We start from the raw sequence: 59,224 nt of genomic DNA, 5'->3' as shown, positions 1-59,224 counted from the left end.
GGTGGGGAAATGTGATGTGTGTTTGGCACGTTTTATGTCTAGGGGATGATTATTTTTAAAGCTATCACACCCCCACTTATCAGCATATGAATCGGGAGCAGGCACGCAACGAGACAAAGCAATGAAAGATAGATACAAAAGTTAAAATAAAGGATATTTATTTACATAAATATACATATAATAATAAAAAGGGGGAGGGTTTGCATCTATCTCTAGTATATTCTATGTTTAATCATCACTCTTGCACATAATAAGAGAGTATGTCACTTTGTCCTCTGACTTAGCTGGTTGTCCTGTTGATGTCGCAGCTGGCTGTGTCCTGGCTTGAGGTTCTGCAGCTGGAGGTGGCGCTCTAGCGGATAGAGGGACGCAGGCGATATAGTTCTTGTGGAGTCTCAGTCCCAAGTTCTAGTATCTGTAGTGGGCACAGTATGGCGGGTGGCCGGATACCGTGGGCACAAGGTTACTGCGGGCAGAGCTGATCTGCCGTGGGCAGCGTAGTTGACAGGATATGTCCAGTGAGTTGCAGAGGGTTGGCGTAGCTATGACGTCTCACACAGATCTGGTCTATAGGGACGTCGCTTGACAGGTGGGCTGTCGAATAGGCGGGCAATGCCGATAGCGCCAAGTAGTAGAGTTGAGTAGATCTCAGTAGGCAAATGCAGCGCTGAATAGCACTAAGCACAACTGCAGGTAAATAGATCGTTGATCCAATAACTAGGCAATAGGTGATTCTTGATAGCAACTAGGCAAGTGCAGCGCTGATTAGCACTAAGCACATAGATAGGCCAGTAGGCAAGTAGGCAATAGGTGATTCTCGATGGCAACTAAATAGGCAATAGTTGAGTGGCGTCGAGTAGACACTGAACAGCAAGTAGCAAATAAATAGGCAGACACCTGAGGGAGGCTGCGGATAAATAAAGACAAGTTAGGACATGTCTCTCATGCATCTTATCGATGCCCTCGACTGAGGTGCATTCGTCAGATTGGTGAAATTGCTTTAGAGCATAAAGGGGAGATGATGACAAATGGGATTTGGGAAAATAGATGGCAGATAGTAGCAATATAAAAATGTACATAAAAGAGAACGTAATAATATAAAAATGTACATAGAAGGGGAAATAATAATCTCAAATAAACAACACAGGTGGATAGAGAAAGAAAAAGGGGGGGGGGAGTGAAATGGGCGGTGGTCAGTGACCCAGATGGTTTGTTTACATATGACCGTGGGTCGAGAACAATGGAGCGTGCTTGAATGTCCCTTCAAGCGGCGCAACTCTCAATAGAGTAAAATGAGTAAAGGGGAGATAATTCATTACAGGGGAGATAACTCATATCTCCTTTCTAAGCGCAGTATTAGTGCGATAGTAAAATTATCAAGGCTGTCAACCGAGATAAAGAAGATAATATAAGATGCACAAGTATATACATGGTTGCATCAACTATCAATTGAGCAACATAGCATTAATAGATTAATGCAATACTAACATACATACATAGCACATGTTTATGTTTTCTACTTACGCCAGTGAGAAATACACAATGCACTAATTAAATATAAATGAACTAAGCAAAATACACATGATAAAATCCAATGGAAATATACACAGAGTAATTAAGATGGAACTTGTGATTAAGTTCGGCTTACCACCAGGTATTCCTCTAGGAGTGAGAATAAATGAAGCAGTCCAGACTCGATAGCTCAGCTCGAATGAGAAATGAAAGAGGGTCTGATTTCATTTGGGTCTACTTTATATATGCCTGGAAAGTGCGGGCGGACACAGGAAATGCCCTAGGCTAAGATTTATCTTACACGTGGGTGGATTTGACTCGAGGTGGGAGCCGCACCTTGGAATATCACGCGGTGTGTTGACCAGGGTAATCTCTTAGATCAAAGAGAGACGTGAGAGAAGGGGATGAGAGAAGGATTAGCTTGCATTCAAACCAAGGTGGTGTCAACCGCGACCGTCAGTCAGACATCCGGCGGATAAGACAAAGGAGATAGTGTGATTATCTTTCCCCGATCAAGGGCAGATAAATGAAAGGACTGGCCTAGTTTTCTCCAAGGTGGTGGACTAAGTCTAGCCTGGTATAGAGGAAAAGGTGGGGCGGGTGGAGAATTTAGGGGTAGGATGGGGAAATAATTAAAATAAAATAAATAAATAAGGAAAAATAATAATTAATGCTGTGATAATTTAGAGTGACTCTGACAGCGAGTTTTTGACTTGTCACACCCCCCTCCCCCCAATTACACCCGTCGTCACTGTCGTCGGAAACTCTCGAATGACGCCATCGTCGGGTGTTTCTATGTAGGTTTTAATTCGCTTTCGACGCAAGACGAATTGGCGTCTTCACCACGCGCTTTGGCTGTGACGTAAAGTTTGTTGTTTAAGTAAATGAGTTAGAAGCGAATGATCTTTTCAAAGTTATAAGCAATCTACAAGTAATGCTATTCTGGCAAGCTTTGCGGTTTCAGTTGAAATTGCATAAAAAGGCAAACCATTTTCAGAGGGTAAATATCGTCAAAGACTGCTTGCTACGTGCATCTGAAGAACTGTTTTGTGAATTCAAAAAGAAACCAGAAAGCTTGAAAAGAAAATCCACAAGCCACTAAAACAGCATAAGATAGAATAGCAGGTGGAAGATATTCAACTTTCTTCTGCCTTATCACTTGCTAGACATAAAAGACACGGCTCAAGTTGCCCTTTTTGTCAGGTATATGTCTTCCCAAGGTCCAAAAGAAGAACTTCTAGGATTGCTACCGCTCTCGTAAAAAATAGTAGATGGGAAGATAAAGTGAATACCATGTAAAAATATCTTGAAGACAGAAAGATCGAGTTAAATAAAATTGTTTCAATAGCAATTGATGGAGCAAGAAGTATGACATGGAAAAATAAAAGAGCATCAATGATTCTTTGGAGCCAAATAAACCACCAAATTCTTCCATTTCACGATAAAATCAGTGCAACTTTTGACGCGAATTACTTTAGCACAGTTTTAACAAAAAAACAAAGATGAATTTCTTGACAGATATGAGCAGTTCAAAGCCAACAAAACCATTTTAGTATTTATATTAAATCCTCTCAACACGAATAGTTACGAAATTACAATTGAACCATTTGGACTTGATACTGGATCTCTAGAAATGCAATTGATCGATTTAAAAATTAAAGTCGTGTGTGGTGGAAAATTTACAAAGTTGAAAATCAAGTTGGAAGAATTGAAGTCCCCAGAAATGTATGTAAGTAACGCAACAAAAGTGACAACGTAAATAGAAATGCCGCGAGATGAGGCACTTACGTTCGACGCATGGAATTGTCTTCCAGATTGCTACAGTGACGTGAAAAGGTTGGCATTTGGAGTACTGACTATATTCGGATCGACATATTCGTGTGAGCAAGAGTTCTTTTGCATGAATATAAATATTTGCAAAGTAAGAAGCCAACTAACAAATGAAAATGTAGAGTCGTGTTTGAAACTAAAAACAAGTTATGAGCCAAATGTGTCTAAACTTTCTAAAACCAAAGCCATTGCTCCCATTGAATTAGTTTGTTCAATTGTTTGTTATTGAAGTACAAGTTAGTGTTGTAAGTAAATGTTTAATTGCTTTAGTTATTACCAAAATTAAAAATAATTGTCTAATAATGCTAAATATATACAGCATCTAATTTTTTGTGAAAAGCACATATATGAATGAGTAGATTCGTTTTTTTTTCATTAAAAAATTAATTGTGCGAGTATTATTTATTGTTGGTAAGAAAAAATTTGTGGCTATTCAAAAACTTTAAAATTTTGTAAATTGTAATTTTCGGCTCTTTTGAGTGAAAAGGTTGCCGACCAATGGGCCCTAACTGAAGTGTTATAATTGAAGTAATTGTTTTGAATTGGATCAATCTCTTATACGAATCTCCAAAATATAACGCTTTTGTTGAGGCTACGCAAAATGTTTCAAGATAATGCAGTTTATAAGATTACTATTCGTTTTAAATTAGGTCTGATTTATAATGCATACTAAAAAGCTTTTTCTCTTTAAAAAAAACTGCACAAGTGATTTAAAAAATTACATTTTTTGCTTTCAGAAAAAAAATTAGCCGTTGCATCATAACTTTGAATGGTCAAAAATATTGTGATGTCAGATTTTCACTATCTTTTCTAGTTTACGAGATCTAAACGGAATGGACGGACAGACAGACAGACGGACAGACATTTCACACAAAACTAATAGCGTCTTTTCCCTTTAAGGGGCCGCAAAAAAAAAAATTACGCCCTAAAATACTTTGATCATAGCCTAAAGGGTTTTTAGTTTAAACCCCCACGCCAGCGGGGTTTGAAGCTAAAAAATATAACTTCAAAAAAAAATAAATCTCTACTCAAAATGCTATCAGTGTAGCCAAGCCTAATGGGTGTTTTGAGTTTAAATTTCCCTTCGGAGGGGTTTGATGTAAAAAAATACCTCTTCAATATAAAAAAAGTACATTACACACCAAAATTCTGTGAGCATAGCCAAGCCAATGGAGGGTTTTGAGTTTCATCCTTTCTCCTACAGATGGCTTTTTTTTAAAGTTTAAAACCCCTCAAGATAGTTTTCAGTTTAAAATCTACCTACAGAGCGTTTTAAGGTTGAAAGTCTCTCTCTTCAATATTATTTCTAAAACAAAATACAGTCACCAAATTCTATGACCGTAGATAAATGTGATTTTGAATTAAAAAAACAAACTCCAGATATATTTTAGCTTCAAAACCCCCAACAGATGATTTTGCCGATAAAATGTCTCTTTTCAATATAACATCTAAAGGAAAATAGTCACCAAATTCCAAGATCGTAGTCAAGAGAAGTTACACGTCTACCAGTGGCTGGGCTCCATTAATAAAGTGCAATGAATACTCATCTACCGAAATTGAAAAGCACAAAATGTGGCTCTACAAAGATGGCTTTGACGGATTTTAGGAGTCAGTTATAGAGATAGGGTTTAAATCAAAGAAACCCTTTGCCGAAGTGGGAGTCGACCCCTTAGTAAGGTTGTGACAGAGCGTCGCATGAGGTTTGCGGGACATGTTCTCCGACAAAATGAATTACGCATAATAAGAGTTGCGATGACATCCTAGTACAACTTGGCGCCACACTTCCATGGAGGTCCTCAGAGCAGGTAGGAAGAGGCTTCAGACATTGCCAGTGACAGATTTTTGTGGAAAAGCTTGCCAGCAAATGTGCCGAATGGCGCGGGAGGTTCTAAGACAGTAAGAATAGCACATTAGGTTTTTGAAATAAAACTTTTTAATAGCAAAATAATGCACTGTAAGTACCTCAGAATATGCATTTAGTTGGCTTTCAATACCAGAAATAGTGCTTGGCGGTTGGGCTCCACCCCGCGCTGAGGAAGCTCTCAGCGCTCCCCCAGACCCCTTGCTGGTAAGGTCGAGGAGTCTACAATTTTTTCACTAACTCCAGGAAGAACCTATTCAATAAAGTCTTCCGAAAGAATGAAGGGTCAGAATGTAAGGAGATTAATTATGTACACACACACATCCATCTATACAAATATTTTTTTTTCGGGGGGGGATACGCCCATGAATTATATATGCTGCGTTTACTTTGTACACCGCATTTTGTATGATATGACATACTCATTGAGCTATGGTCCTATTCCTTTTATAAAAGAGTGTGTAGAAAAAAATATATATGAATACATTTTAGCCCATGTGTATAAAATGACACAGCTCTCAGTAAACGAAAAAAGAAACAACTTAAAGACAAGGTGTCTACGCGTTATTTTGGGTGGACGCGTATGTAGAATCTTGTGACAAGGTGGATCAAAATTTGGCCGTTTTAGGGTGTCTAGGGGGTTTTATAGATTGAGAACTTACGCTTGCACAAATTACAGGCACAGCATTATAATGCAGGCAACAAATATTATGTATATGTATAAAATATGTACAGGTTTATTATACAAGGGAAATAATTTACAATGTTGTAATGCTGTACAGTGGCTAGGATAGGATCTAGCGTATTTATATATATAAGTATATCATCATTGGATGCTTAGAGCTAAGTGGTCTAAAAGTCATTAGGCTTTCTTGCTTAGCTTGTTGTTCGGTGCTGCACTGATGAATCAGGTGTGGCTGGGGCTAACGCTGTCTGCTGTTCGGCTGGCGTAGTGGATCTAGGCGCCGTGTGCAATCTAACGGTTTGTAAGGGCAGGGCTCTGCTGCGGCTACTGACAGTCAGACCAGTGACGGGTCTATGGCTAGAGTTGTTGTTTGGACACTTGTGAAGAGTAGGGCTGGTATCAGCAGATCTGGTGCCAACAAATCTGGTAATTTGTGTGTCCACATTGTCACACATTTTTAAGTGTTGTGAATTCAACTTAAATATCAGAATAAGGTGTTCTGCTCTAGGGCAACAACTTTGAGACAGCGACACAAAATTATAAAGATAATTTGTGTAGAGTAGTCGTATTGGAGGGTTACTAGTTCGTGCCTTGGTCAGTGAATTCCTTTATTTCGTAATATTTAATTTACTATTTTCTTTCATAAACGAAATTGGGCCCTAGTGCTTCCTTCATATATGCAATATTAATGTGCCATTCATGGCTTCAGCATTTAACTTCACATTCATATTTACTAAAATAAAGTAAACACATTGACAAATAACTGCATTTCTAAAGGTCTTTCAACAATAGACATTATTAGAAGCAATGCAGGACACCAGTTGAAGAAAAGGCACTAACCTTGTTCACAAAGGTAAAGAGAGATAGAGAAATGGAGATAGAAATAGAGAGAGAGAGAGAGAGAGAGGAGAAAGACAAAGTGGTGAGAACTGAATTTTGGTTTCATTTGAAATAAATTTTAAACCTACATATGCAAGAAATAAAAAAAAAAACTTAGCCTTATATTTTATCATCAGCTTGTGTCAATATTAACAAATAATAATAACATCACCACCAGACGTCTTCCCTTTCCTGTTGACATTACGACATATCCACTTTCATGCTGACATCACCACAAGACGTGTTCACTTTCCTGTTGACATCACCACCAGACGTGTTAACTTTCCTGTTGACATCCCCACAAGACGTGTTTACTTTCCTGTTGACATCACCACCAGACGTGTTCACTTTCCTGTTGACATCACCACAAGAAGTGTTTACTTTCGTGTTGACATCCCCACAAGACGTGTTTACTTTCTGTTGACATCACCACCAGACGTGTTTACTTTCCTGTTGACATCACCACTAGACGTGTTCACTTTCCTGTTGACATCACCACCAGACGTGTTTACTTTCCTGTTGACATCACCACCATACGCGTTCACTTTCCTGTTGACATCACCACAAGACGTGTTCACTTTCCTGTTGACATCACCACAAGACATGTTTACTTTTCTATTGACATCACCACCAAACGTGTTCACTTTCCTGTTGACATCACCACCAGACGTGTTCACTTTCCTGTTGACATCACAACAAGACGTGTTCACTTTCCTGTTGACATCACCACAAGACGTGTTTACTTTCCTGTTGACATCACCACCAGACGTGTTCACTTTCCTGTTGACATCACCACAAGACGTGTTTACTTTCCTGTTGACATCACCACCAGACGTGTTCACTTTTCTATTGACATCCCCACAAGACGTGTTTACTTTCCTGTTGACATCACCACCAGACGTGTTCACTTTCCTGTTGACATCACCACCAGACGTGTTCACTTTCCTGTTGACATCCCCACCAGACGTGTTCACTTTCCTGTTGACATCACCACAAGACGTGTTCACTTTCCTGTTGACATCACCACAAGACGTGTTTACTTTTCTATTGACATCACCACCAGACGTGTTCACTTTCCTGTTGACATCACCACCAGACGTGTTTACTTTTCTATTGACATCACCACCAGACGTGTTCACTTTCCTGTTGACATCAGTACAAGACGTGTTCACTTTCCTGTTGACATCCCCACCAGACGTGTTTACTTTTCTATTGACATCACCACCAGACGTGTTCACTTTCCTGTTGACATCACCACCATACGTGTTTACTTTTCTATTGACATCACCACAAGACGTGTTTACTTTTCTATTGACATCACCACAAGACATGTTGAATTTACTGATGTCTTATCTCTATGAAATACGCAAGTTATCTTGTTTAAATTATTGTTTAGGATACTTTACTTGTATCTTGAATTAATAGATTTCTCTAGTTAGAGTTATCCTATACTCTTAAGTTAGCAGTTGTTGTATTTATGTATAAATATTTATGTTATATTTCGAAAACGACTGAAACATATTTTCTTTAAAATCTCAAGGTATGTGCATATTAATATGAGGTGAATGCTTTTTTTTTAAATAATTATTCTAACCCAGTGTTTCCCAAACGGGAAGAGTTGGAAGGGGGTACGCGTTTTACATTGTTAACTATGCTGATGCTTAAAAAATAGCCATGTAGTTTATAAATTTTAATAGAATAGCATATGTTTTAAATTCTTTTTATTATCTATTTTAAGTTTTTACCAACTCAATTACGATGCCATTTATAGATTTTAAGACGAATTTCCACAAAGATCAGGAAATGAATAGGGATGCTACAACGTCCGTCGACACGCCCACTTTTTCAATGTAAAAACTATTTCTCTAGAATGTATTTGATGTGTCTCTGAAGCATGCAAAAAATAAACTCAATAATTACATAATTTTTTTAAACTCTTATAAGCATGAGAGTAGCGCTATATAAGTATTATTATTAATTCAACACTTAATTGTAAAAGAGTTATCATTATTTTGTGTGTATGTAGACCTACAAACAAAAATTTGATTGTTATGAGATAAATGCTTTTTAGGGGCAGGGTGAGAGGTACTCAGTGTTAAGAAAAATCTAGAGGGGGTACGCATAGATCAAAAGTTTGCAAACACTGTTCTAAGCTATAGCTAATTTGGAATAGTTAGTTATTAGCTTTAAAAAGAAAATTTGTCCAATCACATTTATAGACGACATCTTTTGTTTACAGGTCACGATAAATTTTAGCAAGGGGTCAAACGATATACTTATCAACTGTATTGAGAGGTTTATAAATAAAGGTTAAGGTCGCCAATTAAATTAATTATAGCTTTTATATAGCGCTACTTTCGAGCTTATAGCATGCTCAGAGCGCTACGATCAAAATCACATTTGTGAACCTATGGGGGGGAGGGGGTATCAAGGAGAAGATTTTCCGTGCTGAACTTAGGCGCTCAGTAAACACAACTCTGCTCGAGTCGGGTGTTGAACCTCGAGCCTCCTTCATAGGTAGCCAAGCCAAGTTCAAGCTACTTAGCCTATCGACCATACTTCCTACATAATCACACTTTAAAATCATCAAACATAAAAATATTCATAACTTGTATATTTTTTAACCTGAATTTTTTTTTTCAATATTAAATGACTTGAATGAAAAATACTTCTATGCAATATTTTATCTTGACATAATCTATATAGTGTGTGATGTGTGGCTGAGGGACAATATTTGCTTGGCTACTTATCTAATAGTATCGAGTTTTAATTCCGACTCTAGCAGAGTTATGTTTACAGGTATCAGCTGCCCTATCAGATGTGAGATTGTGTGTGTGTGTTTATTTTATTAGTTGGTTTGTAAATTGTTTTTATCACGGGATTTTCAAGGGGGACAATAAGGTTTTTCTAGCGGTCAGTCTAGCAGTTGGAGAGCTGACCTGTTTTGAGTAGGGTGCTTGTGTTTGTTTACCAGTTCATATGCCTAGCGTAAGGAGATGTTAGAACTTATATTACTATTCATTGCTATGTGTGAGAACTGACTATTTGGGGGTAACATTATGTGTGGCATTGGTAGCCTTTTGTTCAATGAATCTAGTCTAAGCGCCCTGTAGTAAGTCAGTTGGGCACATTTTAGTATTTCAGTTATTGATGATTATGCATTCAATATTATATGTGTACTTGCTGTTGGCTGTAAATAAATACTAATTTCATACTCCTTCGTTGAGTGATACTTTATAATATTTATACCTGTAAAGGTCTGCATGTGAGAATCATACCATAGAACATCGAGCTATATGTCTGTAGTAAAGAACTCAACCCCAGAGTTCCTTACACCCACCATCCGGCTAAAAAGATTTGACCATAGCGCTCTGTGAAACCTATAAGAATGACCACCAGTTGTCTATTAATATTAAACTCACTGTTAAAGTATTATTCAAGTTCGTCTGTCACACTCAGATCTCGAAAACTAGAAGAGAAATGAAAAATATTACTTCACCATGCGATGCGGCTTGAAAAGTTTAGGTGCAACGGCTACTTTTGGTTTTCTGAAAGCAAAGCTTTTAGTTTACAAAATTATATGTGCAAGCAATTTAGTTTTATGAAAATACACCAATTCCAGTGGCGTAGCTACCAATGTGCGGGTGGTGCGGGCCGCACAGGGCACCAAGAGGAGAGGGGACCAAAATTCCCCTAGTGTGTATTAATTTCCTATTTCCCTCAGCTTTTCAGTAAAAACGACTAATTGTATGGACACGAACAAACATAAACTACTGTATTTTAAACATGAACTAACGATTTATAAACTAGTAATGTCGCTATTTTGTTTCATCTCTTTAACTATTTCTTCCATACAATGTAAGCTATAGAACAGTTTGAATCTAATTTACTAAATTTATTTCGGACACACTGTACATGTTGTTACTACACTGATCAATGCTCTGTAATATAAAGAAGAAGAAGAAGAAGATAGGCCAACCTTTTTTGTACTTCATTGTTTAGTCCATTGGTTTAATCTAGATATTGAGTTTACAAATATATTTCTAAATTCTAGCTCTAAACAACTGTCTTAGTTTATTCATTTCTTTATGATTCTTTATAGTTTAATTTTGGAAATAATTCTATTGTAATGTCAATATTTTTAAATAAGCTAACCTTTGTTTTGTACGAGTTTTTTTTTAACTAACTAATTAATTGTAATACTGTAACGTAAAGAGAATGATGAACAGTGCTCAAGACTGACTAGTCTGGCTGGCGCCTCAAAACCCTTTTAAGCTCAGACGGAGAAATCGGCATCTCTGGTTCTGTCCGGTCTGGGTAGACTATACGGGCCCCATACCCAGATATATCGGGGTCCCTCATTACCGACCCATCGGTATAACAGAAAATGGCATCTGATGGGTAGGACTTTAGTGTAGCTGATGCCAAGTTTTGGAGTATGGCAGGTGTTAATCGCCTCTTGGTGGCTCCCTCTTGCCCTATAAGGGACATGGTTATTTGTGGGGCCGGCATCCTCCTCCACGGAGGGCAAGTACTAATTTTTCTAATTGAGATTCTATCAGTGGAAAGTCCAGCTGATTTTGACAAATTGGCCGCAATGTGGATGAACGATCTCATTTTTATGCGGTTCCTCTCTCTCCACTGTCGCACTAATATTGAGGTGGGTAGCTTAGAGTCGCCCCTTTTATAGCGCTCATAGGCTGTAAGTACCACCCTCTCCCTCCTTAAATGTAAAGGGGCCACGTTTGTTAAGATTTCAGCAGCGTTTGTTGGGCTTGTCCGAAAGGTGCCAAAATGAACCTTAATGCCTGTGATTGTACTCGGTCGAGTGATTCGAGGGCAGTTTTACTAGCTTAAACTTGAACTGTATAGCTGTACTCAATTTGTGATCTGACTGCCCCTAGTACAATGTGCGTAGCATGTAAGCTTTGGCACCCAACTTTGTGCTGGCCAGCTTTCTTAGTAACGATAACTTCTCCGAGGCTTTTCTTTCAACGTCCTGGACGTGCTGGAGCATTGACAGTTTTCTATCCAGGGTCACCCCTAGATATTTTGGCGTGTTTTCACGTTGGAGTCGCAGCCCAACGAGTTGAAGCTCGAATGGAGTCTTAAGAATGTCGATCCTTAGGCTGAACAGGGACCAGGTCGTTTTGGCAACGTTTATCTGAATCTGTCATTTGTCGCAATACGAGGAGATGGTTTGGAGGTTTGCTTGTAATGCCGCCTGTATTTGGTCGACTTTCTTGCCGTTTGACCAGAGGACAATGTCATCCGCATAAAGCAGTTTCTTTGACCGCAGTGAGGTGCGTTTCTTAAATTTCTTAAGTCTAAAGAAGCATCGAGACAATTTCAAGTCACATGATTGCCAGAGTCCACCGACTATAGGCGAGCTGTTATTGGGTATGAATTAACTGAACAATTAAAAGCAACAAAGCAAGATGAGACGGTTATCATTGAATCCAGAAAAAAAATGATGAGGCGACATCCTGAAAAGAAGAAAATACTTCAATACCGCAGGTTCTAGAGACTATAGGACAGCACACAAGCATGTCTTTAGTACACTCCTCAAAAATTCATACTGAAGAAGCTGAACCATCAGACAGTGTAAACAATACAAAAAGCAGGATAATAAACTCTAGACTGAACGACATTGGAGATTGGCCTGATGTCACAGATAATATTCGCATACACCTTGTCACTCAAGGTTCTGAAACAGTTCAGCGTATGGACAGTCAATTTAGAGAGGTGTATAGACATCAAGAATCAGCAAAAGGAAAGGCTAGAAAGCTTCCAAAGGCTTGTTTTTTCCGGCAAATGTCCAACGGCGAGAAAGTTCTTAGAAAGTGGATGTGTTATTCGCCAAAAAAAAAAAAAAAAAAGAATCCTTATTTTGCTTCCCCTGCATACTCTTCTCAACAAGATCAAGTACCAAATCTTCATTTAAATCCAAAGATGGATTCAATGAGTGGTGGAGGTTATCCCCGAAAAACAGAAAAATATGAGATCAGCAGAGCTCACATTCAGTCATCGCTTTCTTGGAGGGAACTTGAAGTTTGCCTGAGAGTAGGGAACAATATTGACAACAAGGCCCAAGATTTGATTATACAAGAGACGAAAACCTGGAGAGTTAGTAAAATTACTATCAAAGTACGATCCACTCTTGAGGGAGTATGTGCTTCGAACTAAGCTTTGTTCTGACCGAATACATGCATGTCTCCACAAATACAAAACGAATTTATTACAATATTAGGGGATCACGCTAAAAAACAAATCATACAGCAAATAAAACAAGCCAAATATTTCTCTATTATTTTTGACAGTACACCTGACATTTTACGGTATGTTGTCATGGATAATGACGGGGTGCAGGTTCGTGAGTCTTTTATTGACTTCATCGACACAAAGGACAAGCATGCTGCTGGAATCGCTGAGATGATTCTAGAGAAACTGCGTTGGGATAGCTTAGACATAATGGACTGCAGGGGTCAAGGCTATGATAATGCTGTGGTCATGAAAGGTCATTAAGGTCATGAAAGAATTAACAATACTTGATTAATGAATACATATTATTTTGAACAAAAAAGTAAGGTTTTGCAACGTTATTAATTAGTTAGTTGTTGTTATTTTTTTTTTTTTTTTTTTTGGGGGGGGGGCATCAAGATGAGGTACCGCACCAGGCATCATATACTCTAGCTACGCCACTGACCAATTCTAAAACAATTATGTAAATGTAAAGGAGGCAATGTTACACTACGTTAACAGAAGACAACAATTTTTTTGTGTATATTCAGTATCACTAAGTTAGATATATTTATAAAATGTACGAAATGTTCGCAATCAATATAAATATTAGTTAAAGGTGTTTTTTTCTGGTCAACTAGCTGCTAAAATGAAAAGAAAAGAATGTACTTTGTATGTAAATATCACGAACATTTTTTTAAAATGGACTTTTTAAGCAGCGACTTTTGTGCAGTAGCGTGACAAGTATCCTGAAACCGTATTGCTATCAGTTACCTCAAAATTTTAAAAATAATCATATTATATCTATTTTGTTTAGTGCATGTATCAGAAAAAAATAGGCTTATTTTTGTGCATTTTGTTTGTTGGTCGGTTTTTCCTTCACGTTTAGATAAAAAAAAAAAGAATTCCAAAAGCTATTGAAAATCTGATTTACCCTTTAATGTTTCTCTCGTATCATCTCAATAGTTTTAAGTAAAATCATTGATTGTTCCGGATGTTTTTGTGCAAAACTAATCAACCCCAACGAATGTTTGTTTCTTCTTCTACCTATATTACATTTAATTTCCATGCTTAAAAGTTGCAAAAACATATTATCAAAAATTTGTTATTCCATTTTTTATGTAAATAGCATATAAATGCTAAATCAAAATCTCTATACTGACAGTTATATTTCATTAACTGTAAAAATGTTCCGGATATTGTTTTATAAAAAATGAATTATGACAAATGATTGTTTGAAATCGCATAATTGACTAATATTACACTTTAATTCTTTGAAAATAGGTCACTATAGTTTGATTATCTATATCAAATTGTTCCGTATTTTCATATTTAAATAAAATTTTAAAATATCGACAATAGGTTGTTCAGGGCTTAAAAATAAAGAATGTAATTTACTAGAAAAGATTATTGAAAATCACTTTTTAGACATATTTTACATTTAATTTTCTTGATGAAACATATCAAAATATTTTTAATCTATAAAGAATGTTCCGGATTTTGTTTTGAAAAGAAATCGACCTACATTATTTACATTTTGTTACAAATCGTCGCCGAAAATTTCCGAATTTTATTTAAAAATCTACTAACGCCAAATAACTGTTTTCTAATTAATAAAATAATAATCTTCTCAATTATGAAAAAATATTGTTCTGGATTCTTATGAAAAATATTTAAACTCTATTTTTATGTAAAATCTCACTTCTCTCATACAGTCCATTCAATTTTCTAGCTAAAACGTTACAAAATCGAATTATTGTTAATATTATGTTCCGAATTTTAAGGAAAACAACTTCCAAACACCAGAGTATGGTATGAAAATCTCTCCACTAGGCTCGGGTACATTTAATTTTTATACGACACCATCCCAAAAATTTAATAAACGGTATTACATTTATCTTGAATTCTCTTTTTCTCTTACTATTTATGCAAACATCCGGAACAATCTATTATATTGTTACGTATTTCTGAATCTTCTGGCTAGATGTATTAGTTGGCACATAAATAAAAACACAGCAAAGAACTTGACGACTAAACTTTCAGTTTCATATAACTTTATTGACTATTAACTCAAACAATGTGTTACTGTAACATGTAGCGTAGAAGACTGTACAATATCTGTCAGTTTACAGTTAGCTATACTTCGTTGCAATTCATCTCTTCACTTCGTTGCAATTCATCTCTTCTTAAGTTGCCTCGAGCCGTATTCCAAAGAACAGACCAACGACACACTTCCCAGTAACGCTCCAGGTCTCCCAAAACTGAACCAAGTCGTACTCAAGTCTACCAATCAGAGCCGCACACGTCTTGCATCGACTGTATTGACTGTAACGGCTCAAGTCCACTGTAGTTCGCTGTATAGACTTTAACGACAGTAGTCCACTCCAGTTAACTCTATCCTAGTTAACTTGCATCGAGTCGTACACATCTCTCTTCTACTGTCTCGCACAGTAGACAACAGTACCGACGACTCACTAACGACTGACTTTCACATTAACTCTCTGGCTTATATAGAGTCCATAATCGCTTGTCCAAAGTTGCACAAACACGGCTAGTATCCTCTGGAATAACACGTGAGGAAACGTCACACCCTGTCTTTGTTTATACATGTAGAGTCCAGAAAACATCGGCTGCAGTGTCATCTTGCCGGGGTCATAAGTTGTGACCTTTGTCTGTCACTGGAAATTGCTAGTGCCTTCTGGAATAACACGTAAGGACACGTCACATCCTGTCTTTGTTTATACATGTACATTCCAGAGAACACCCGCTGCTGTGTTATCTCGCCGGGGTCATACGTTGACCTCTACCTATCACTGTTTATTCGTAACAATATATATTAAATCTATTGCGTTCATACTTAAAGCTATTGCAATGTTTCAAAACGAAAATTAAAGTTAATTACATTTCCAATAGTTTTTAGTCGTAAATTTTATATTAACATGACGACAGACAGATAAAACGCACACAAAATGCGGCTTTAATTCTCTTTAAAAAAATTCTATTAGAACTCAGTGCACCATTGTCTATGAACCCTCGTTAAATATCTCGTGTTAATAAAGACATTTCTTTGGTACTAGCCTATTGTGACGTAATGGAATTTTTTCCTTTGACGTCATATCAATGGATTCTTTTAATGTAATGCTAAAAAACTCCTTTGACGTCATATGGAATAAATTCTTCAAATGAAATGCTAAAACAACTTGGTGTAGTAATGTATCACACCTCGTAATATAACTCGAATTTTAAGAAGACATAATAGCTAAATTTAGATCTCGATCTCGATTAGTTAACACATAAGCTAGATTTTTAAAAATTAGATTTAGATTTATATTTTAATTAAAATCCTTGTAGATTCTAGATTTCATGGTCTAGTTTAGAATGTTTGTTGTTTTACGTTTCGGATGCTCCTTCAGAGTTGAAGTCCAAACCTCCCGCAGGACGACAGGGGATGAGAGCGGGTAGGGTTCGAACCTGGAACCATCAATAAATCCAAAAGACAGTCCAGCGCGCAAACCGCACGACCAGAAAGCCATGAGTAAGACTAGATCAAGATCTATAATTTCAATTTCTAGAATTAAAGTGTAGATTTTTATTTCCAAATGTCTTGATCAATATTTCAATGTTATAAAGTACTAAAACTAACTTACTTTTTTTCAATTCAATATTGCATTCAGTCTAAAATAGATTATCTAGGCTAGGCTTTTATTTTTAACATAAATCTTTTTTTAATAACATCTACATTATTCCAAATTTATATTTTAGATCTAGATCTAGTAGATATAGATATTAAGAGTGCTTAATCAGAAAGTTAATTTAGGTAAGTCTACATCATCATTCTAGTTTCATTTAAATAAAAATGCCAATAGCTCTAACGGTAACTGTGCTGGGACATCGAGCAGACAAAAAAGGATAGGAAAAGTTACCACAGCATTGGCAAAATTCTCCAAGCGCGTCTGGAAAAATGGTAAAGTTACCACAGCGACCAAAATCCTAGTCTACAACGCCTGTGTTGTGAGCACTCTCCTTTATGGCAGTGAAATCTGGTCAACATACAAGTAACAAGAGCACAGATTGAATAGTTTCCACTTGCGCTGCCTGAGACGTATAATGGGCATCTCTTGGAGGGACCATGTCCCCAATCAGGAAGTTTTGGGATTGGCCAATATGAACAGCATGTATGCTCTCCTGACCAAAGAAGATTACGCTGGCTCGAACATGTCACTTGCATGCCAGATGGTAGAATCCCGAAAGTCATTGGTTAATATCTTATCTTCTTATCTTATATAATACAGACGTTACTTCAAAAAAGAAGATGATTACGTCCTACGCGTCATGCATTTAGTCATGCATATTAACCAATGACTTAAATTCTGCCAAGTCACTGGTTTTCCTGTCTAGCTCATGCAACCCATTCCATGCTCTAATAGCACTAGGGAAGAAGGAGTATTTGTACAAATTTGTCCTAGCATATGGGACGAGGAATGTGCCTTTATCTTTGTGTCTTTCAGAGTATTTTATTAAATTTTGTTTTTGTATTTGAAGATTATGGTTCAGTGTTTTATGTATGATTGCTACTTTACTTTTGAGCCTTCTGTCCTGAAGGCTTTCTAAATTTAGTGATTTTACTAAAGGTGTTACTCTAGTCAAATGTGAATATTCGTTTGTTATGAATCGCACTGCTCTATTTTGTGTCTGTTCTAGTTTCTTAATGTTTTCTTGAGTTGAGGGGTCCCAAACAGAGGATGCATATTCTATTATTGGCCTAACCAAGGTTAAATAACATTTTAGTTTTATGTTCTTATTTGATTTATAGAAATTTCTTTTAATAAATCCTAATGCTTTGTTTGATTTTTTTGTAGTTTCATCAATATGTGGATTCCATGACAGTTTTTCATTTATTATAACACCTAGGTATTTTGCGTTTTTAGTCTGTGTTACTGGTTTGCCATGAATAAGATAAGTGGAATTAATTTGTTTTAGTTTTTTTGTTACTCTTAACAACTGACATTTTTCTGGGTGGAAAGACATGCTCCAATTTGATTCCCTATTCTGTAATTCATCTAATTCTCTTTGTAAAATATCTGTGTCTTGTGTTGTTTTTATTGTTCTATATATTATGCAATCGTCTGCAAATAATCTGACTTTTGTTCCTGAACTAATGCAATTTGGTAAATCATTTATGTAAATTAAAAATAGTAGTGGACCCAAGACTGTTCCTTGAGGTACACCTGAGTTTACTGTTATCGGTGTTGATTTAGAGCCATTTATTATTACAGTTTGTTCTTTCCCTATCAGAAAGTCTTTAATCCACTGATGCAGTGGACCATTAATGCCGAAATATTTTAATTTTTTAAGCAAACTATGGTGGTGAACTTTGTCAAAAGCCTTAGAAAAATCTAGTAAGATAGCATCTATTTGTTCACTATTATCTAAACCTTTTGAGAAATCATCAATTAGTCCTATTAGTTGTGTTTCACATATGCATGACTAAATGCATGACGCGTAGGACGTAATCATCTTCTTTTTTGAAGTAACGTCTGTATTATATAAGATAAGATAAGATAAGATCTAGTATATATAAACGGATCCTTTAGTGCCGCCTCTGAGTTTATGTGATTACAAAAACTCTCTTTCTTATATTTTTGTAAAAATGAAGACATACTTAATTATTAATTGTTAAAAGTAAGTTTGTAAGCGCTAATTGTACTGTATGGTTTTAGAAGCATTATATTACCTAATTAAAAAAAAATTCCCTCTTACAAATATTAATTTTTAAAATTTCCGATATTATTTGCTCTTAAACTCTTACTTATAATCGTATTTCAAGAAGATGAATTTATAAATTTGATTGTATTATTTGATGTATTTAAATTTCATATGTATATACGATTACTAAAAGGTAGTAGGCCTATATTTTCTGAATTTTTAATTCAAATGATTCAAATTATTAAAATGAAACAACTATGAAATAATAATTTTAAAAGATGGCATTTCGCATAACAGATAATTTATAAATAGAATGAGAAACTAGCACTACATGTACATCTAATGCAACAAGATTAGTTTAAAAGTATAATTATAAAATTAAAGCCCATATTTATTTTATTACATATTTAGGAGCGCGAGGATTCTATATTGAAGTGTTTAATTAAAAATCAGTTTTCTTGAGCTTAAAAAATCTACGTGAAACGAGCAGGCCTGTTGCTACACTTAGTTTTTAAGATGCATGTTGTCTGTGAGAAGTTTTTAGATAACTATAACTGGTTTTGATAACCTATTAAACATATTTTGCACCCTTCAGACCTATTAATATACAGAGTAGATGTTGTAAAGCTTACCAGTTAACAATGATTTTATGTAGCAAGCATAACGTCTATCTAATTTACAATTAACTAATATCATTCGAACAACAAGGTTGTATTGATGAAACGATGGGCTGTAGAGTACAACTAAATACGCATGGCTTTAAATTACACAAAGCAATCAAGAATAAAAAATAAACTTATTCATTTGCCATATTGACTATAAGAGGTCTTTAACTCGGTTCTATACGACTATTGAAAGTCTTCGACATGTAGAGGATCAATCCAAAAATAACAAGAAAAGCATAATTATTGCATCATCAAAACTTCCGGTCTGACATTACCAACATGGCAGCTGAATGAATAGACAGCTATTAATATGTCGACCACCAGCTATTAATATAGGTAATAACTATTAAAGTATTTTAATTTTTTAAATGCTTGCTTAATTTGTAGTAATAAAAAAAACTAATAAAGAACGAGGTTGAATTGTAGTTTATTTCATTTTTTTTTAAAACGAACTGGACTAGTAATTCTTTTTTCAGCGATATATATACATCGACTGTTAAATTTATAGTAAAATCGTTATAGCTGTTTTGAGAAACGTGTCCAGGTTCCACCCACCCTCGATCCAGGTTCCATGAAGTATTAGTTAAATAAAGGTATTGTAAAAAAGGCTACTATTAGCGCGTATCGGTAGTTTGAAGATAAACCTACATAATAATGATTGTAAATCGAGTTTGGTCCATATAAGAAATGGTATAGCCTAGTGCGATTTTCTATTATCTCCTTAGGTTTGCCTTGAAATAAATCAGTGGTCCATAGTACTAAAGGAAACTCACAAGCTACCTATTTAAATACTATGCTAGGATAGATATATTTAACTTACTAGACCATGAATTTCAAATGAACATATTTAGTGTTCATTGAAAAAACAAAGAAGAAATCCGCAATTGCATTAACATTGCAGCACCAATAGCTCACAACATAAAAACTGAACATAAAACATAAAAAAAACAATACTTAGAAATTGGGAAGAATGGAAGTTAAATAGAATACAAATATACCCCATTGTTATATCAACAAGGGGATAGAGACAACTGATCTTGTAGACACTTTAAAAGGACTTAACATTCCAAAGATCTTTATCATTGCCCATTAGAGGGTAGTACTGCTAAAGACCTGCTTTATCACCAGAAAGTTCCCCCATTTGCCACAAAATATGATAAATATATATCTATATATATCTATCTGTCTCTCTCTCTATATATATATATCCATATATTTTCTACTTATTGAGATGGACATGATAAAGAAAAAATAATAACTGTTTGTCCCTTCAATACAAATCGTCAGACAGAAACAGATAATCTGTCTTATGGTCTAAAAGGTGAAATTTTTTTTGGTCTAAATCGTGATTTTTTTTCTTAGTACGTCTAAATTTCAAGCAAATATTTCCTTTTTAAAAAAAAAAAAAAATATTTCATCTTTGTCTGTCAGTCTTGTACAGATTTCGAACGCGTTATTTCTCACACACATTCGTGGATCATATTAAAACTTTTAGGTATATATATTACCCAACAAAGAAGAATCACTAAAAACTTAAAACAATTATGAAATTAATTACTGGTGATTAATTATTTTGTTTGCTACTAGAAATGGAAATCGATCATTCAGTATTAAAAAGATAGTTCTTAAAATTTAGGGCTTTGTCATTTCAGATAAAGTACACCTTATTTTTCCCTCACTTATTCTCTGATCAAGTTAATATTTTACAAAATTAGTTATTGTAATTAAATAATGAATCAATATAAAAATTAACCAATTTATAACTTAATTATTTGTTATTAATATTATTTTTATTATGTGTTCTGTACAAAGTCAGAGTTAAGTATTGTTATTTCAATAATAAGTCACTAAGAATCTCATTTTCTAACAACAAAAACATGCTATTACCTTTTTAGAATGTTCAATTATTAAATTAATTATTTTTGAGTTGTGCGAAAACAATCAAGATCGTTTCTGGTTTAATATTTGTCTATTCATTTAGAAAATTTAGCTTTCATTTCATGTAATTATTCAACATTATTTTATTTAAAATTTATTATTTAATCGTTTAATTTGATTTACGTCTGTTTATCAATAAGTCTTCTCTTACATTACACAGCTTCAGTGGAAATTATTGCACACGTCTAAACTTGGTTGTGCAACGCTCACTGGGAAAAAGTCTTGGCTACATGTCACTACAAGAAATAAATAAAATAAGCTTCATAAGGTAGACTTTGATTTAAAAAACAACAACTTTACTTTTACGTTACTTGTTTGTTTCCTGAAATTTAGACTTCATATTATTAATAAACAAGGGTGCTCATTTTGAAACTGAAAATAAATATAGTCGCTTGCTTTACAATTGCTCATTAATAGTTTTTTTTTTGTTCTTGTTGTATTTATTATTTGAAAGAAGTTTTCAGTAGTTTTTCCTAAATATTTGTTTTTAGAATCAATTTGTTGAAAAACTAATAAGAGTGTCAAATATGGCCAGAAAAGTTGAACTGCCAGAAGGTAACAGTTAAGAATTTAAAACAAAATTATGTTTAATAATGACAATTCACGTACTGCTAAGTTAGTATTAATATTGATCTTTTTGACAAAAACATGTTAAAAAACCATAAACTTTTAAATTTACTTTTTTTCTAATTATGTAGATTTGATATTGTAATTAATCTAAAAGCATTAAATATTTCTAATTGCATTTAACGTATTATAGTTTATTTTTAAAATCATCAAAACTTATTTGTTACAAAAACTTTGTACTACTTACTAAAGGAAACAAAATTGAATATTGAATTTCGGTAATAATGTTTTAAAACATGGGTTTTGCTGCAAGTTTTTTTTTTCGAACATACTCTATTTTGTAAAATGCAAATCTTTTTATAAAAGATTAAACAATAATCTCTACATTGATCATGATTATATTCATCTTAAGCATTTATGTTAAAATTTTATGTTTTAATACAGATGATGACTCATCCATCAGAGGTATGTTTTTTTTTTAAGCTCGCTTTTTTGCTTTTATTACAAAGAGCCTCTACTTTCATAATTTAAGGAAGCTGTTGTAATGTATGACAACGTGAATCCATCCATTTGATTATGGTTAAATTTTATTTATGTAATGGAAAAGTTTCAAATTCAAATACATTAAGCAATATTTTGAATAATCTCTATATTGATTATGATTATATCCTTAAATCCTTAGTAATGTTTTGGAATTATATGTTTTTTACAGCTCTTGGTATACGCATGCGAACAAGAATTAGGTCAGGTATGTTTCTTTACTTTGCATTCTTCCTTTCATTACGAAGAGCCTCTTCTTTAATAATCTAATGAAACTGTTGCAACAAATGACAACCTAAATCCACTTATTTGATTAAATTACACATCTGTTTAGATGTAGTGAAAGTTACTAATGTGAATGAGGTTGTTAAAAACAAGCAATATAGAAAAAGATTACTTTAGATTAAACAAAAATAAGCTTATCTAAGGGAGATCACCGCTAATTTGATTAGCCTCTGTTTTATGTTATCAAACCTGCTTTTCTTTGGACGACTCTTACTTCGTGCTCTATCTACCTTGAAGAATGACTTTTGATAGTGAGTCATGTCTTACAATATAACTAAACCAGCTGAGCTATCTTTACACAGTATTAAGGATATCTTTATATTTTGACAGCCAGGGTGTTGACTTATTAAACTCTTCTTTTTCTGATATCTGATATTCATCATTTTTCTGTCAACCGTTTTTCCTTTAACCTCTGTATTCCGTGTCCAACTTTCACAACGATATAGAATTACAGGGACCATTAGTGAAGAATGCAGTTTTCATTTAACTGGGAAGCTGATGTTACTATTACAGAATTTCCAAAGTTTAATATTTATTAACTTATGTATACTTTTGTCATAATAATAATTGTTCATTCAACTACTTGTTAACAGATGAGTTAAAAGATAGAATATCTCATTTAAGCAGACAGATATATAAGATTATATTATAAGTGTTAGCAGATGGAAGTCTTTATAATCTATTTTTATTTATATATGGCATTTTTAAAGTCTGAACGAATGACAGGAAAGGTATTATTTTTCACGATGTAAGAAGCCAGTGTGTAAAAAATGCCCCAAAGAACAATTAAGATTAATTTAGTGTTTGGTATTTACAGTTAAACATATGACACCTACACTTAGTGAGAAATAAATGTAGTTACTATAGAGCTAGTTAGGATAAATAGCTGCAACATATACAGGGCCGACTTTAAGGCAGGGCAGGTGAGGCTATAGCCCCGGGCACTCTACAAAAAAGAAACCTCTACAAGAGATTTTAAAAGTCCAAAATTTAGACGGTTTGTCAACCTTTCCTTTTTCTTCCGAACGTTTTTTGTCCACATTTATACCAACAAAACAGATCCCTTAAACTTTACGATTGACAACTATTGCTGTAGAAGCTTTTTAATTATGTTTTTCCTTTCATAGTCGAAATTTTGGCTGCTGGCAATAGTTGATAGTTGAAAATTGCAAAGCAAAATAGTATTTATTTATCTCAATGCAGTTAAAGGCAACACCCTTTAACATCACCATCATTCAAGCCTATGCTTCTTCATCAACCTATGAAGACAATTCAGTAGAAGAGTTTTATTTAGCAATTCCTGGAAGTGGTCAATAATGTCCCCAAAAAAGGACATCAATATTGTACAAGGAGACTGGAATGCCTATGTAGGAAGTAACTCCTACCAAACCTTGAAAGGCACTTGTGAGAGTTACATTAACCTCTGAACTAACGTACAAAGTCTGCGACTATTAAAATGTGCAATGTTCAACAACCTCTTACTGGCTATGACATTAGGATGCCACAAAAAATCGCGTATAGCCACATAGCACAGTCCCAATAGAGAACACCACAACCAGATCGACTATACCATGGTACAGCAGCGTTTTAAATCAAGCATCTATACGGCCAAAAAAAGGCATTTTCTTGGAGCTGACATTTAAAGTGACTATGACCTTGTTATGATGACCTAAAATGGCACCTTAAAATGGTATACAAACAATTAACTATCATGATAAAATTTGACCTGGACAAGCTGAAAGACCCACATATCGCTGCTATATTCTAGGCACAAGTAGGAGCACGCTTTGCAGCCTTCAATATCTTGGACTCCCATAACCAGGATATCGACACACAAGTCTATATGCTAAATACAGCAGACACAGATACAGCTCTGGAATTACTAGGGAAGCTCCGACTATCCAAAAAAATCCTGGGTAATCCAATTCTGTGACAAGCGACGGAAGCTAAAATGTAAAAAAAATTCCGACCCAAAATATGTCCACGAGTACAAAAGTGTCAACATACGGATTAAAAAGGAAATGAAAGAAGCGAAGAAGTGGATAAAGAAGAAGTGTCAAGAAATTGAACAGGGACTCAATAGGAATTGCAGTAAAAAAGCGAACCAATTAGTGAAGGACCTCACTACCTCAAAGCATGAAAGAACTACCACAGTACAAGACAAAAACAATAGATGACTGAGGAAAAAAATTTGATAAGAAGAAGGACGGAACACTGTTCAGAATCGTATAACTTTAAAATCTCAGGAGATTCCGAGCTATGTCCCGGAAGTAGCGTGTATTTACCGCTGATTCATTCTATTGTCTTCTTCAGCTAAATTTTCTCGTCATTCCTCCAATCTCTAGGTGTAATTTTGCAATCATTTTTTTGGCGGCTTAAACTAAGAATGACGCGCTATTTGTTTTTGAGTTTGGTTTCATAATGCCACATTTGTTTTACATGTTATTCTATATATCATGTTCTCTCAAAGAAGTAATAATGTGTCTTCTTTGTAAAAAAATAAAATAATTGTAGGTTCTTAAGCTTCCCCTTTTCATTTACTAATATGTATGTAGTGCAAAAAATAGAGACACACAAATTTACTATTGCTTTATTTTTTCAGAGACCAAAAAACTCTTCAGATTTCCATTCTATTTGATGGTGTTAATTGTGTTCATCTTTTTATTAACATTCATTTATTTATATGCATATGAAAGAGGTACACTATGTTATTAAATTTTTCTTATTTGAAATGTTTTTTATGTTTTTTTTTATAAATTTAAATATAATATTTAAATAATTGCGCTAAGTATTCATACATTTATACATCAGGGCCAGCCTTAGGCAATTAGAGGCCCTAAGCGAAGTGAATAGGGTGGTCCTAAAAAAATAGAAAAACACAAAATAAAACCGAAAAATATGCAATGAATCTAAAACCTCTATCTACATCTATCTAGCTGTAGAATATAATGGAATTTAAATGATGCACTACATAATACCAAACATATAGTTGGTATGCCAAAAGCCTCCAAAACTTTTGGTCGTGTCTAATTGCCATCGCATGACATTTGTTTACACTTATAAACATTGAAATATACTGTAGAGGTTACAAATAGTAATAATAAGATAATAGAATGAAAGAGAAAAGTATTATTTGACTATGTAGATGTAGATCTAGAAATTAAAGAACATTTATGAAATTGCAGTCGACTATTAAACATTTTTGAATGGCCTGTTACATTTAAAGCAATATAGCTTTATTAATAACCTAAATATAATTCTAATTTGAGAAGTAACCGCAAATGACCTAACTTGTCGTAGATTTGTAAGTCTAAAGTAGAACTTCAGTAAATTATATATAATGTAGTAAAAAGGAATTCTAAAAGATAAAAAATTAAATGAAAATTTTTGTTGTTTTAAACTATATAGATTATGAATGAAATAAATATTCAAGCCACCTTTATGGCTAGAACTAAAAAGTAAAGCTTTTTTAATCTGATCTAGATCTGGTAGTAGGGTTAGACTGCAACATGCGTGAGGATATCTAGCTTCTTTACAATAAAGCCGTAGAATTTAGGATTTCTTATTAGTATTTAAAATGGTCTTTTACAAATCTTATATCAACTCACTCTGTCTGGTAAAAAGTGTGTACACGTTATTTCCCCACATCCATTCTCGTATCAAGTTGAAACTTAGCACAATTATTCATTGACATAGAATATATATATATATATATATATATATATATATATAAATTTATATACATACATATACATGTGCTTTTTTGTTACGGTACGCACCGGTACGGCGTACCAGAACCTTTTTCAATGTGCACAAAAGGTATTATTTTTCTTGTATTTTATCGTTTATTATAAATTTACTAGTTCTTAAAAGTTAGGCAATTCATCATGGTCACACGATAAATATTCAAAATTTATTAATTAAAATATTTTTTTTTACAAGCTGCAACAAATGCTTCGATACGTTAAACAAATATGTATATTATTTGAAACAAAACTTTTTTATTAAACACCAGAAATAGTACATTCCAGAATATAGTGTAAACAAACACGCACGCTTGGTTCATCAATTATAAAAGTTTGAAGAGAATAACTTTCATAAAAGCTATTTAGAGGCGCACAATACTATAACAGACAGTTGCTTTTGATTGAATTGTCAGCTGGGTCAGCCTAACCCCCTCCCTTTTATAACCAATAGCAACAAAATTCAATACCCTACCCCTGCATAATAACATAACAAGAAAATTAGTATTTTACAAAAGACATATATTATCATATTTCTAAATATGGTATCCATAGAAATGATTAGAGACGCTTCCATCTCATTATCGAAATTTTAAAGACGATCATTACTCATTTTCATCTCGTGTATGCATTGCACCTCATAGTTTATTATTCATTTCGTCGCTGTGTGCCGATACCATGCATATTATGGTTGTATGATTTAAGTAAGGTATATAATACAAAACTGTGTGTTGCAAAGTATTCTTTGCATTATTATTTTTAAAAAAAACCTGGTATAACCCTTCTGTGAAATTGGGTACTGTGAAAATCAGGATACATGTTACTTTATTTGAATATTTTGTTTTTCAATGCAACTATTCTTCAACCCCTCCTCCCTTCGGTTACAAATCGTAACAAGTTTTAGATGCTTTTCCCTTTTAGTCAATACGTAATCTCTGAATGTTTCTGTATCATGATTGTTTTTGGCAAAGCATTTCCTTCACTTTTAATAATTGAAACCCCTTTAGATTTGTTTATAGCCATAACTGTCAAAGTAGATAAGCTCCCAATGTCTATATAGTGCTGATAATCAAGCCCAGCATTTGACCAGCTGTTGTTGCTTACACATTTAAACCAATGAATTTTACTGACATGAAAAAAGGTGAAGGTAGATATTTGGCGTTAACTGTGATAGTTAGTTTATAATTAGTGTTTACGTTTTTTATTTTTTAAGGAAACACACAAGGACATGCTGAGATAAAAAGAGAACTGAGTGAGTAAACATTAAATAGAATACTATTAAAAATTGCAATTGGACAATAAATTATCAGTATCAGTATTTTAGACCTCCACTTTGAAATACTATTTATAGGTATAGGACCTTTTGTTTCTATTACACTACGAGCTAATCTATCTATCTATCTATCTATCTATCTATCTATCTATCTATCTATCTATCTATCTATCTATCTATCTATCTATCTATCTATCTATCTATCTATCTATCTATCTATCTATCTATCTATCTATCTATCTATCTATCTATTCATCTATCTATCGAACGGGTCTTCCCAGCATCTTTACATCAGAAAACGCCGCCTGCGCAGGCTGGCTCGGACATATTCGCCGGATGGAGGAGAAACGCATCCCGAAAGTCAACTCGCGTCTGGCTAACAAAACATTTTTGCCCTTTTACGTGGATGTAATAAAACGGGATTTAAAAAATAGTGAACATTGATACTGACCGAACTACTTGATGGTGACCAAGAAAGCTATGGACTTTAAAAAAAGTGGGCCTCAGCCCTGAAAGAAAAGATTGCCTTTCCAAAAGTAAATGGCCTCTCTATCAATCTATTATCAATTTATCATGTATCTATAGTATCTAACATTGGCATATTTTAAAAAAGGTATCTTTCTTTTACAGTTACAATGAATGACAAATTATACTTTTTGATAGGAGACATGGGTAAGTTTATACTATACTATACATACATTTATAAATATACATAAATTTGTTTCTTTAATAATCGACATTGATCTATTTTTAGCGGCCCCCGAAAAAACGCTATTAGTTTTGTGTGGCCTGTCTGTCCTTCTGTCTGTCTGTCCGTCCCTTTTAGATATCGTAAACTAGAAGAGAAAATGAAAATCGCACATCATGATATTTAAGATCATTCAAAGTTCTGATGCAACGGCTACTTTTTTCTTTTCTGAAAGTAAAAAATCTATTTTTTTAAAATCCCTTGTGCAAGCAGTTTTTTTTTTAAATACACCAATTTACAATTATTAACTATTAAACACTCAAACACTTAAGGCTCTTTATCAGAGGAGTCGAAAGTATACCATATTTTTAACACATTTATGTAAATGGTTGTAGATTTTTGTCAAAAAGTTTTGTTTTTATATTTGTATTGTTAAGTTATGTAAGTTCTGTTATACTAAGTATACAATTACACACGAACAAATGTTTACTATTTTTTAAAGAGAAAAAAACTATTTAGTATGCATTATAAGTTAGACATAATTTAAAACAATTATTAATCTTGTAAAATGCATTTTCTGATAATTTTATTTATATCCAGAGAAAGGACACCAAATGTTTTATTTTATTTCTTGAGGATTTAAATAAGAGATTGAGCCTTAACAAAACAATTAGATCAATTATAAGACATCAGTTAGGCTAGGTTCACATCTAACTTTACAATCACTTTCAGCTATCATTTGATCTGCTGACCGCTGTGGCTCTACACAAGATCTGTCAATCTTCTTTCTCCATTCTTATCTGTCATTTGTCTTTGATATGATTTCATTCCGATGTTCTTTCTGAAAATATTGAAGCCTGCCTGGGTGGACCATTTCAGGGGTCGATTTTAAGTTTGTGTTTCTACACAAATTGTCTTTGTAACCTTATTTTAACTATTACAATTGGTCTTAATTTATATCATATTCATAACGGCCCTGACTGATTTATGACTCACTGGACTTCGTGGACCTAAAATACGAAAATGCAATATTCTATTCATACAACAAAGTATCTTTCAGGATCGAATTTTGTTAAATTTACCATGAGCGATTCTACTTGCAATTTAGACTCAATAGGTTTTTTTTTAATGCCAACATATCAAAAAGTATAAGAATAATATTTAATTATTTTTTAAGCATATTTAAACTTTTTTGCTTGTACATTTCTTTTTGTCACGAAACTTGCTTTTGTAGACGATCTAAAATTTATCTTTTATCTAATATATTAAGTAGAATGTTTGTATGTATGTCCCGCATAGAAATCGTTTGACCAATCTTGATAAAACTTGATTTAAATGTTTCTATGATCATGACGGAGACTGTAGTGTATGTTTAATGTCTGTCCCATAACCTGGAGGCCCTGAAAGTAAAAAAAAAACACCTAAAGTTATATCTGTTAAAGAACGAAACTTTTTTAAAATATCGGGTATATACGTTTTCAAAGTATTTCATTATAAATATCAAAATGTGGACTAAACGGTTAGACACATTTTCACACTCTACTTTCATCTTCTTGGCAAAATGTTGAGAGAACATTCTTCATGTTAACATAGATATAAATCCAATCCACTAAATCAGTAATACCCAATCTAAGGCCCCCAGTCCGCGGGTCTAATCCAGCTTGTTGTCATATAAAATTGACTACGGCTGCATACGTGTTTTTTAAGTATACAAATTTATTAATACAAAATAAAATGTAAAAACATGTGACTATGACAATATGATTTTGTGTGTTCAGAGTGCAGTTAAAAAATTATACTGGAATTTTTGTCTGAGAGTCCGCTACGATGTCAGCGTGATAACAAGTAAAAGGCTCCAACCAAAATTAGCAAAGAGCTTATGAAAATATTTAAATTTTGAATTAAGAAGCTGAATACAAGTCAGTGATAATATGTAAAGTTTTTTTTTTTGGCGGCTCTGAGTGGGGTAAGTTTCAAAAGTGTAATTAGAATTCTCAAGCCTGAAGTATGTGGAGGAGGTCGATTTAGCGGGTCAAACTAATTAAATGAAACAAACTTTAGATCAAAGGCTAAAAATCTGGTTAAAATGGGTAAAAGAGAGTTTGTCGAAAATAATATGTAAGCGTTCGATGCGCACGATGGAATAATACATACAATCCTTCCGAAAATCATCAGAGAGACTTTGAAATATTTTGATAAAGAGCTGAAAAGTGATGAATACTCAAATATTGTATGTTTGACTATTCTCTAAGGATGAATAAGAGAAAATAGAGATACAGATAGTCGTCTTTAATGGCAAAACGTATAAGGTTGGGAGAGGTAGAATTATAAATCTGGCCGAGCTTACTAGGTGTAAAATAAACTTCACATTTTTAAGGAGCAGAGACTGGGGAGAGAAAAATTATATTGAATAGACTTGTTAGAAGTAAGTGTGTTTGGAAAAGCGTTTTAAAGCGGGCCGTTTAAATTAAAGGTAAAATATACTAGATTTCAGTTTCCAAAAAGGGTGTTTTTGAAATTCGGGTTGCTTTATTGAAATAAAAAAAATAATATTGTGGGGGGGGGTATGCCAATGTATTCTGTGAGCATTACGATTTCCAGGCTGTAAAAAGTGAAAAAGTACCGAGAAAAAAAAACAACAACTGAAGAGCAGAAGAAATGCTGTCGGTAAAATCATTGCCAAAAAACAAACCCCAGCTGTTTGAGACAACAATCAATAAAAAAAAAAGCTAAAATATTCTAAAAATAAAAAATCAACCTTTGGGTCAGGAATTTGTGATTTTACCATCACAAAAGAGATGCAAGACACCGATAGCAAAGACAAACAGACACAAAACTCAATCGCTCCCTTGGCAATCAAGTGATTAAATAAAAACTGACATAAACATTTTACGTGCACATTTTCAGTGATTCTGGTGTGAATGTACATTTTGGTTTTCTATGATTATAATGTTTTGTTTGGTGTAATGCACACATTGTTCCATATTTATAATAAAGATTATTATTATTAATAGTCAGATAGTGTAAATAAAACTACTAGAATAGGTTGATGGCCGAGGAGAAGAAACAGAAATATAATATTCAATTTATAGCAAGTCCAAATTATAAGTAAAATTAAAAGGTGTGGGGGTGCACGTTGCAAAATAAACAATATGTAGCATGGGAAGAAATCAACGGGCTTTAGGTAGTGCGTAATTGTATATTTTACATTAACATTTCATTTATTTATTTCTTAGATTCCTAACTAAGTATATAGTAATGTTTAAGCATAATCCATTCTTACAGAGTTCTAATTATATTTTTACAGCTAAAATAAAAGAAAAAGCATCTAAATTACAAGAAGACATTGGTGAGTTTTTCATTACCGAAAATGTTTTTAAAATATTTAAATGATCGACACAGATATATTTTTAACAATGAAGAGTTTGTCTAAAAAACACATATTTTTTAATGAGTCCTAACTAAATATAGCAATGTTTAAATACCATAGATAATCACGCTGTCTATATTATTTTCTTACAGCTGAAATAAAGGAAAAAACATCTAAATTAGAACAAAGAATGGGTGAGTGTTTCTTTTTTAAATTTATTCTATTTATTTATAAAAATTTATTTCAACATATGCTTTTGTGTTACATCTTACTAGCAATGAAGACTGTGTATTTTTGTTGGAAGACAACAATCCTTTTCATCGGCAAGTAGAGTTTATCTCAATATATCCGGATTTGATCCGCGGCCTTCGGGCCTTAGTTTTGGTATTACTGATTTACTTGTTTAAATTTAGATCATGTTAAAAATGGATAATGTTCCCTTTACATTTTTTAAAATTTTACCACGCAATTAAAAGTAGAGTGTTAAAATGGGTAAGATTGGTCAAAAAAATGTGTATTTTAATAAAGATACAATTAGGTACCTTTTGTCTATATTTAGGGCCCTTCGCTAGTGGTAGTGACAGTAAATATATACTACGGTATCCGCCATGATCTAAGGAAATTTATGCCTCGTTTTATCAAGAATGGTCAAACGGTTTTGATTTCTAAGCGAAACATACATACATACATACATACATACGTACGCCTTACTTTCTGCATTCTATTTTACATGCACCAAAATGAATAATAAAAGTTGTTTGATCTTGATTGGGAGACTTTTATCTAAAACTTATTTTAAGGTTGATTTGATTTGGGGTGAGTTCACTTTAAAATGATATTGGGCTTAAAACTACTCAGGTACTTGTTTGAATTCTACCATTGTGTTTTTCTGATATCTGAATAGGGCCTAATTTCGATTACTTGTATAAATTTGATGCATGCATCAGCTTAATATTTTTTCCTTGTGTTTTTTTTTTGAATTCCATCCTTTGCTATTTCTTGATTTGTATGAGTGACTAAATTTCTCTGTATATTTTTTTTTGACTCAACGAAGACTTAGATGATTATAGTTTTATTAGTTGTTCTAGGGTTCTCGTAACCTTTCAGTATAGATTACAGAAATCGGAGGTATACGTAAAGCATCTAAGGCTTATAGAGCGCTTTCAATCAAAGTACCTGTGTTCCATCGCGATGTTATGTGTGAAAAGTAATAAAAAAATTAACGCATTCACTACTGACATGCTGTGTAAATCATGCATGTGTGAACTCTTAGGGTCTGAATTTAAAAGAGCTATACTTGCACAGAATTACGTACATGCAAGGATTTGGGTAAAAAGGCAAGCAACAATGACTGAGTTTAGAACTCAAACTTAACCAAAATATTTATATATTAATTGTATTACAATTGGCTAGTTTATGTAGATTTACGATGGAAGATAAGGCTATGAAATTTACAAGATAAAGGTAGGCCTTGGTTTCCTCTCAATGGGCTGAGCAAGTGATAGACTATCATTGACGCCAAATGCTTAGATTTGGTCATGGATCCGATTAGTGTTGGCTGCGTGCGACGACTGACTGTGTTATGGGGCTGGTGTACCAAGGCTGCAGTAAATGGCAGGTTGCATAAATCCAGACTAACAACGCAGTTAAGGTGTGATGGACCGAAGACGAAATTCTTTTTATAGAGCGTCGAATAATATTTTGAAACAGACCTATTCGCGTTGTGATGGAACAAATTGCACTATCTCTCCAGAAATTTTCATATTCCTGTTAAAAAAGGTGATAAATAAATCTGCTCCACTTACCGTGGCATTACCTTACTGTCAGTAACGAAATAAATCCTTGCCTGATTACTCATTGACAGACTGACAAACTCTATAATAGACAATGTGCTCTCTAAAAGTCATTGTGGTTTTCGGGCAGTTAGAGTCACATCAGACGTGATTTTTTTTTATTTTTGTCAAATACGGATTAAATGCAGATCACATCATGTATTCAGCTTATTTCTGTATAGAGAATGGTGTGAAGCAGGGTTGTTTGCAATATTCTTTGGAGTAAGGCTAATTTAAATCAAGCTATCTCTAAATGAGGTAATATTATATAAGCTCCTCACCGATGGCAACATGTTTAACTTACGGCTCCCCCCTGCTCCTCCGTTTTTCAATTAAAGTGGGCTGCCCTTTTTGAAAATGATTGCTCCCTTCTTAGCAGAAGCCTCACATTTCCGTCCATGAATTAGTATGTCCGTCAACCATTAAAATTGCTCAGGTCTTGCTTCAGAAATCCCTGTCGCAATTAATAAAAAAAATGTTAATTGCCACTTCCTGATGTGCTCCCTTGTCACGGCCACATTCTTATATGCTTTCAAGTCATGAATGCTGACTGCAGAGGATATTCCTAGGAATGGAATTGGGATGCTATAGAATGATCCTAGGTATCACATTGAAAGACCGTATTACAAACGAAGAGATTAAAGACAGATATACTACAGCGATTTGACCCCACGAGGACCTGCTAACTATTGTAAATAAACGCAAACTAAAACTCTATGGCCATATAACAAGGCTTTCGGGGCTCGCAAAGACCTTCATTCAGAGAAGAGTACCAGAAAAAAGAAGAATAGGCAGACAGAGAAATCGATAGGGAGACAACATAAAAGAAAGACTGAAAGAGGATCTATCAAAGGCAAAAGATAGAGTTAAATGGAGTAAGACGTGTGTAGTGCGCGAACAGTCCAACAGAATAAGGGATAGGTGAAGGTCCAGGTCTTCTATGACAATTTTGAGAAAGACTACGTAAAAGAGTAGCCCACCGCTAGTGATTTGAAGATTCATCCAGTTGCAATTTTGCCCTCAATGACATAGAAGAACGTTGTTGGTGGCAGATAGCCGGGACACATTTGTGAACTTAAAGAAAAGAAAATTCCTTGTTAAGGACAAGCGAAAAATGCAAAAATGAAACTTAAATAGTGGCATATAACGATTTTCACTGCACCAGATATGGAAAAATATGCAGGTCTCAACAGGGTTTGCATATTCATATGAAACACTGCACTCATCTTTAATCTTCGGAATTGAAGACATTGCTATTTTCTATCATATAAAGTAGAAAGTAAAGCATATGTATGAATGTATGTATGTATGTATGTATGTATGTATGTATGTATGTATGTATGTATGCATGTATGTATGTATGAATGTATGTATGTATGTATGTATGTATGTATGTATGTATGTATGTATGTATGTATGTATGTATGAATGTATGTATGTATGTATGTATGTATGTATGTCCCGCATACAAATCAAAACCGTTTAACCAATCTTGAAAAAACTTGACATAAATGTTCCTTGGATCACGGCGGAGACCGTAGTCTTTGTTTAATGTCCCTCCCAAAAACCAGGGGGGCAATAACAATAATAAAACAAAAGCTAAATTTATCTCAATCAAAGAACAATAATTTATAACAAATCGGCTAAACCCTTTTGTATCTTTTTTAAAAAAAAAATTGTTTTGAATGTATCTGCTTAACGCAATCTACTTTTGTTTTCGGGGCGAAAGAAAAAACATTGAACGGAAAATTAGCTATGTTTAATTAACATAGATCTAAATCTATACTACTAGATTAGTTTTACTCAAACTAAGGCCCGCAGGCCGCGGGTACTATGCGGCTAGTATACATATATACAAATACATACCTATACATAATAAATATAACATCTTACATATATTAAAAAAACAACACCTTAACCACCTTTACGAATTAAACTCCTGGGGAACCACATAAGATCTGTCAACCATCTTTCTTCAATCCTCTCTGGTTAGAATTTCATTTAGTGACATGCCAGTTTATTTGTTGATGTGTTTCCATCTTTTTTTCTGTTTTTCTCTTCTTCTCTTTTTTGGTACTGTCCCCTGAATAAAGATCTTTGCAATCCCTGAAATTCACAACGAAACATTTTATACATGATCAAACTAATGTATTATCTACCTTATTTATTTTTTTATATTTTCAGAGAAAGACAAAGTCTTTAGTACATCATTTTGGGATGACTTTGGCACAGTTATTATTTTATTTTTTCTTAACATGTTAAATTGCTATTTGAACTCTACATCTTTGAAGTTGGGATTTATTAATTTTTTTAACGCATGGTTTACAGTAATGTTGGCTCAGAGAAATTCAAGCTTTGTAAAACTAGCAACACGTTTACCATTTAGTTAACGAAATATCTTTTTTCATACCATTAATTTTTGTATTGCAAAATACATCATTTGCATTGTTCAGAAATAAGTGACCAAAAAAAAAAACCCCGCTAATTTTTCAATCGCACTAAAAGGTATAAAATTATAATTAAAAATTTTAAACACACCCAACCATTTTTGTAAATTTTTTTTCTACTTTTTTAGTGCTTTTTAAATATTAGCGTTTTTTAAATACTTTTATTATTTTAGCGATCTTACTCTGTTCAGTCATACATATCACTGGTTTTCGTGGCTAGCTCAGGCAACCCATTCCATGCTCTTAAAGCATTTAATCTGTATTAGACAAAAATCAAATAGCACTAGGGAAGAACAAATTTGCCCTAGCATATTGAACTGGGAATATGCTTTTATCTGTGTGTCATTCTACGTATTTTATTGATTTTGTTCATTTGAAGATTATGGTTCAGTGTTTAATGCATAATTAATTATTATATTTGTAAGTTAACTATAAAGCCTAATTGTTTAACAAGCCCGTTGTTTTGCTGAGTGGACTACTCATCTTAACATTTAAATTTGGATTTATACAATTGGGTACTCATTGGTAATGAAGGCTAATGGGTCACCTGTAATCTCTAGTTTGTTTTTTACATTCCCGAATGTGAAGGCGTTGGGGTCTGGCAACTAGTTTTTAATGTGTTATGAACTTATTTCTGATAATAAGAAATACTAACTTTGGTTGCTGAATAGCATTAATATCTAGTCATACTTCTCAACACTAGCCTTCAACAGTCCAGGTCTATGAAAACTTGTACAATTAGTTTGATGGCTTTGAGTAACAATACTAGTTATCGACTATGATGGAGAAACATCGCACACCATTAGGCTCACATGAGGTCAGATAACTTCAAAGGAACGCGTAATTAGTGCAGATATAGCTGAGATAGTGGCTTAGAAGGAAGAAAGGAGACATTGGACTTCGAAGAATCAGAGCTGAGAAAATATGTCCAAGATAGATTGATAGAAAGGGAGAAGCGGGCCATGGAAAAGAGAGAATGAGAAGTTATCCATGGGTAAAGAATTACAGAAAGAGATGTTGGCTATCTTTAAAGAGAAACTAGCTAAGGATAAAGATGGTGATAACAACAGAAGTTCCTATTATAACAGTTATGATCAGTGTAAGAGACAAGGTTGGAATAGAGAAGATAGTGGACAAGTACAGCTTTATAGACACAGGGGACAAGACTAAGAAAATAGGCATGGAAGAGAAGATAGTGAATGAGGTGGAATTGATCAAAGTTTGTCTGTATTTACGTGTTTGGGAAATCTGGATTATTTTCGGACATTTGTCGGGAACAAATTAGCTAGGACTATACGAGGTACTGGTAGCACAATTATTGGAGTTAGCAGAAAATTTTTGGAAAGTTGTGAGTATGTTGGCAAAACCAGGAGTTGTGTCACATTTAACGGGAGGACTGTTCATTTACCAGTCACTAGGATAAACATCAATACACCCTATTGTACGGCGATGGTGGATGAAAGTGTCATATATAATTCACATATTGATTTAATTATAAGGAACAGGTGTACAGAGTTAGAACATTGGCAAAAGTATTATGGGAAAAGTCTTGAACAATGTAAAATTAGAGATATATATGGCTCCTTTTGTCTCGAAAGGCAATGGATGCGCCCAAGTGAGTCACTGGTTTTGGCTTAATCTTGAGACGGGGAAGAATCTAGTCCCACCCCAAGCAACTTAAAAAGGCTCAGAGCTGCACGTAACAATGCCCAAAGAGTAGCGAGACAATGTGCTAACAAATACTGGCAGGAGCTATGCGAAGATATTCAATCTTGTGCCGACTGTGGTAACATAAGAGGACTATATGAGGGCATGAGAAAAGCCTTTGGACCTCACACCAGCAAGTGTGCTCCGCTCAAGTCAAAAGATGGCTCAATCATCAGCGATCGTGCGCTGCAAATGGAACGATGGGTAGAACACTATGCAGAACTCTACCAGATTGAAAACGCCATCTCACCAAATGCTGTTTCCAACTTCCCATCACTTCCAGTTTTGACGGAATTAGACGAAACGCCCTCAGTAAAGGAGCTGAGCATTGCCATTGACATGCTTGCACATGGGAAACACCCGGAGGAGATGGCATTCCTGCTGAAGTAATTCAGGCTGGAAAACATGCCCTAATCAAACCACTCCATGAACTGCTAAGCTTGTGCTGGGAACAAGGAATGGTCCCCCAGGAATTGAAAGACTCCAACAAAATTAGAGATACTAAAAGAAATAATACAGTGCAGCTATTAGTGATCATGAGAACAACATTGAACCAGACAACATAAGGGGAGAAAGGTTAACAAAAACATTAGTTGAACAAGAGGAAGTAAGGCGACCTGAGACATGGGGGAAAAGACGTAAATATAATCCCATGCATAAGAATAGAATAAGAATCTTTTACATTCTGTGTTTTAACTATGGAAGAATGGTACATATAGGCAGACAGTGTCGTCAGTTGATTAGAGGTTATGGTTTACAGGGTAGTGCTGGAGCGTTTTGCAAGAGAGAAGAAATGGAAAATAAATATTAAGAGAATAAACGAAGCAGAACAGAAGAACAATGCAACATTATGATCAGAATTGGGAAATCTGTACAAAGTAGAAAACGGAATAAGGAGGTACGGAAATAATGTTACCGCTAGAGAGATGTAATTAGACAAGGAATACTTTGATGGGTGGATAAGTAGTGTGGTAGTGTGTTTGTAGGGAAATAATACAATTTAAAGGGATATAGAAAGAAACATTCGGGTTAACATATTGAGAAATGAAAGTATAAAACTGTTGAACCATAGGGGATTAAATAAGTAGCAATAGTTTGAGTGAGGCTTTATTATTACAGCAGAAGTAGCATGTAGTAATTTGGATGAAGGAAACAAGTGGAATATGATAGGGATACAATTGTCATATCATTGATTGTTGAAATCTAAATAGTTATCATGGTGTTATGTTTTTCAATTATAATTTTTGATTGTGAATTGTCAGTTGAGATTATTAGAATTTTAAAACAAACATTATTTTGTAAGTTTATAATGTAATTCTTTGTTATGAAGTAAACTATTAGTTTTATAAAGCTTGTTAAAATTATTGATAGTGAAGGAAAAGGAAAGAATACAAATATTATTGAAAGTGTTATATACTGATGCTTGAGAAATTCTATGTATTTGTTGGATCTTATTTGGTTGTCCAAATAAGGAAATGCTAATTTATATAGGAAGTGGAGATTAATAGGACATTTGATGGGCGTTCGATATATATCGAAATTGTCCGACAGGGAGGGTGTTACGGTTGTAGCGCAGCATGGTGTGAATGACAAATGGTGTGAATGACAAATGGTGTGAATGACAAATGGTGTGAATGACAAATGGTGTGAATGACAAATGGTGTGAATGACAAATGGTGTGAATGTGGTTATTGAATGGAAGAGATGTTAAAGAGAGTAAGTTGAAAAAAAAATATGAACATGAAGCGAGTTAAAAATATTATGTTTACGTAATTTGTAATAATATTAAATTATTTCCAAATTCCTGGGAGTGTCTGCTTATTTTTAACAGTCTTGTGTCTTAACACTTATTGTTATGACTCTATCTGTCTTTTAAATCTTATCGCCCTATTCTCCACAGAAGGCTTAGCTTTACAATTGTTATGTATTGTACATAAAAACACAAAAATACAACTTATTGATTCTGGAAAACAGAAAACAATTGTTATCATATAATGATCACATTACAGACATATATATATATAGAGAGAGAGAGAAAGAGAGAGAGAGAGAGATTTCAAGCTGAAAGGAAAGTCTCCCCAAATCTAGGAAAATCATTTTTTTTTGTCTTAGAAAAGTAATGATCTTTAGTTTTGAAAGATAAAAATAATGGAAAACCATTTTGCGGATTTTAAATAGAAAAATTAATTACAGAACTATATATTCACACTAATCTATGAAATAACGCCATTTCCTGTTAGTTTCCATTGAGATAATGTTTTGAAAATTCTAGATCGAAATAATTTAAGTCTGTTGATTTTAATCATCTGAGGTACGTTTAAATTGATGTATTACCTAGATCTTTCTAGATTATATATCTGAAAAATGCAAAATAAATAGTGCTCTTATTTCGATGTTTTATTACTAGGTAAAGATTTAAAGATTTGGTATACTTTAAAAAGGACACGGTTAAAAAAAAACACTTTACTTCTAAATACTTTACAAAACATCGCCTAATTTCAGCTTTTTCAAAAAGTTTTTCATGACATTTTGTGTAGTGTTAGAGATTTCTAGGTCTGGTCTAGGTCTAGGTATGTTATATTTGTCTGTAGCGTGAATCTATCGCTGAAGCCAGATTATAAATGAAAAAGTCTGAGATTTAAAAAAAAAAAGACTTACCGCGCCCTTAAAATTAAGTAGACATCGGATTTTTAGCATTTTTAAATAATAATTTCTGCGATCTAAATGTAAAGATTAGGCGGACCTGTAAGCAGGTCAGGAGGCGCTTGAGACCTTTTTCTGCTCAACATAAATTTACTAGTAGACAGATGTTAGCGCTACTGGGTGGGCTCAATCTGTGCACCTGGGTCCGTGACCAAGGGGCTAGCTAGCGTTGCCTAAGCAACCAGACAACAAGAACGAAACTTTACTTGAAAATAAATAAAAAAAACGATACTTTATTTACATGAAATCAAAATAATAATAAAATATGTACACTAAACTTGCCTAAAACCAAACAACTGTTCAGAAAACCCTCTAGTCTAGAATCTACAATATTCTACAACTAGTACAAGCAACACTAAAACACCTATTCACTAAGAACAGACTAATAAATCTACAAACACTAACAAACTAACCAAATCAACTTTGAACTAAATTACTCCAATGGAACTTACAGCACAAAACCTAAATCTATACTAAGTAACATCCAACAAACTCTAGTCTAAATCTACAATCTGCAATATCCTACAACATACCAGTAACACTAAAATACACTTTACAACTCCACAACAGAGACTAAAGTAAATCTTAATCTAAATGAACAGCCAAAGGCAATGGTACTAAATACAGCAGCGGTTAAAGCAGCAATAATAGTAGCAGTTATAGCAGTTAAAACAGCAGAGGTTACAGCAGTAATAAATACAGAAGTTAAGCAGCAGAGGTTACAGCAGTTACAGTAGCTTCTGACATATACAAAAACTATAATTACAAAAAAAAATAAGTTATAGATCCACTTCTAGATCTAGAACACTCATAGCAGGCTTAGCTGGGCGCTGCCATCTTTAATACAACATGTTGGAAAACAAACTGCCAACTAGAAATAAAAAACTAAATTAAAATATATAGCATATTAACAAATAGACCTAGCAAAACAAAACAAAAAATGTCTACACTTACAGAATACACAATAATACAAAATAATAAAATAATGACATGACAGACCACATTATCTTCAGTTGTCACACAGACACAGATACTGTACTGACCACTGGTTAATTGTACACTCAACGGTTTTAAAACAACATGGGCATCACTTTTTATACACCCCCGCCCTAACCTATATAACTATAGGCGGAAGTAAAAATAATAAAAATAGAATATACAAAAATAGCTCTAATTTATAAAAGTAATGAAGATGAAAATACATGTAAAAATAGCTCTTGGAGCGCAAGCTCACAATAGGTTTTTTTTATATGCATGCAAATTGGTCTGTCACCAAATAAAACCTATTCCTGTTGAACTATCTATATATTTGTATATAAATTTTTGCTATATAACCCAAATCCTTATTTCTACGGCATCATTGTAACGTAGCCCTACCGTACGCGACCGTCATGAGTATATATATAGTTCGTCCATCGTGGTTCGATGATGACCACTTTGTCATCCAAGGGGCTGAGGGCTTTGCACTGGGGTTTTGTGCCTCCTCGTGTGGCTGGTGAGACCTATGTGAGCCAGGAATGTTCGGCCGCACACTGGGCAGGTTATTCCAGCTGGAGCTAGTTTCATTTGCCTTGCTTTTCTTCTCTGGCGTTTTTTTTCTTTTGACAGCGTTGTTCTCTTTTCCTCGGTAAGCTGTGCGCCAGTTTTCACAGCGCGACTCCATGATGCTCTGTCATGTGCATCTGTCTTCCAGGTGCCTGGGTCTCAGCTAAATGCCGTCAGAGAAGCTATGAGGGTGTCCTAAAGCGTTTTCTTTGACCACCTCGCAAGCGCTTTTCTTCGCTTAATTGGCCATACAAGAGACGTTTAGGGATGCGGTGATCTTCCATTCTTTAGACGTGTCCTGCCAATCGCAGCTGGGACTGCATCAGAATTGTGTGGATGCTTTGCAGACACTCTCTTTGAAGAACTTCAGTATCTGGTAATTTGTCTTGCCATTTGACATTCAGTATTTTTCTTAGACATGTCATGTGGAAGGGACTCAGTTTCTTTGCATGTTTTCTGTACAGTCAACCTTTCTGAGGCATAGAGCAATGTAGGGAGGATGACGGTTCAATTAATCCCTAGCTTTGTATGTCTGTTCCAGACATTTTTGACAGTCTGCTATAGAATGCTCTGGCCTTGGCGATACGCAGGTCGATTTAATTATCGATTTTTTCGTTTTTGGAGAGTGTGCTGCCAAGATAGGTGAATCTGTCCACTACGTTTATATCATGTCCATTTATATTGATGCTTTGATCCGAGTAAACTTTCCCAGGAGCAGATAAATATAATAATTCAGTCTTATTTGAGTAAATGGTAAGGCCAAAATCTGAGCATACTCCTGAGAAGTCACTGACGTTGCTCTACAGATCATTTTTAGAGCAGGCATTTAGGGCACAGTCGTCAGCAATTAGCAAGTCCCTGATTACTGCTAAATTTTTTTTTTATTTTGCTTTCAGCCTCTTCGGGTTAAATAGGCCACCATTAGATCTGTATGTTTTATTTATCCCTTTGTTTTCTCTATTTGTGAATGCATCTGTCATCAGAGCAGAGAACATGATACTGAACAGTGTAGGTGCTAGGACACAGCCTTGTTTTACCCCGTTTGATACGAGCCTTCATACCATCATGGTAATACATTTTCTTGGACACCCATACTTTGCATAATCGTCCAGAGTCCTTCTCTGCTAACAGTGTCGAATGCCTTTCTAAGTTCGACATATATTGAGAAGAGGTCTGCATTTTGTTCTTTGCATTTTTTCTGGAGCTGCCTTGCTGCAAAGATCAGGTCAATGGTCCCACGCTCTTTTCTGAAGCCACACTGGCTTTCTGGTAGTAGAACATGTTCTATGTGTTGCATGAGCCGATTTAGTAGGATGCGTGCAAGGATTTTCCCCTCTGTGGCTGTCGCAGATTTGGCGGTTTCCTTTTCGCTTGTATAAATGAACAATTGTAGCATCTTAAAAGTCTTGTGGTATTGAATCCTTTTCCAAAATAATTAAGAAGAGCTTATGAAGTCTTTCAATCAGTGCTAATCCACTTTTTTTTGTAGACCTGTGCGGGAATGGAGTCAGCTCCTGGGGCTTTTCCGCTTGCGAGCTGTTGAATGGCAAGATCGGTTTTCTTTAACGTAGGAGGGTCATCCATTTTTGCATTTTATGGTACTTGCTGTAGCCTGTCTATGACCGCTTCATTATTGATGGAAGGTGTATTGAAAACCTCTTCGCAGTACTCTACCCAGCGTTTTAGGATTTCTTCCTTATCTGTTAATAGGATTGTCCCATAAGCATTTAATAGAGGGGATGAGTCTGACTTTGTGGGTCCATAGATTTCGTTTATGGCATAGTAGAAATTCTTCATGTCTTGCTTGGCATCAAATTCCTGTATTGTTTCCACTTTCTTGCTAAGCCACGTATCTTGCATTTGGCGTAACTGTTTTTGCACATTTGAGGATGTTAGTGAATGCATCTTTAGTGGACTGGGAGTTTGGACTGTTCAGATACAGTTTTTGAAGTTTGTGCTTTTCATCTAATAGTTTTCTGATTTCAGTACTGTTTTTATCAAACCAATCCTGATACTTTGTCTCCATAGGACCGAGTATGCTTAATGCTGTGCTATGGATAGCTTCTTTGAAGCATTCCCAGCTTTTATCAACATTTAATTTAGTTAGAAGGGTGGACTTGAGGCATCTGCAAGCAACTTTTCAGTTTTGTCATCTGCTAAGCTGGCCGTGTTTAGCCTTTTAGGGGTTTAGATTTTTGCGGACGTCTCTTTGGTTGAATACGAATGTTTATTTTTGTGATGATGAGGCGGTGGTCTGTTCCACATTCTGCACCACAGCAAGATTTGGTGACATGAATGTCCTGACGGTCAGATTGTCTGGTGATGACGTATTCTATGAGGTGCCAATATCTTGAGCGGGAATTTATCCAGCAAGTTTGCTTTCACATTGGAAGACTGAATATTGTGTTTGATATGAGCAGCTTGTGTTCAGCACAGGTCTGGAGTACTAATTTTTCGTTGCTGTTCCACTGACCTATCCCGAGTTTGCCTAAGACTCCTTTCAAAATGTGATGGTCAGAGCCGACTCTTGCGTTGAAGTAACCGAGAATGAGTAGCTTTTCTGTTTTTGGGATATCAAGTAAGGTGGAGTTTAGTTCTTCGTAGAACTTTGCTATGACATGATCTGGGTTGGTCATAGTGGGTTAGTAACAGCTAACAATGAAAATGTGTTTCTTTCCGTTTTGTAAAGGCAGCTTAAGGATCATGAACCTGTCACTAATTTCTTTGGGAGGCCCGACTAGTTTAGATGTTTGATGTTTTATGGCAAAGCCGACTCCAGATTCACGTTGTACGTCAGTGCTTCTACCGCTCCAGAAGAAAGTATCTCCAGATCCTCGTTCACCTTCATCTGTAAGCCGAGTCTCGCTTAGTGCTGCTATGTCTATGTTGTATCTGTGGAGCTCCCTGGCTACTAGTGCAGTTAGTCTTTGTGGTCTATCAGATGTGTCGTTGTCAAGTAGTGTGCGCACATTCCATGCGCCTATGGCAACAGGAACTATCCTCGTCTTTTTCTTTGAATTTCGACCGCTAGAGTAGGGTTCCCGCCAACTGAGGTAGGCTGGCTAGGGTAGTTTTTAGCAGGCAATTTCTGGGCATCTTTTCTAGCCCTGTCCTCATGCTATGGAGGTGACAAGTGCACTCTTAAATAGGGCAGCTCAGCCACTCAGGGGGCTACCGGACTCCAATGCTGCTCTGAGTCAGTAGTGAATGACCATATGGCCTGAGCCGCCTGTGTGCAGGGTTGCAGTGTGCCCACACCTACCACTTTACTGCTTGCCTGTCGCCACAGGACTTTTGGTTTGGTTGTGTTTTTTTTTGGGGGGGGGATGACAAGTGAGGTTCTGTCAAACCTAGCATGTGAAGTCTGGACTTGGCGGCCTGTTCAAAACGTCACAAAACTAGACTAATCGGACAGAATGGAAAATACCAGCAGTCATCCTATGCACGCCTTTCATGTAGCTATGTCATGTAGTATATCATCAAAATTCTGTTTCCTACATAGATCAGCAAGAGTTGTCTGATTGTTCAATCTGTCTTCGTAAATTGTCGACCTCAAGTAATTCTTGAATAGTTTGAAGCGCATGAAGCTCCTTTCAGCAGATGCCACAGTTACGGGTATTGTTACAAATATTCTGAGTGCAGCAAAGTAGTTTGAGAAAGCAGTGTACCTTTCATTAGTGGACAGAGTAGCTAATATTTTTACCGGGATTGGGCGATATTTGGTAGAGTATGCCTTAAAGATGACAATTTAATCTATTTTCCAGGAGATTTTTTTTTTTTTAGTTTTCAGTAGATTTTAATAATTCCCGAAGATTTCCAGCAGCTCATGGAAAATCAATAGATTGCAGGAAACCTATTATAAGTTATAATGGTTTATTATTATCTTATCTTATATAATACAGGCGTTACTTCAAAAAAGAAGATGATTATGTCCTAGGCGTCATGCATATTAACCAATGACTTTAATTCTGCCAAGTTACTGGTTTTCCTGGCTAGCTCAGGCAACCCATTCAATGCTCTAATAGCATTAAGGAAAAAGGAGTATTTGTACAAATTTGTTCTAGCATACGCTTCTATCTTTGTGTCTTTCAGAGTATTTTATTAAATTTTGTTTTTATATTTGAAGATTATGGTTCAGGGTTTTATGTATAATTGCTACTTTACTTTGAGTCTTCTGTCCTGAATTTAGTGATTTTACTAAAGGTGTTACTCTAGTCAAATGTGAATATTCGTTTGTTATGAATCTCACTGCTCTATTTTGTGTCTGTTCCAGTTTCGTAATGTTTTCTTTAGTTGAGGGGTCCCAAACAAAAGATGCATATTCTATTATTGGCCTAACCAAAGTTAAATAACATTTTAGTTTTATGTTCTTATTTGATTTATAGAAATTTCTTTTAATAAACCCTAATGCCTTGTTTGATTTTTTTATAGTTTCATCGATATGTGGATTCCATACAGTTTTTCATTTATTATAACACGTAGGTTTTTTTTGCGTTGTTAGTCTATGTTACTGGTTTGCCATGAATAAGATAAGGGGAATTTATTTGTTTTAGTGTTTTTGTTACTCTTAACAACTGACATTTTTCCGGGTGGAAAGACATGCTCCAATTTGATTCCCATTTCTGTAATTCATCTTATTCTCTTTGTAAGATATATGTGTCTTGTGTTGTTTTTATTGTTCTATATATTATGCAATCGTCTGTAAATATTCTGACTTTTGTTCCTGAACTAATGCAATTTGGTAAATCATTGATGTAAATTAAAATTAGTAGTGGACCTAAGACTGTTCCTTGAGGTACACCTGATTTTACTATTATCGGTGTTGATTTAGAGCCTTTTATTATTACAGTTTGTTCTCTCCCTATCTGAAAATCTTTAATCCACTGATGCAATGGCCCATTAATGCTGAAATATTTAAATATTTGAAGCAAACAATTAATTTAATAATTTACACCTAGAATTGGCGCGGGACCTATGCGGCCGCAGAGGTTGCAGTGGCCTAAGGCCTGCCATGCTGAAAGGGAATTTGTACTTTTTTACTCTAGTAATCCTGAGGTCGACAATCGTAGTCTGACTGAATTTTTATTGTTTGAACTAATCTTACATATGTTTTATAAGATTTGCTATACAGTCAAAGGGAGACGAATCATTATAAATAAATGTAAATTTTAATTTTCGAATAATTTAAAATATTAGTAATGACAAATTTTATATTGTAGTTTTATTTCAACAATTAAAAAAATATTTTAGAGTTTGGTATTTGTTTCTGAGTGGTTATGTACTACTTGGTTACTTATCATTGAAAATCGATAAATAAATGCCACCCCCTCCCACAGGTAGTATGGTGCACACCGTGATATCGAGCAGGGGAGTAGTTAGGAATTGGCCATCATTTGGGGGCTTGACCTCTTTGTGAGCCCCTGCATTTTACGTAATATTTAATTTAAAAACACTTATTAGGAAACCCCACAAGTGGGGGCCCGGAGAAATTTCAAATTCTACCACCCTCCCCCCCACTCTAGCTACGCCACTGGTCTCGGGGTTTTTTATTGTTGCTCCTTTTACGTAATATATAATAAGCTTTAGGGGGTAAAAACTTAAAACAATAAATAATAATAATTATAGTATCATAAATAATAACTCTTGAATATTCAAAGGGACAAGAAGTTAAGAGTTATTTCCTGATAAAGAGCTGTGGCATTAAAAAGTTGCCAGTGCAGTGGATATAAGCTGAAACATAGCTTTGAGTGTACTTTTTTTTTACAAAGGCGTAAAATTCGTACTTTTATAATATGTAAATTGTGTTTGTAGTCACGCTTTTAAGGCTATGTGGGACACTTGACACCTTTTTTTTTATTTATTAATCAAATTAGTCCAAACTTTATATGTATACTCCCTATGTATAGCCATAAAAAAACGTATTGTTTTAAATCTCTAAATACACGTATAGTATAAAGTATAATGTACACAAGATTATTTTGTTTACATAAATATTAAATACCAACATAGATTCAACATAAACAGTTTTCATTTCATTTTTTAAATTTTATTATCGAAAGCTGAATAAAGTTAGTGAATAAAATCTGATTAAACATCATCGCAAAAAAGAGCTATAAGTATAACGGATTTACATTTTTAAAGGTATACTTAATACACGATACACAGTATGGTAATAGCTCTACCCCTGCAGATGCACTTATGGTGTGCACTATGTATCATACGAAAAAGACATTACTGTTAAGAAACAAAGTTTCTATCCGCCTGAAGTGACAAAAAGGAAATAGAGGTTCATGAACTAGAGAAAGAGAGGAGTCCTACGTGCTGTCTGAGAACTGATATTTTGGAGCAACACTTGGACGCTGGAAGTGTGTAGTTGGTCTGGAAAGAAGATTGGCAGAGGGGACAGGTAAACCTAATGTATCTGTTCTACAAGAATTATTATAACTTTTTATAGCTTTTTATATAGCGCTACTTTCATGCTTATAGCATGCTCAGAGCGCTTTTTGGTCCAATCTCAGTTGTGGACCAGTGGGGGGAGGGGGTATCTAGGAGTTGGTTTTCCATGCTACCTTTAGGCGCTCGGTACACACAATTCTGCCCGAGTCGGGAGTCGAACCTAGGTAGCCCAGCCAAGCCAATTTCAAGGGCACTTCGCTTCCCGACTACGCTTCCCTTTGACTACACTCATAACATTTTGAGTGTATAATTTAATTTGTTTTTATTATTAAAGAGTTATTTTCTTCCTTCAAACCCTGCTGAAGTGGGGTTTAAACTAAAAACTAAGTCAAAACCCATTTAGCTACGCTCATAACATTTTGAGTGCGAAATTAGCTTTTTTTATATTGAAGAGGGGTTTTATCGTAAATTTTTGAGGGGTTTTTAAAATCAGAATCTCCCTTAACTGTGCTCTTAGAATTAGGGGATTTTCGTTTGCATTTTTTTTTTGGTTTTGTTTTATAGAAGAGGGGGAGTTAACTGCAAAACCCCAAGTAGGGGGTTTAAAACTCAAAACCCCTGGTAGGGGATTTTAAACTCAAAACCCCTTTAGGTTTTTTTTAATTCGAACCCCCCTCGTAGGGGGTTTTAAACTCAAAACCCCATTGGTTGTGATGGTGCAAGTGATGGTTTAGTATTAAGATCTCACCTAAAATAAACAAAATCAAAGCAAAAAATCATTTACTAAATTCCGATCCCGATGTGTGTGTGTGTGTGTACACAATCTTATTACATTCTGACCCTTCAATCTTTTGGAATAAGTTTATTGAGCCCTAGAATTTCTTCCTAGAGTTAGTGGAAAAATTGTAGACTCCCCGTCTTTGCCAGCAAGGGGGTCTAGGGGAGCGCTAGAAGCTCCCCCAGCGCAGGGCTTCGCCGCCAAGCACTATTTCTGGAATTTAAAGCCATTAAAATACATATTCTGAGGTATCTACAGTGCATTTTCCTGCTATTAAAAAGTTTTATTTCAAAATCTTAATGTCATATTCTTACTGATTTTAGACCCTCCGGCACCGTTCTGCGCATTTGCAGTCAAGCTGTTTCCATAAAAATATGTCACTGGCAATGTCTGAAGCCTCTTCCCACCTGCTCTGAGGACCTCCATGAATGTGTGGCGCAAATTTATACTAGGATGTCATCGTAACTCTTATTATGTGTAATTCATTTTGTCGGAGAACATGTCCCGCAAACCTCATGCGTCGCTCTGTCACAATCTTACTAAGGGGTCGACTCTCAGTTTGGCATAGAATTTCCTTGATTTAGACCCGATCTCTATAACGGACTCTAAATATCTCTCTTAGCCATCTTTCTTGAGTAACATTTAGTGTTTTTTAATTTCGCAGATGACTGTTCACTACACTTTATTAGTGGAGCACAGACACTGGTAGAAATAAGTAACCTCTCTTGAATACGCTCTTGAAATTAGGTGACTGTAGTTTGCTTTAGATTTTATATCAAAAAGGGGGCTTTAAACTAAAAAAATCTCTGGAGTTTTGTTTTTTTATTGAAATACCAATTTAGCTATGGTCATAGAACTGTAGTTTGCTTTAGAATAATATTGAAGATTGAGGTTTTCCACCTCAAAACGCCCTGTAAGGGGATTTTAAACTCAAAACCATCTGGAGGGGTTTTAAACTTTAAAAAAAAAGCCATCTGTAGGAGAGGGTTTAAACTCAAAAAAACCCAATTGACTAGGCAACGCTCAAATAATTTTAGTGTGTAATTTGCTTTTTTTTTAAATTGAATATGTATTTTTTAGTTTCAAACCCCACTGGCGGGGGGTTTAAACTCAAAACCCCTTTAGCTACGCTTATAGATTTGACAATGTGAAATATGCTTTTTTATATTGAAAAGGCATTTTTTAGCTTCAAACTCCACTGGAGGGGAGTTTAAACTCAAAATCTCTTTGCTTATATTCATAGAATTTTGAGTGTATGCTTTGTTTGTAATATTACAGAAGTATTTTTTACCTTCAAACCCCGCTTCCAAACCCATTTAGCTACGCTCATAACATCTTGAGTGCGTAATTAGCTTTTTTTAAATATTTAATAGGTAATTTTTAACTTTAAACCCTTCAAAATTTTAAGTGTTTAATTTGCTTTTTTTATATTGAAGAGGGGGGTTATCGTAAATTTTGGTGGGGTTTTAAAATCAAAATCTTCCTTAACTGTGCTCTTGGAATTTGGGGATTGTCGTTTGCATTTTTTTTAGGTTTTGATTTATAGAAGAGGGGGATTTAACTGCTAAAACCCCTGGTAGGGGATTTTAAACTCAAAATCCCCCTGGTAAAGGGTTTTAAACTCAAAAACCCTTGGCTGTGCTGGGGCAAGTGATGGTTTAGTATTAAAATCTCACCTAAAATAAACAAAATCAAAGCAAAAATCAGTCACTAAAGTCCGTCTCACCCCCCCCCCCCGCAGTGGGGATTTCATTTCGGGGGGGGGGGGGGGTTGAACCCCCAAAACCCCCCTGGCTACGCCCATGGATCTAAATATACTAATGGAGAGATGATATGCGGTGTTAGTTAATAGCGATGAACGAACCTGGGTTTTTCTAAACTCTTATACTTGGTATGTAATAGTAAAACAGCACCTACCTAAATAAATCGTAACTAGCAATCGAAAACCTATATTTATTGTAGTATATATAGGTCTGTGGTTGTATTTTATATAGCCTTCGTAACTTTTTCTCTAGAGAAATGACTTTTGTAATTTCTTTTACTGAAAATTGGGCTAATTGCGTCTGACACATATAAAATTTTTATGTTCAGCAACAAACCCTATTAATGTTTTGTTATGTACAATAATTATTTGTGTTAAGATTTAACTTCAGCAGAGAATGAGTGTTGGAGAAAAAATGTGTACTTTTTTTTTTTACAGATAGACTGAGAAAGCTTACCAAATGAAATTAAATAAATGATATAAATAAGAACACAAAACTATTATGCTCAAATACTCAAGAAACATGAACATTCAGATTTGATTTGACATTTTAAAATAATAATTTGGCCAGAATATTGATCGATTATTCACGTTATTAGAATAACGCTGTATCAAGTTGTAGTGTAACTGAGTTGATCTTCTGCGTGCGTCCAGCGTGTCTGAAGGTCATGGCCATTGTTGTGTTTCATGTCCAGTGTGTGTGTGTGTGTATAGACTGCATCAGTGGTATGCTAGACGTGCTGGTTTCATTCACTGTTTACTGTAGTCTAATTTTGTCGAATAAAGCCATGTTATTGGTATTCTAGTCGTTATCATTTCATTACACAAGTCAACTATCCACCTGCACTATATGCGAAATTTTAGCTTGAAATATTTTTTTTTCTAAGCTATTTTGTTTACATTTTCATTTATGATAAAAGAGTTAAAAAATAAAATAAAAAAAAAAAACAATTTGTAGAATATATTACAATTGTTACCTGCTACTTTCACATGAAACCTATACAAATTCAATTGATGACAACAGGCACAGTATAGATCTTTACAAGCGCATATGCGATTTTTGTCTACAATAAAACCTATAGGAAATTTAGGAAAAAATATGTAGGCCTATACTGAAAATCAATGTTAAGAGTTAACGGAGAAGCATGATTCAAGACCTGATTTCATGCTGGTGGTTAGTATCAAGATGACTTAAGCAAGTAAAGTACCACTTCCAGATCTTGCGATCTAAAGGGCAGATGATTTAGAGGTCAAGGAGTTCCATGACCGACTGTCATGTGACCAACAAAACTAAATTTTCCTTGCCTAGATACCTAGATTTAGATCTAAATGTACTATAAAAGCATAATAAATATATAAAATAGATCAAGTTTTAAAATATTCATGTAGTACCAAATGGGCTATGATATTATGATATAAATCTAGGCAATAGGCCTACTAACGGGCAATAAACATGAGTGAAACTGATGAAACGCTAAAATCTATATTATTCTTGATGTTTGTAAAGCATAAACAATTTTAAAAGCATTTTAAATTACCTTGAAATTTATATTTGTCATTAACAGGAAAGCCAAAACAAAAATTTAAAGTTTTGTATCTCAATTGAATTGTGTGGAATAGATGCAGGATGCCAGAAACCTAAAGCAAGTTTATTTCTCGTATGCATGAATGTACACTACTGCAATGTTTTCAAGACGGCCACCGGTTTAATCACCACTACCGGCGTTAACAACCTTGCGAACCTTCTTTTAATATAAATTAATTATTTGTTTTCTATTAATATAAATCATTAACAACTCTACGTGAGCTAGCTGTAGTTGTTATTGTGATACCTTCACGTGATAATTATCTCGTTCTTTCATAACTTTAGCTAGAATTTGTCAATAGAAAAATAGTTTTTATCAAAAAGTATTAACTATTTTATGTGTGTGCATAATAACACATTTTGAAAAGCATGTTTTATTATTAAAATAAACAATTTTTAAAATAATAATTTGCGAGTTTACACTGTCCTTAATGTTAAATCCCATCAATCATGTAATTAATGTCCATTCAGTGGTGTAGTGGTTTTGATTTCTGTCGTGAAAATTGTAAAATGGGTGTTGAAATTGTTTTGTCACGATTCGCTTGCCGCCGATTGATAGTAGATTTTAAACTGATCGATTTAAATATTTGGTACATTTGTGTATTGATTCATGTGTTGTCATAGTCAATGAATACTAGTGCAAAGTCTAGACTTATCCGAGGATGGGTGTTGAAATTGTTTTGTCACGATTCGCTTGCCGCCGATTGATAGTAGATCTTAAACTGATCGATTTCAATATTTGGTACATTTGTGTATTGATTCATGTGTTGTCAAAGTCAATGAATACTAGTGCAAAGTCTAGACTTATCCGAGGATGGGTGTTGAAATTGTTTTGTCACGATTCGCTTGCCGCCGATTGATAGTACATTTTAAACGAATCGATTAAATATTTGATACATTTGTGTATTGATTCATGTGTTGTCATAGACAATGAATAGTTGTGGAAAGTCTAGACTTGATCCGAGAATGGGACTAGGACGTGGATAAATATAACATGTAGAACGTTTAGACCACACAGACTTTATTAAAGCTTGACAAAAGAACCTAACATAAAAATTAAAGTTCCTCTTTCAGACCTTGTGGTCTATAGGGCAGATGATGTAAAGATCATCTGTAACTGTGGCCTACGGTTAACGAGGGTGTCATGTGGCCAACACAGCGACTAACCACCTTTACTTTTCCCCAACTAACGTCATGTACCCAGTAGAGCTGGGTGGACTCAGAGGCGCCCAAAGATCCCGAAATTAAATAGCCTACTCTTCACCAGGATTTGAACCCGGGAGCCCCGTTTCAGAAGCCGAACGCTTTGCCGCTCAGCCACCGCACCTCTAACATATATTTATGTATTGCTGAGAAGAGAAATGTACTACCATTTAGTGAAAGTTTGGAGATCTCATTCGTTAGCTCTTCAAAGAAGCTTTGGTAGGTCACAACATCATTGTGCAGTTCTTCCCACGTAATCTCCTCGTCAAACGTGAAGTTTGGTGCCGCTTGGTGGTCAACGTCTAGTTCAAAGTGACCAGCACTGTGCAGCATAAGTTTCAATTGTGTGCTAAAGAGAAAGAGAAAATATGTTAAGTTAAAAAGAAATTTATCTTAAAATTTTAATGAAATTAATGAAACAATTATTTCATTTTTGAGCTATTAAACTTTTTATAGAACTTTTATGTTTGGCAGAGTAACATAAACAACTTTGTTCTGAAAAAGAAGCACATGAGAACAGAAGTTGTGAAGTAGCTGTAACATGAACCGCAGCATGGAGCCAGATACCCCTCCATACTTGGCTTGCTATTTTTGTTTTTATTAAACAACCAAACACTTTTTATTGTGACCAGCGACATACTCTGGTTCCGGGTTAAGGCCTGCCTGCCCGTCCAGTGGGTGATAATACTCGTAATTTTTAAGAGAAGGTAGTATCGTAAAATTTGACTTATATAGATAACTTACTTAGACTTAGGTCCTCCCGCGCCATTCGGCGCATTGGGCGGCAAGCTGTCTCCATAAAGATCTCTCATTAGTAATGTGTGAAGCCTCCTCCCACCTGGTGTCCACTGTTCTGAGGTCCTCCATGAAGGTGTGTCGCCAAGTAATACGAGGACCTCCCTGTTTGCGCTTTCCTCGTATTGGCTTCCATGTTATCGCAACTCTTGGTGTGAGATAAATATTCGTTTAAATATAATTTATTTTTACCGACGTTTATTCTGTACATTTATAAACAATCATAAAATGTTGTGAATAATAATAATAATTTTTTAATCAACGTATATATATGAACACAATATATTTATTTTTAAAATAATAAAGAAATAATTAAATGATGAAATGAAAAGAAAATAAGTAAGAATGAATGTACCTCTGAATTGGACTTATATTGACAAGAAGAAGCCCAAGCCGGAAATCAAGAGCTGCTCTCTGCAAAAGCAAAGACATTTATTTTCTTTGACTGTAAACTTTTCCGTGTACCCGAAATGTATGTAATGACAAAGATATGAATTTTCAAAGTTTATTTATAGTGTTTAAAAAAGGTCAAACTTTCATGAATTTTTTGGAAAATATTTTGTTGATGTATATAAGTAGTGTAAGTAAGATTAGGAAGTATTTAATATTAAGTTGTCAGCATGGAACGGTGTCAACCATTATGGGTTGGGTTATATGTAAGTCATCAGTGCAATTACAAAGGTATACTTGATCTAAATACATCGAAATGCTGAGGAGACATTCCTGATGTGATGACATTTGAGATCATTTTTTTCGAACTATTCTTAATGCAGTCACAAGTTTATAACGAGTGAAACCTGCGCTGACACTGACACTCAATCTACTTGGTTTAAAAAGTTGAAGCAAAGATAATGACATAGAAAAAACACCTACATTATCTTTTTTGAATGTTTAAATATTTGTTTTCTTTTTTTCCCCTCCATATTTCATTAGTTCTATACCTTTTTTTTAGTTTCTCTTTTCTACATTTAAATTTCCTTTTTTTTTTCTCTCTTTTGTCTGTTTGATTGTCTTACATGTTTTAATTGTTCCCTTAGATTTGAAGACAATAGAACGGCAGTTCAGTGTAAATTCTTATTTTTAGTTTACACTTGCGAATAGCCGTGTAGGTAACTTTGTTGACAAGGCTAACAGAGACTACAAAAAGATGGTGCGCAAATGTTTATGAGGATTTATTAAACTTCTTCATGCTTGCAGAGAAATGTTATAGTCATAGCTTTATATATACTATATCTAGACTAGACATGGAGATATTTTAACACTACAAAAAATGTCGTGAAAATATATTTTTAGCGGCCCCCTAAAGGGAAAACACGCTATTAGTTTTGTGCGAAATGTTCATCCGTCCGTCCCGTTTAGATCTCGTAAACGAGAAAAGATATTGAAAATCCGACATCACACTATTTTAGACCATTCAAAGTTCTGATGCAACGGCTACTTTTTTTTTCTGAAAGCGAAAAATCTAATTTTTAAAATCAGTTATACAAGCAGTTTTTTTTAAGAGAAAAAGCTAATTAGTATGCATTATAAGTTAGACCTAATTTAAAATGAATAGTAATCTTGTAAACTTCATTTTCCAAAACTTTTGTATTATTGCGCGTAAGTGTAAGAGATTGAGCTTTTTCAAAACAATTAGATTAATTATAAGACATCAGTTAGGGCCCAGGGGTCGGCAACCTTTTGGGTCGGTAGAGCCAAAAAATACAATTTACACAATTTTAAAGTTTTTAAAGAGCCACAACATTTTTTCTTGCCAACAATAAATAGTGCTCACATAATTAATTTTTTAATAAAAAAAACGAATATATTAATTCATATATACTTGTTTTTCACACCAAATTAAATAATATATATATATATGGTTTCATTAGATAATTATTTTTACGAAACAGTAACAACTAAAGAAGTTTCTTACAACACTAACTTGTACTTCAATAACAAACAATTGAGAAAATGAATGGGAGGTTGGCTTTGCATGGTTTTACAAAGTTCGGATACGACACATTAGGCTCATAACTTGTTTTTAGTTTCAAACACGACTCTAAATTTGCATTTGTTAGTTGCCTTCTTACTTTACTTTTATTTATATATGAATATAACACTTGCTGGCACGAAAATATGTCGATCCGAAGATAGTCTGTACTTCAAATGCCAACTTCACCTCACTCTAGCATTCTGGAAGACTATTCCATGCTTCAAATATAGGCTAAGTGCCTCAACTCGAGATATTTTTTTTAAAGTTGTCGCTTTTGTTGCGTAATGTACATACATTTCTGGACCTCCAATTTTTGAACTTGCTTTTTGACTCCACTCCACAAAGCTTTACTTTTTAAATCGATCAATTGAATATCTAGAGATCCAGTATCAATTTCAAATGGCCCATTGTAGATTTCGTTACGATTTGTGTTGAGAGGATTTATTAGGAATGCTAGAATAGTTTTGTTGAATTACTCAAATTTGCCAAGAAATTCATCTTTGATTTTTTTTATAACTGTGCTGAAGTAATTGGTGTCAATAGTTGCATTGATTTTATCGCGAGACTGTTTTAGACTTTTAAAATGAAGTAAGTGCATATCTTCTGCAAAAAAAAAAATATTTTTTCTTCAAAATAAACAAATTCTTCTACCAAAAAAGGATGGGTTTAACTTTCTTTGCAGTTTTAGTTTCAGCTTATTTCCTTTCACTGTCATATCAACCATAAAGTAAAATTTTTGCAACCGTTTGTCGTTCTCTTATTCAGGGTGATTAATGCTTTTTTTTCATTTAGGAATGTATTTATTTAATTCAAGCACAAAGCAAAACGTTTGAATTCATCATAACATATTTAAAGAAGGATGTCAGAATACTGACTATGTCTCCATCTCTTTAAAGAGTTCCTTTGAAAGATGATGTTTACAATCTTGATCATCAAATTTATGACTTTAACTATTTTGGCCATAGGTGTTTGGGCACAAAGCGCTTCTTGGTGTATGTGAAATGTAGAATTGGGTGGTTTATTTGACTGGAAGAATCGTTGTTGCTACTTTATTTTTCCTGTCATACTTCTTGCTCCATCAGTTGCTGTTTAAACGATTTTATTTAACTTGATCTTATTGTCTTTAAGGCATTTCTGCTCAGCATTCGCTCTGTCATCCCCTCTAGTTTGTCATGAGAGTAGCAATCCTGGAAAATCTTCTTTTGGACCTTGGGAAGACTTGTGCCGTGCCTTTTATGCCGCAAGACTAGCAAGTGATAAGGCAGAAGAAAGTTAAATATCTTCCACATGGAAATATGCTACATTTGAAGATATTTTAGCTGTTCTATCTTGTACTGTTTTGGCGGATAGTGGCATATCTTTGATTTTTTGTTAAGGTTTCTGTTGTTTTTTTGTTGTTGTTGTTTTTTTGTTGAAATCACGAAACAGTTCTTCAGATGCACGTAGAAAACAGTCTTTGGCATACTCACTGTCTGTGCAATTTCTATAGGTCCCACAAAGCGTGCCAGATTAGTATTACTTGTAGATTGCTTCTGACTTTGAGAAGATCATTCGCTTCTAACTCATTTACTTGAAACAACAAACTATACGTTACAGCCAAAGCACGTAGTGAAGATGCCGTTTCGTCTTGCGTCGAAAGCGAATTAAAACCTACATAGAAACACCCGACTAGGCGTCATTTGAGAGCTTCTGACGACACTGACGACGTGTGTAATGGTGGTATAAGGCTGAGAGATAGAATCGGTGCCTATTCTTCGTTAAAAGATTCAGAACTATATTGAAAAATGTTTCGATAAAATGAATAATATTTGCGTATGAAACTAAAGAGCCGCAGCTTCACATCCACAGAGCCGCATGTGGCTCGCGAGCCGCAGGTTGCCGACCCAGGAGTTAGGCCAGGGGAGGCGCGATGGCTGAGCGGTAAAGCGCTTGGCTTCTGTACCGGGGTCCCCGGGATCGAATCCTGGTGAAGACTGGGATTTTCAATTTTGGAATCTTTGGGCACCTCTGAGTCCACTCAGCTCTAATGGGTACCTGACATTAATTGGGGAAAAGTAAAGGCGTTTGGTCGTTGTGCTGGCTACATGATACCCTCGTTAGCTGTAGGCCACAAAAACAGATGAACTTTACATTATCTGCCCTATAGATGACAAGGTCTTAAAGGGGAACTAGTTAGGCCAGGTTCACATCTAACTTTACATTCACTTTCACCTATCCTTTGATCTGCGGGACGTTGGGGCACTACACAAGATCTGTTAACCTTCTTTCTCCATTCTTATCTCTTATTTGTCTTTGATATAATTTCATTTTGATGTTCTTTCTGAAAATATTGAAGCCTGCCTGGATGGACCACTTCGGGGACCGATTTTAAGTTTGTGTTTCCACACAAACTGTCTTTTGTAACCTTGTTTTTAACTTTAAACAAGGGTTGTTTTGTAAAGTAGTTATAAGAAGTAAAAGTGTTGTTTTTTTGCAACCCTAACCTATGTAACATATAATTTAATTTTTAGATCTAGATCTAGTAATTGAATATCAAAATAAGAGTATTCTCGTCTCATAATTATTATTTTAGAATTTTTGGATACATAATCTAGAAAGATCTAGGTAATCAATCTATTTAAATGTACATAAGATGATTAAAATCAACAGACATGAATTATTTCGATCTAGGATATCTCAATGGAAACTAACAGGAAATGGTATTGTTTCATATA

At 34.6% G+C, this 59,224-nt stretch overlaps 3 protein-coding genes and 1 long non-coding RNA gene across 5 annotated transcripts; 2 read left to right on the top strand and 2 right to left on the bottom strand.

Moving 5' to 3' along the window:
* Positions 1-6,079: 6,079 nt before the first annotated feature.
* LOC129926204 (apolipoprotein A-IV-like) lies at positions 6,080-8,098 on the bottom strand. The gene is made up of 3 exons (XM_056028660.1): positions 7,182-8,098; positions 6,973-7,119; positions 6,080-6,311 (listed from the first exon to the last, which is right to left on the bottom strand). The coding sequence occupies exons 1-3, from the start codon at positions 8,096-8,098 to the stop codon at positions 6,080-6,082; spliced, it is 1,296 nt and encodes a 431-aa protein (XP_055884635.1).
* A 10,692-nt stretch (positions 8,099-18,790) lies between these two features.
* On the top strand, positions 18,791-23,877 carry LOC129926182 (uncharacterized). Of its 2 annotated transcripts, XR_008777832.1 has the most exons (6): positions 18,791-18,906; positions 19,539-19,714; positions 21,477-21,584; positions 21,808-21,871; positions 22,328-22,348; positions 22,596-23,874. It is a non-coding gene; the product is annotated as an uncharacterized LOC129926182 (long non-coding RNA). The 2 variants fall into 2 exon arrangements; XR_008777831.1 differs by lacking the exon at positions 18,791-18,906 and having other exon boundaries at positions 19,303-19,714; positions 22,596-23,877.
* A 1,437-nt stretch (positions 23,878-25,314) lies between these two features.
* On the top strand, positions 25,315-36,349 carry LOC106065286 (uncharacterized). Its single transcript, XM_056028552.1, has 6 exons — positions 25,315-25,406; positions 27,665-27,703; positions 28,355-28,396; positions 31,720-31,761; positions 31,935-31,976; positions 35,799-36,349. Exons 1-6 carry the CDS (start codon positions 25,346-25,348, stop codon positions 36,002-36,004), a joined length of 432 nt encoding a protein of 143 aa, XP_055884527.1. The 5' UTR covers positions 25,315-25,345; the 3' UTR covers positions 36,005-36,349.
* Positions 36,350-52,696: 16,347 nt separating this feature from the next.
* LOC129926181 (uncharacterized) lies at positions 52,697-54,680 on the bottom strand. The gene is made up of 2 exons (XM_056028554.1): positions 54,485-54,680; positions 52,697-54,089 (listed from the first exon to the last, which is right to left on the bottom strand). Exons 1-2 carry the CDS (start codon positions 54,550-54,552, stop codon positions 53,828-53,830), a joined length of 330 nt encoding a protein of 109 aa, XP_055884529.1. The 5' UTR covers positions 54,553-54,680; the 3' UTR covers positions 52,697-53,827.
* Between the last annotated feature and the right edge of the window lie 4,544 nt (positions 54,681-59,224).

The sequence above is a fragment of the Biomphalaria glabrata genome, chromosome 5 (assembly GCF_947242115.1).
Source record: "Biomphalaria glabrata chromosome 5, xgBioGlab47.1, whole genome shotgun sequence".
Lineage (NCBI taxonomy): Eukaryota > Metazoa > Mollusca > Gastropoda > Planorbidae > Biomphalaria > Biomphalaria glabrata.
This window is presented reverse-complemented; position numbering and strand designations above follow the sequence as displayed.

Bases quoted from the DNA above. Each gene is read 5' to 3' on its own strand.
- LOC129926204 (XM_056028660.1), bottom strand. From the start codon at position 8,098: ATGTCTTGTGGTGATGTCAATAGAAAAGTAAACACGTCTTGTGGTGAT. The intron at 7,120-7,181 runs GTAAACACGTCT...TGATGTCAACAG, and splicing joins GGTGGTGATGTCAACAGAAA to GAAAGTGAACACGTCTGGTG. The intron at 6,312-6,972 runs GTAATGTCAACA...ACAAATTACCAG, and splicing joins AGCATGAAAGTGGATATGTC to ATTTGTTGGCACCAGATCTG.
- LOC129926181 (XM_056028554.1), bottom strand. From the start codon at position 54,552: ATGAGAGATCTTTATGGAGACAGCTTGCCGCCCAATGCGCCGAATGGC. The intron at 54,090-54,484 runs GTAAGTTATCTA...CTTTCTCTTTAG, and splicing joins GCGGGAGGACCTAAGTCTAA to CACACAATTGAAACTTATGC.
- LOC106065286 (XM_056028552.1), top strand. From the start codon at position 25,346: ATGGTGTTAATTGTGTTCATCTTTTTATTAACATTCATTTATTTATAT. The intron at 27,704-28,354 runs GTGAGTAAACAT...TTTCTTTTACAG, and splicing joins TGAGATAAAAAGAGAACTGA to TTACAATGAATGACAAATTA. The intron at 28,397-31,719 runs GTAAGTTTATAC...ATATTTTTACAG, and splicing joins CTTTTTGATAGGAGACATGG to CTAAAATAAAAGAAAAAGCA.